The 72,089-nt window shown below is 41.2% G+C and overlaps 1 protein-coding gene and 4 long non-coding RNA genes across 5 annotated transcripts; 2 read left to right on the top strand and 3 right to left on the bottom strand.

The window, feature by feature from the left end:
* Positions 1-969: 969 nt before the first annotated feature.
* Positions 970-1,920, bottom strand: LOC121713794. The gene is made up of 3 exons (XR_006032947.1): positions 1,691-1,920; positions 1,542-1,604; positions 970-1,333 (listed from the first exon to the last, which is right to left on the bottom strand). It is a non-coding gene; the product is annotated as an uncharacterized LOC121713794 (long non-coding RNA).
* A 4,624-nt stretch (positions 1,921-6,544) lies between these two features.
* On the bottom strand, positions 6,545-26,554 carry LOC121713457. The gene is made up of 3 exons (XR_006032827.1): positions 26,544-26,554; positions 12,314-12,319; positions 6,545-6,621 (listed from the first exon to the last, which is right to left on the bottom strand). It is a non-coding gene; the product is annotated as an uncharacterized LOC121713457 (long non-coding RNA).
* On the top strand, positions 8,821-10,523 carry bhlhe23 (basic helix-loop-helix family, member e23). The gene has a single exon (XM_042098051.1). The coding sequence runs from the start codon at positions 9,114-9,116 to the stop codon at positions 9,795-9,797; it is 684 nt and encodes a 227-aa protein (XP_041953985.1). The 5' UTR covers positions 8,821-9,113; the 3' UTR covers positions 9,798-10,523.
* Positions 26,555-38,695: 12,141 nt separating the features above from the next.
* LOC121713782 lies at positions 38,696-59,269 on the bottom strand. Its single transcript, XR_006032942.1, has 3 exons — positions 59,189-59,269; positions 40,232-40,236; positions 38,696-38,706 (listed from the first exon to the last, which is right to left on the bottom strand). It is a non-coding gene; the product is annotated as an uncharacterized LOC121713782 (long non-coding RNA).
* On the top strand, positions 55,576-56,475 carry LOC121713781. The gene is made up of 3 exons (XR_006032941.1): positions 55,576-55,792; positions 55,871-55,936; positions 56,066-56,475. It is a non-coding gene; the product is annotated as an uncharacterized LOC121713781 (long non-coding RNA).
* Positions 59,270-72,089: the final 12,820 nt, after the last annotated feature.

Raw genomic sequence — 72,089 nt, 5'->3', positions numbered from 1 at the left:
GAATCAAACCCCGGTCTCCCGCATACTAGGCCTTGCCTGTGACCACTGCACTATCTGCTTTGACAAGAAGTTGAGGTTTGCAGGTAAACTTATAGTTTATAGGCCTGAACGTCATATTCACAAAATGTCTTAGCTAACAAACTGACGGTTGTATGTGTTCACTGAACAAAGATTATGAAAATAAAACACAACTTTTCCATCTCAACTTTAATTTGAACAGATATTAGTGCTGAAACCGTTCAGAATTCACTTTCTGCTGACGAAAAAACGAATGTCGGCCATGTTTTTTGGGCACGCGAGCAACATCTTTTTGTTGTTATGTAACAGGGTGTGAATAGCCCAGTTGTGTGGCCAAGGCTATTCGTACCAGGGGTACGAATAGACACTCCGATTTTTTAAAACCACTAGGAAGTGCCGTGTTCATTTAGCCTGGCTAGCGCCACCACTTCTCAATGAGACGTGGTCTGGGAACCAAACGTTCATTTTCTCGTCATTGAAAAAAATGCCCAGATCCGTTTATTGGGTGCCACGGATGTCTATCAAATGCATCTGTGCATAGCTCATCATCGTCTTGCTTTCCCCCCTGTTCTGTGATTGGTTCCCTATCTCAGGCGAAAATTTGCTCCATGGTCTCCAGGCTGCCTTAGCAGCGTGAATCAAATCGCGCGCAAGGCAGCATGGGAACACCCAGGCTAGTGTTCATTAACATTTGAAGGCAGATTATCTATCTGTAAGAAATTCCTGGTAGGCTTACAGCGCAACTTGGTTTGGACTAGATTATGCTACCTAATGTTTCACAACTGTAATGAATTAAATAATAAATAAAAGGGGACGATAGCTATAATGTCCATATGTAACACCCTCCCTATGGGGAGATGGTGACTACGCCACCCCTTAAGTTATACCTAGAGCTAGGGGAACTCTGAAGCAGAAAACAGCACTAGCACTGATTACAAACAAAACATCTTTTTATTTATAAATATTTGTAAAGTTCATTTTCTTTCTTTTGTTAAGGTAAAATGACACACACTTACACAATAAGACAGACTATAAATAGACGTACACCATCTAGTGGCTGCAATTATCACAGTCTCTAGCGCAGCCTATAGTTATCCCAGAGCGCTCAAGTAAGACACCGTTGAGAACGTGATTCAATTGTACCCCCCTCCTCTACCTGCGCAGCCGACTAGCTGCGCAAAACAAAAAAAAAGAATAACCATACGTACTGACACATACAACCCTTGAGCAGAGCGCAAATAAACAAAACAAACTAAACAACAGTAACAAAAGTAAAACAAACAGCGGCTAGTAGCAATGCGTGAACCCACTGGATCTAGGAGAAACAAAACAATATTCTCGCATTACAATACATACGCTCATTGGAGCAGATATAAAATGCATTTATTTGATAAAGTAGCTTAGTCCACACTAACCTACGTATTGGACTGATTATTACAGACTAATTTTAATATATCCCACGTAATACAGAAGAGTAATACACTTGCCTACGCGGCAGCTGCCAAGAGAACAAAGAAACATACCATTTTCCAAACAGTGCGTCTTTTTTCTTCCCCAGCTGATCGCGGCCCGTCTTCTGTCTAGCTCTAATGGACAACATATACGGTAAGTAGGATATAGTGTAACAGCTTGGCCAATAGGTTTTAAATAAAACATAAACCACCCGTCCTACCTCAAACAAACGAACCGGTGAGCATGGTAAGCGGACAAACAATCTTCCCAAGCGAGCTCCCCCTGATCGGTGCGCACCTTGCTTCCGGGAAGCAGCAGATTAGGAAACCGCGGCCATGTCCTACCCCATTTAAATACTCGTGTCAATCACAGCTCATTCATTGAGAAAAAATCCCAAAACCCTGCCCCCCTCCAAGGAGTGTCAGACACCCAAAGCGGCCAGCTAGTGTACTCTCCCACACATAGAAACATTTCAATGCAGTAGCCTAATGCAAAAGTAGCCTAATGTAAGTTGTTAATCCTCATAGAGAGTAAAGAAGTAATGCAATTGATTACATTGTTTACAGTAGCGAGTAATGTGTAGGCCTAATACAGTAACGACCCCAACACTGAGTAGCCACCTGCAGGCGCCAATGGTTACAGACGCTAATAATTTCAGATAGGACCACACACGCATTTGCCAGGGGTTCAGCCCCCCATGTAATTTCAAAAGTGGACAGACAAAGCCTATGCTATGTGAAGTTAAACAAAACATACCGTATTTGAGTGCGGTTCATGACGCTGCTTATCAAAGTAAACTCAGCAGGTCTCTTTCAAAATGTCCTGTTACAATTGCAGCTCCGATTATGTTGAATATTTAGAAAGTAGCTTACATGACGGCATTTTTGAGCTTCTGGTAGTAACTTGCTAATTAACTAAAGCAAGACTTGAGTGATATCACACAAGGCGCACAGAAGTGAATTAAATGAAATAGGTTAACATGCTTTATTTGAACATTGCAATACCCACCCAACAAACCCAGAGAAGGCTTAGTAGACGTTTCGGATAGATGACAGCACCTTGTAACCGATTAATAGCCCAATTCTCAGTTGTGCAATAAAAGCAGTATCATCATAGCAGTATCATCATATCATTGATAATCGTTCACATTTTACTATATGCTAATGACAACCACTGCCCCTCAGCTGGAGTTTCAGAGGAGTCTCCAAAGTACAGGGAAACAGAACGCGAATGACTTGAGTATGAATATCACACTTTTTGAAAAGGGGGAAAAAGATGAAGACAATGAGTAAAGGGCGAGGCTAGAGTTGGAGGAATTGTGTCTTGTTGCTGTAAAGGAAATGCGAGAATGACTGCCACTGACCCATGTAGGCTCACAAGTAAGAAGCATAAATCAGCTTTAAACTGCATTAAGATGTAAACACGAAATGCAGCCTCCTTTTTGTCAGCAGAAGTTGGCATCAGCAAATGTGGCTTGGGAAACGGGGACACAGAAAATAAAAATAAATAGGTTAACCTGGTCTATTTGAACATTGCTGGTAATCTTAAGTGATATCATACAAACCTTGAGAAGGCTTGGTAACTTAGGCTACATGTTTCGGGTAGATCACGTTGCGCATGATATTAATCATGTTGCGCAGTAGGCTAAATGTGGTTATCCAACAGATTCATAACTTCAATAATTGCTCACAATTAATATGGACCCTTTCAAGAGAGTTCCATTATCAGCATCATAGTTGGCCCTACAAGACTTCCTTTTTAACATTCCATATGTTATCTTAATGCAGAGGAAGTAGATTGGGGCCCAAATAGAACGTTCAAGCATTGTTTTTGTTTTTATTGATGAAAGGGTCTATATGACAACCACTGCCTCTGGGAAATAAACGAACAGTAGAACAGTAGAGCAGTAGAACAGTAGAACAGTAGAACAGTAGAGCAGTAGAACAGTAGAGCAGTAGAACAGTAGAACAGTAGGCCGCAGATACATTGAAAGCACAATTTGAAGCCGGTGACAGCTGGAGCTGTAGTGTTGGAGTCTCCGATGCACAGGATTTCAAATCCATCCCTCCACACATGTTGCAATGATTGAGAATGAACGTCTCAGAGTGGAGCGCTGTCTGCTCCCTGGGGGTGTTGCCTGGGCGCTCTGCTGATGTTTTGCTCATCGGTTTTGACCCATGGGCAAAAAGTTTAAGGTTTTTCAACAGTGACGGTGCACAAATAGCTTTAGGCTATATTAGATGCGGGCTACTACCGCTATAATGGTTCACACCTCTCTCCGTTTTTTGCGCGGAGGTTTTTTTTTTTTTTCGTGGATGATTTTGTTTATTAAAATATATTTTGAGCCAAAAGTGAGGGGGCCATTGCTGCCTCAGATGGTCACGCCAGCATATCCAGCTGGTGGCCCAACCAGCTACACCAGCAAAGACCAGCAAGAGCTGGAAGAAAACCAGCTAAAACCAGCTTAAACCAGCTACCAGCATAAGCTGGTTTCTAGCTGTTTTTTTCAGCAGGGATGTGATACTTGTGATGTCTGTGTGATGAATAGGCTACTTCGCGAGTAGTTCAACTGAGATGAATGGGTGAATTTGGACGCACTTTATTTCTTGCGCTGTCACTTTCTCCACTGCGTAAAAGACTAAATTAATTTGCGCTGTGAATGCTAAGATTATTTTGACAGGCCACAGGCTAACTAAAATATTAGTATATTTAGTACTATTAGTAGGACGGAAAGCAGAATATTGAAAGAAGGGGGCACCATGGCCGTCATGGCCGCCGTGAAATTCCTACCCTGAATACAATACAAAATAGAGTCATCAGCATAACTTATTAGGTAGACAAACTTTGGCCAAAATCTGAGATGGTGGATTTTGTCTGATTTGACACGGAATGACCCATGTATTATGTAATCTGTAGTGGAATACATTTTAGTAACACTGATTATCACAGATCACAGCTGCCTGTATCCACAGCATTTCATTCCTATCATAGTAAGAGTATACCCAAACCTATTCAAAAGACATGGCCAGCTGTACATTCCTGTTAGAGTAAGTGTTGTGTATTTAAAACGTCATGGCTTCCCACACATGAAAAGGGAAGGACTTGACCAGACTTCACTCGTTGTTCAATTTATTTGATCAGTAAACAAGGAAGGTGAAAAACCTTTAAAAAAATGTATCAACCCAGGTAAATACAGTGTAAATAGATTAATCATTATTACATTATTTATCAACCCAGGTAAATACAGTGTAAATTAGGCACTGAATAAGCAGAACGCCAGCTCTACTTTTAGACCCATTTACTTTTAAATGATCCCGTTTTACCTTAAGTTTTAACCTAGATCATTCTATACAGATTATCCCGTTTTACCTTAAGTTTTAACCTAGATCATTCTATACAGATTATCCCGTTTTACCTTAAGTTTTAACCTAGATCATTCTATACAGATTTTATATGACATGTATTTCAATCACAATTTTAACCTAAATGAATTCAAACATTTACCCCTTGTATTTCAATGAAGCAAAATACGCTAAACTCCTACTAATAATATTTAAGGAAGGAAACATCTTCAAACAAGGTTTATTAAATAGTTTAAATAGCTTATAACTAAACAAAGACTTTAGCCAATTGCAATGACAGCTACTACTTGGGAGGCAGTCGTGGCCTACTAGTTAGGGCTTAGGGTTTGTAACCGAAGGGTTGCTGGTTTGATTCCCGAAAAAGAGTATATATATATATATATATATATATATATATATATATATATATATGTAATTATACTATACTAAGTTTACCCAATGTACAGCAATGTTTTAACTTCAATCTATTAACAGGCAATGCATCTCTATCAACAGACAATACATGTCGCTTCCCCATACAGACTACTACTGTACGTAGACAGCGATCACATGTAAACAGCCTCCAGAGTCCAGTAAAGAGATGTGAGCTTACCAGTAGCCCTTACCCCTCTGGAGATTTGACCTGTGGGAAAATAACATGGGGATTTGGACTGATCACACCTGTTAATCTCTCGTGGGGACGAAGAAATCGGAAATGCAAACGTTTTGCTCTACACACTTTTGTCCTCTGCCTTCGAGTGGATACTGTGATATCCGGTATGTGAAGGTGGCACACTTTGATTTTTACTATCCCAGAGCTAACGTGCGATGCAACTTGCCATTAAGTTAGTTAGCAGGTTAGCTATGGGGTAGAAGGACCAAGGCAGAGGGCAAAGGACAGTGTTGCCATAGTTACCTTGAAAAAGTAATCTGATTACTGATTACTCCTTTAAAAAATAACTTAGTTACTTTACTGATTACTTGATTTTAAAAGTAACTAAATTAGATTACAAGTTACTTTATTAGTTACTTTCAGCAGCTGCCGACAACACCCCCAACGCCTCAACATAAAAATGATAACCGGTTTTGCCAATACTCATACTGGAAGTGCATTTTAACAGTAATGTCAACAATGTATAGCAGACATCCCAACCTAACCTACTTAGATACTGAAATTCAGATGTTTGTTCAATGATGTCTAGTCAGTACACCAAATAAGGAAGGCCTATTGATAGATATTGTGATAGTAAAATATGTAGATTTTGGTAGTTTGGCCTTTTCATGTAGCCTTGGCAACTAGCCAACTAGGCCTGAGTAATATGCAAATGAAATTACACTTGTTAAACTCACCTCAACAAGTCTTTTGCAATCATTTAACCCGTCGTGAGCAATGCTAAAGTCACTGTTACAAACAGTGCAGTGTGCAAGACTACCATTATGTTTTACTCTTATGAGACAATTGGGTACACTTTTGTGTAGTCGGATGTGAAATGGGTCTTAAATGTTCCTTTTTGAGGGGCTCTGATTCTGCCATGACGCTCCTGTTCCTAAATACACTGACTGAACTGATTAATTAAGTTCGGGAGAAAAGAGATATAAGCCCACCTACACTGAAAACTGATTGGTTGATTTAGCAAAACAGACCAGGATGCTCTCTGTCTTGGATGCACTTCAGGCACACACGCACCACTCCTCTCTCTCTCTCCCTCCGTTGTGTGTGCGTTATGTTGTTATTATCCATAAGAAAAATCACCAGATACCGGATCTCAAAGATGGCAGCTTTTTTGTAGGTGATCTTCAGAGGTTGATGCTGCTACTTAAAAAATAAAATTTAAATGGTAACTGACTATGAATAAATCTACATTATTGAAACTAGTTTTGCACAAAAGACTGTGAGGATCACACCAAAAATAACTCTACTGACATGACTGAGGGGGTAGACAAGACAAGAATTGACAAGAATTGTAGTTCATTTAAAAACATACCGAGATAAGGTAGTTGACTGTTACTTGTCTTTCATGCTCTTTCTGTTTCTGTAACATTATTGGGAAATACAGTTTCAGGGCTTATATTTCAGATACAACAATGCATGTGAAGCCCCTATGTCATCAGGAAACAGCATTTCTTTGGTGGTGCCTCCACCTGGTGGTCAAAATGAATACTAGTGTTTTGTATTTTCCATGGAGGCCCTAAGGTGCCAAACGTTTACATATACTTTAGATGACCATTTTGTCGAGATCTTGATTTGTTTATTTAACTCCCTCAAGACAACGGAAGTTTGTTTTTTTGACAATTAATTTAGTTAATTTGATGGTTCTGGAAAGCAATACATAATGAAGATGAAAGCTCGCACACTGCTCGGGGGTACAGTTAGTTGGGGCTACAGTCAGGGTGTTGGGGCTACAGTCAGTGTGTTGGTGCTACAGTCAGTGTGTTGGTGCTGGTTTCTGGTGCACACCAGAAGTGTTTTTGACCATGTCTTCTTAAGGACTCTGTACGTGGCAATAACAGAGGCTGGTGTATCCAAAGCAACATCTCCCCAAATTCATAAAGCCAATATAGAAGATAAGATGTTCTCACGAAGCTAAACAGTATTTCACAAAATGGCCACACGATGGGAGTAAGCCACTACTGGCTGTGTAGGCCTCTCCAGGAATAGGTTGTTGTTGTTGTTATGAAATTCAGATTTTGAGAGTTACACCAAACGTATACAAACACTAATCAAAGACCTCTGAGTTGTTCCGATGTGAGTAAGTAATGTTAGCGAGTCTTCATTTATTCTGAATACAATTTATTTTAGGTTGTGCCATATGCACACTATTGATAAACTGAGAGTTAACTAGCTAATAACATTGCTAATAACAAGACTAGCTAATTTCCACGACCACACTTCCACCAACCACTGACAGTTACTTGTGTGAAGTGAAGGGCTATGTTAAAGTATATAGCAACTACATTACATTATTTTTAGAGAATACATAAAAGCTTTCTCATATCATGCTAAAGTAGCAGCCTATTGTATTAGGGTCTCTATAGCATCATTATCTGTCGGAGAGGTTCTGCCATCCTTAGATTCTTGTGCCTTCTGTGCTGTCCAGCCTTTTCTGGGCATTAGCAGTAAGGCATATAGGCGGACCACGCCTCAGGCACTCTATGGCTAATCCCCTTTTTTGGCTAGCGTCCAGGTCATGTGATTAATACCCTGCACCACACTGGCCTCACAGCTCTGGTTCTGCAAAAGCAAAAAACTCTAACTTTAAAAATGGGACCTTCTTGATGCCTATATTTGATTCTGCATGACTTCAATATCATTAACATTACATTTTGTTGTAAACCATATGCCTTGACTTGACATAAGTGGATATTTTTCCATCATTGTCTCTTGCAAATTTCATGGAAGTGTAGAGGTGACAAACTGCATGTGGTGTATTACCCTCAGCCACACACATGGTGGCAGTGTATGGAAATGGTAGCGCTTATAATAGACTATGGAGGGTACTACTCCCAACTTTTTGCTTGAAGGTGTTTAGGACCTACAAAAAACCCATGGGTGACAAACTACTTCTAATGTTTTGGTGAAGATGCTTTGTGAGTCAGCAAAGAAGGCGAAGGCAAGAAAAAAAACATGTCCACTTATAAAATCCATTGATGGTATACTACAATTGTTTTGTCTGTTGGCTATTTAACCAAATGGTTATATTAACTTTCTATAGACCGGTACAGACTGGTAGCCTACAATGGTTTAGTTACCAAGCCTCTCAGAATCTGAAAATGACAAGAAACATGAGTAAGCCATTTAAAAAAGTAATTATCTCAAGTTGTGTATATGATGCTTGTTCTGATGTGTGGCAATTATCATTATTATGGTTGAAATTAGGACCATACCGGTTTCTAATCCTCTTAATTAAAACGCCCCCCTGATTGGTCGGGCGTGTGATCCCAGCGGGCCTCGCTCTCCTACTAACGTGCAAGAGGGACTGAGCATGAGTCACAATCTGCCCAGGGCGAGGGCAAGACGCACAGCGAGAACCGTCAAGGAGACACACATAGAAGTTTTACTCGGGCGTCTTAAGTGCGTTTAGCATCACTGTCGACGCTTATCGCAATTACTCAAGTCTTTAAAGTGAACAGTCGTCGCTTTTGTACATGCATACGGAAGCAAATAGGCACGGCAGTGATTTCTCTCTGCAACTGTTTTGAGAAGCAGCGCAAGATACGGAAAGTAGACTATAGAGCTAGATTGTTCACGAAAGAGGATACGTTTGCCTCAAATATATTTTACATTTTTATTTTTTCGTAAAAATGAATGTTGGTGAAGAGAACCTGCTTAAATCTATCAGCAATGATACGTTGCTGGACCTCACGCAACGCTACGGCCAGTCCAGTTTTGGCTTCGGCGCTGGCCATGGTGCTGGAAGTCCAGGGCGATACCCACTCACTCCGGCTGCCGATTTTCTCTCCGGCCAGACAACAAAGTCGAACGAGAGCGGCGGGGAGCAAACTAGTGAGGACGATGACGGCTTCGATCATATGGACTCAAGGAAGAGAGGCTCGGGGTTTGACGACGACAAACACGGAACCACGCTGGCAAAGAAGCCCAAAGAACAGAGATCCTTGCGGCTAAGCATAAATGCAAGGGAGAGAAGACGAATGCACGATCTCAACGACGCTTTGGACGGCTTGAGAGCTGTGATTCCATACGCACACAGTCCTTCGGTGAGAAAACTATCCAAAATCGCCACTTTGCTCCTGGCGAAGAATTACATCCTCATGCAAGCGCAAGCGCTGGAGGAGATGCGACGGCTGGTGGCTTATCTGAATCAGGGACAGACCATAACCTCGCCGATACCCACGGCGCTCGCACCTTTTGGACAAACGGCTGTGTATCCTTTCTCCAGCACGGCATTGGCTTCCTGCGCCGAAAAATGTTCCTCTTATTCTGGGACCCCCTCGAGTCTTTTCAAACACTGCAATGACAAGCCTTGATTACTAAACAAACTTGTCCCTGAACTTCACCTGCAACATCCTATTATTGGTCTATGTCGCTCTCTTACACTCTCTACTTGTTTTGAACCATTTTGTTCGGAAGGAACTGTGGTGTATTGCTTAATAACCATGTTTTAAAAACTTTCCGTTTTTTCAGAATAATTGATTAATGAGACTAGTGTAAAGGAAATATTAACTTTGGAATGAGCCTTCAAATCAATGTTAAAACCTTTAAACGTTGCGTTTCTCTGTCGTCTTTTTGGGATCAAACTTTGTATTGACTAGTCCTCAGTGACATTTGCTTGATTCTTGCAGAACAAATGACATCGCTAGTTTTGAAGTTCAACTCCGATGTTTCAGAAGAAGCTGCATATGACAGAGTATTTTTCTTTAACAAAAGCAAAACGTAATTGGGAAAGAAAGTCTTACAAATCCTTTGAAAATCGAAAATGTATTAGAGAACTATGCAACATTTTCTCTTGGAGCAGTAAAGAAACGTGTTCAACATTCCTCGAGCATTTCAGTTTGCCGCATCACTGGCCAGCAATGGACTTGTATTTCCACTGTCCATTGTTTCAAGGGAAATCCGTGTAATATCGTTTTGGGAAGATGTAGGCTTATTTAAGACTTTTGTTTTGTTATTGCACAATTCACTTGATTGTAGGCTAATGTACAATTGTGACGAACTACTTGACCAAGCCTGAGCTGACAAAAATATTCGGTTGTGTTGCAACATGAATTTCATATATTGTTTATATGTCTTTATAATTAAAACATATGTATATGCTCGAATATATGGCTTGTAAGGTTTTTTATTATCAAAAAAACGCACTAAACCTTTCTCATTGATACGTCAAAGTGAAGTTCCATGCTTAAGTTCATTAGCAGGCTAAACATTTATTGTTCACAAATCCATGAATCAGTCACATTTGTATTTTTTTAGGTTTAAAAAAATAGTTTCGTAAAACTTATTACTGACTTTGTGGGCTATATTCTTCTGAAACCGAATGTGCTGCGTGTTTTGAACTTTCATTACCATATAGCCTAGTCATCAAGTCTTTTTTAAGAGAAATAATTCAGGGATGTGCACTCCTAACTTAAACCTTGTGCCACATTCTTCATTTTTGAAAAATGGAATATGACAGTAAAGGTTAGAGCATGAAGTTTATGATTTATAATTGTTTAGCCTAATGTAAATACTAAGTGAATCATTTCGTTATTTACTGACACGATTGATAATTTTACTTGAAATCACGAGTATGTAGCCTATGGTCATGTAAGTAGGCCTAATAAGAAAACGACCACTGTGTCCAGTTACTATGAGTTATTTTATACTGAAGAATATTTCACTATTTATGCAGATAACATGTCCATTCTAATTTCCATTGCGCTAATATGACAATAGTCCCTCAAATGACACGGGTCTGGCTGGTATGGCCCGTCGCTGTCCCGAAGGGTTGGTGTAGCTAAGGGTAAGGGTGCGTGGATTGCCCCGGGGGTAGGTGGCCTGTCTCTTGGTATTTGCGTGATAGCAAAGCTTCGATGTAATGTAGCCTACCCGTTCTAGTTATTAAGACAATTCCACGGCCTGTCCTCCGCGCTCTCTTAACGCAATGAGCATTTGGAGGCTAGCTCTGAGTAAGAAAAAAGAGTTCCGTGCCATTTGAAAGAATAATAATTATTTTATTGAGAAAAAAATGCTTGTAATTGAGTTGTAAGATTTTCATTTCATCGGCGTGAGATATTTGGGGTAATCAAATTATCGTAAATGACAAAAGCATTCCTTAATGTCTTGAATAAAGGCTAACATCTCTAAGCCACAGGCCTAAGCGGCAGACGGAGAAATGCCTCCACACAGTTTATGTAGGCTATTAGTTCTTGCAGTTAATTTATAGATCGGCTTACTTTAAAAGCTTTAGTCAAAATCTGGCAGTACAGTACACCAGTGCGTATTTGTGATGTTGTGACTTTTCTAGTAAATACCATTTACTTCACTAGGTCCAATGTAGACTGTGCTAAGATAAATATGTTACTGTTGAGCATACCCATCGCTGAGACCTGTGTGTAAATAAGGAAGAGTCGATTCTTTCCAAATGCAAACTGGGTCTTCGGATTGGACGGATGTGCGTTATCCCACAGCATTTAGCAAGATGTCATAACAGCACGTCACCCTTGGCGTGTGAGATCGGCGCGCTGTTGACATATGACTCGTCGGAAAGCCTCAATTGACAGTCAAAAGACCTGCGATTAATTGTGACAACCACCGCGGCTGCTGTTTTAGGCTCCTCACCGGTCCCGTTTCAGCTTAATTGGGCGAGATGAGACCGCTGCAGCCGTTAAGATGGGACACACTAGTGACTCCTCTGCTCAGTGGCTTTACCAAGGTTGACTTGATTGGTTGATTTGACTTAATTCTTATGCACTTTTCTCTCTTTGTTTGATTAGTTGTGTTACAATAACATTTGTATTCTGTTCTATTATTTTATACTAGTATTATTGAACTGCATCCAAAAAACGACACACTTTGCCCCCCCCCAAAAAAAAAAAAAAAAACCTGTTTGCAGGGAGTGCATATAATTTAACTCAAAACAAAAAATCCCCACTCTCTCTCACTGACCCAAGCAGAAACATACAGTATGACCTCTCTGTCTGTCTGTCTGCCTGTCTGTCTGTCTCTCTCTCTCTCTCACACACACATTTCAAATCGTATTAAACTAAAAGCCAACAATGCATTCTCTCTCTCTCACACACACACAATGCATTCTCTCTCTCTTCTGCTTTTCTCTCTGCCATCTATCTGTCTCTCACTCTCTCTCTCTTGCACACACACACACACACACACACACACAAAGTTATAGAAATGACCACAAACACTGAGACACATTCCCACTATGTTCAGTTAAAGAGGTGACACTGCATGGCCTCCAGACTGGTGCCCAAGTGTCCAGCCTGCTGGCCTGCCCCCTGTGATGCCCTGTGCTGGGTCAGAGCGCCTGAGCCTGTTTTTTCCCAGGATTACAGCGGAGTGATTTCATTAGCGTAGCTGCGAGCTCTCCATGCTTGTTTTTGTTGCTCAGTGCTAGCGGACGGTACACAAGGAAAAACATATGCCCTTAAGTGCCCAACTCTGCGGAGTGCTTTTGACAGTGCTGCTGAGATTCATTAAGCTCTCGTGGAGGCAAAGGCGTCCAGGGCATGTTGCAGCTCTTCCCTCTCACAGTCACATACCCACACACACACACATACCCACACACACACACACACACACATGCTAGTCGAGAAATGCTCCACCTCAGCATGTAGGCCCCGTGTGAAATGCAGGGCCCGATGAGTAAAGCAAGCAGGCCGGGGGGGAGAGGGGGAAGTGTGGGTGAGGACTGCTTAAGTTGCTCAGTGTGTGTGTGTGTGTGCATATGTGTGTGTGTGTGTGTGTGTGTGTGCGTGTGTGTGTGCCCGGTGCTCAGGTTGCATTTGTTCTTTGGCTCGAGGAGGCAGACCAGAGCGCGAGCTGTCAAAAGGCACCAGGAGTCCAGACTAGGAAGAGCTGGGGGGGGGGGGGGGGGGGGGGCAGGTGTGGGGGGAGGGGCCGGTGTGGGTGGAGGGGGGGCGGGGGGGGGGGAGCACATGTGGAGGAGGAGGAAGAGGATGGAGAAAGTGGCAGCTCAGAGAGAGTGCTTTTGTGTGTGCTATGTGCTTGTTGGAGTGGCAGCTCAGAGAGAGTGCTTTTGTGTGTGCTATGTGCTTGTTGGAGTGGCGCAGTGGCGTCATGCCCAGTGAAATAAAGGGGGCACGTGCCCCCTCGGATTTTTCCTCCCTGATCATTTTTTTGATCATAACTTTGTTCCATAATGCTCCATAATGCAGGGGCAGGACCCTTGAATTACCTCTTGAGGATCAATAAAGTATCTATCTATCTATCTCTATCTATCTAATGAGCCAGAGCCTATAACGACTCAAATGCATTCTTCTGGATGTGTAATAAACCGTACCAAAATATCTGAAGACCGGTCAACACCAGCCCTTTTCCTAAAATTGGTGTCTGTGTATGTTCCCGTAACAACTCACACACGCATTTGAGCTCACAATGTTTTGCTTGTGTTGAACTGTTACAGTTAACGCTACAGTTTGAACAGTTGAACTGTTACAGTTACAGTTTAAACAGATACTACAGTCAAAGGTGTTGAAGTGGTAAGTAGTCTAGCTAAGCAATACAAAGTAGTGGAATTATTTGTGGTTGACCAGGAAATTTTGACTTGGCGATCAAATAGTTAGAACTATGGATTTGATGTTGGCCACGAATTCAGAGCATTACGTTAACGTTAGCCTACATGGTGTCAGTGTAACGTAGCCTAGGCTACTCTTACACATATTAGAAATATTAGGCACAGTCTCTTGTTTCAATTGTTTCCAGTATCATAGAAACGAGGGTGTTAAATTTGCAGTGACTACAAAATCCAACCTAATAACATTAGGCCTACCAAGGCATTGCGTTGGATGTTTCTCCACTTGTTCTCTTCACGTATGTGGCAGCTAATCCAGTGAAAAGGGATACCCTTTTAAAAGGAGGCCTAAAGTTGTTTTATATAAATAGGATCACTATGACCGTGATGTAGAGGGCAAGAAAGTATAATAGTCTCTCTCATGTGTTCATAACTTAGGTTATCAGGTCACTTGCTCATGATTTGCAGGTAGCAACTTACAGATGAGGTAGGATAGCCTATTGCTTGCCATAATGGTAATGAAAAATATATTACTAGTAAAATATTCAAATTTTTACTCAGCACTGAAACCTGTCAAACTTCGTTCAAAGTCCTTCATCACATGAATTAAGATTAAACTAATTTAATTTCTGAGCGCCACAAAGTCAGACCTCAGCAACTTTTTTAATGTAAGATTGTTCTTAGGTCACATATCAATCAAATCATAACAACTGCAATGGTACTGTTTTTAAAATCATGTGTAGTACGCCTAAGTGTAAATGTCTGTATCTAAACATGCTTTAATGAGCTTACACTTTAATGAGCTGAATTTGAGCTTACAGTTCTTTCACCAACCTATGTGTTTTACATTAACTTACAAAATAGATACTTTAGCTTAGTCCTCAGATAGATGAGGGTTGCTGTTTGCTCTGTTGAGGTATTTCTGTCCCTTCCAAACTGCATTGAAATGGTATGTTTAGCAGCCAGAATTTCAAAAATCTCTGGCCCCCCTCTAATATAGTAATAATAATATAGTAATAATAATATAGTATAATATAGTGTGTGGTATAGTGTGTAGTATGCGCTTGTTCGAGTGTGTGTGTGAGTGTGTGTGGTATGTATGTGTGTGGTATGCGCTTGTTTGAGGGTGTGTGTGTGTGGTAGTGTGTGGTATAGTGTGTAGTATGCGCTTGTTCGAGGGTGTGTGTGGTATGTATGTGTGTGGTATGCGCTTGTTTGAGGGTGTGAGTGTGTGTGTCTGTGTGTGTGAGTATGTGTGGTAGAGTGTGTGGTATAGTGTGTAGTATGTGTGGTATGCGCTTGTTTGATGGTGTGTGTGTGTGTGTGTGGTAGTGTGTGGTATAGTGTGTAGTATGCGCTTGTTCGAGGGTGTGTGTGGTATGCGCTTGTTTGAGGGTGTGAGTGTGTGTGTCTGTGTGTGTGAGTATGTGTGGTAGAGTGTGTGGTATAGTGTGTAGTATGTGTGGTATGCGCTTGTTTGATGGTGTGTGTGTGTGTGTGTGGTAGTGTGTGGTATAGTGTGTAGTATGCGCTTGTTCGAGTGTGTGTGTGTGAGTGTGTGTGGTATGTATGTGTGTGGTATGCACTTGTTTGAGGGTGTGTGTGTGTGGTAGAGTGTGTGGTATAGTGTGTAGTATGTGTGGTATGCACTTGTTTGATGGTGTGTGTGTGTGGTATGCGCTTGTTTGATGGTGTGTGTGTGTGTGTGTGGTAGTGTGTGGTATAGTGTGTAGTATGCGTTTGTTCAAGGGTGTGTGTGAGTGTGAGTGGTATGTATGTGTGTGGTATGCACTTGTTTGAGGGTGTGTGTGTGTGGTATGCGCTTGTTTGATGGTGTGTGTGTGTGGTAGTGTGTGGTATAGTGTGTAGTATGCGCTTGTTCGAGGGTGTGTGTGAGTGTGTGTGGTATGTATGTGTGTGGTATGCGCTTGTTTGAGGGTGTGTTTGCCCGTATCGGTGTGTGTACAGTATGTCTGTCTATTAAGGTTTTGCACCTCCGTTCTAATGTTACGTCACCGTTTGTTTACAACTAGAGTGGAAGGCAAGAATGGTAGGCAAGGCACTGCAGAGTGGTAGGCAAGCCTACAACAGTCGGGTTGCATAGGCTACACATAGTTACATATAGCTTCAAAATAGACCGGGATGCCGACCACTTGTGTAGGCCCTAACAGTTGGTTTTACAATAAGAAGCAAAAAGGCGACCAACGACTCTTTAGCCTACCTATCTTCATGGTTGTGGAGCATGATCGTTAGCAGCTGTGAAGTCTTTTATACTCAAGATGGCCTAATGGTGTAGCCTAGGCTACTGTCTACGAAGACGTAGGCTAAAATACAACTATCTACAGTCATCCAAAAATGAATTGCAAGAGGCTATGAAGGGAAAAAGTGCAGCATTTTAAACATGGCAAGATTATTTTTACCGGAACAGTTTGTTCTAATTTGTCCCGTGAAATTCGTGCTTGTGGACATCAATCACCTATCTTCTGTCCTTCTATTTCACGTTATCATGAGAGTCATTTGATTATATAATCACAACAAATGCTAATACATGAAAACAGAATAGGCTTATGTGCTATAGCCTACAGCTCAGTTAGGCTAACTACCGTATGTAAAAATAAACTGATTTTTGAGCTGAACTTAACACAGCAACCTCAAACACCACTGTTGAACCCTAGGTCCTAGGCTACTGCTTCAGTCATGTAAGAAATAAGCAGTTTATGAATGATCTTTACCCGTTTAATCAAGTCCACATGACCAAAATAACAGCATATTTAAAGGCTGAGCTAGCATAACAGCCTAATATAGCCGATGCTGCAATGGATAACTAATAAAAAAGTTTCATACAATTAATGAACTTTATCACTCACATTCTGAGTTTTTCTGGGTGGTTATATATCCATGCAGATCGTCTTCGAATAAGCCATCACTGTTATATGTTATAATATGTTACAGGATTCATGATTTTATGTCTACTGATCCTCAGATCCTCTGACCAAAACCTCTTGGCTATCCCCCGCTCCAGACTCTCCACCCTGGGTGGCAGGTCCTTCAGTGCCTTGGCCCCCAAACTCTGGAACTCCCTCCCCCAACCCCTTCGTGCCTGTCCTTCTCTTCCTTTCTTCAAAGCACATCTCAAGACCTTTCTGTTTAATGATCACTTCTCCTCCACACCCAACACATAGCTCCATACAGATAACTTTTTTTTTGTTCTTGTTTTGTTTTGTTTGCTTGTTATTGTGTTTCCCTGCCTTTGTCTCTGTTGTATTGTTTTGTTTGTTTGTTATTGTGTTTCCCTGCCTTCCTACTATGTAAAGCGACCTTGGGTTTGAGAAAGGCGCTATATAAAATAAACTTATTATTACTATTATTATTATTATTACTGCCTACCAAAACCTGTCGCTGTTCAGTTGAAGTTAAATGATCAAATATTGTTTCATTTTGTGTCAACTTTCAGAGGAAAGACATGTTCCTTTCTGGCCAAATTTCACAGCTTCTAAGAAAGTCTATCGTCTTTGTGTAAACCAAGTTTTGAACTGAGAAAAAAAGTTAGGCTACCATAGGCTACATGCAGGTTCTCCCATAACATTATCGATACAGATCAATGCACCAAATCAGGGCGATTTTAGCGAAATAACGTTCCTGTGACAGGCTATCAAATATTGATGGGATAACGTTTCATCAATGTGGTAACGTTTCAATGGGATAACGTTTCATCATCACCTTTTTTGATGCCTGAAATGTTGACATTGCTGAAATACAGAGATGTAGCCTACTGAGAGGCAGCTGCAGACAATGATGTTCAATGGGTTCAACTTGTCCCTTGCCTACCAGGTGGATGTAAACAAAGCTATAGAACCTAGAATATGTCACATGAAAAATGTTAACATGCACTGTTAGACATTTCAGTGCCATTTTACAGTAACTAACTGGCAGCACTTTTGCCAGTTAGTTACTGTAATTCAGGTTTACAGTACCACTACTGTATCTCAATTTACAGTAAAAGTGCTGTAAACCTCCAGATAAACAGTACTGTACTGGACACTGTTACTATTATTAATATTACTATTAATAATTAATATTATGTGTATATATGTGGATATTATACTATTTTATTTATTTACCCTTTTAAATGTATAGAAGTAACCTATTGCTGATCAAATGAACACAGCCAAACTTTGCAAAATATTGAAAAGTTTATTTCATCCAAAGTACACATTTCACTTAATTTCATTTCACCTTGGCCTTAAAAAATAATAATTTCTCCATTGCTTATTAAGTGCTGCCAACAGTGTCAGTCTTGACACAAACGAAGAAAGTCACAATTGCTCTTCACCACCTGTCCTGGTTTCATACATTTCCGTCCCTCCTCTCGAAGAATCTAGACAAGAGCAGATGAAAAAAGTATTAGATACATATTCAGTATGATGAAGGTGAAGCTTTTTATAAGGGTGTGCATTGGCACTGCCCTCACAATTTGATTCGATTACGATTCACCAGGTAACGATTCGATTCAATTCAATTCTACGATGCATTGCAATGCATTGCGATGCATCAAAATTCTACTGCACACAACAAGGCAAATTTTGAGGTCATGAGGCAATACAAGCAGTCAGATATTGAACAGATTGGCTGCTATGTGTGTATTATCACTCTCTTGTTATCTTTGACATAAATGTCATTAAATAATGGAATTCCACCATTTTAGATGCAAGGCTACTTGGCCTTCAGTTGGGCATATTTGGTGGGGGGCACAAAGGCCACATGTCAGGGCACCAAGGCCAAAGTTAACTATACAGTAGTAGGCTGTAAAAATGATCAAAGTTGTATTTAGCCTATTCACAGCAGTAGACCTGCATCACTGTAGCCTATGAAACATTACAAAAACATGAAACATGGCATATTACATAGAACTGTAAATCATCTGATCATCTAATATTTAGATATATAGGATATATTTAACATTTATTTTATATTTGGCCTGTTATGAAATCATGTATTGAACAATTTAAGCACAGCTCAGTTTTAAGAAACTCAAATAGCATAGATGCATGCTTAGCATTTTGTGATCATTAAGGCCACTTTCACAAACTCTTAGTCAGCTGTCCTCTGATTTACCGATATCTAGGCGATATTTGTAACATCTATTTGGTATTTGGCCCATTATGAAATCATGTAGAATAATTTAAACACATTGTAAAACTTAAAGCCCAAATTTGGAGACATCCATGCATGTTGAAATTTTCTGCAAATTTAGAACTGGATTACTCTGGAACTCTTAACTCTTACTCTTACTCTTAACTGTACAGGGGACTGATTTACACCTTTGTGTTTGGTAAGGTCAGCTGTTTATTCTGATATATGGTTTGTTATGTGTTGAACGAAGGGTTCGAAGTATTCCACCGAGATGAATGTAGGGAGATGGGCGTAGAACCTTCAGTAGAATTATGATTAAATTGAATTATATTATTCACTTAAGTGTAATTTTCTCGCGAACCGTTCACCACAGCAATTCACGGCTAACATAGTTTAAAAGCTGAGAAAAAGCTCTTTCATGTGATGTGATAGGCTACTTGTGATGTCTGTATGATGAGTAGGCTCGTTCGCGAGTAGTTCAACTGAGAAGAATGGGTGAATTTGGATGCACTTTCTTTCTTGCCGTGCGCTGTCACTTTCTCCATTGCTTAAAAGACTAAATTAATTTGCGCTGTGAATGCTTAGATTATTTTGACAGGCCATAGGCTAAATAAAAATTATTAGTCGGACGCAAAACAGAATATTGAAAGAAGGGGGCACCAAGGTCACCACATACTGCACACACAGTAACAAAGCCAACTCAGGATGCTCAACATGGTTCGTGAAGTTAGTTGTATTGCCACCGTGCTTGATGTTAGTGTGTCAGGTTTTACACACCGCGTACGTCTTGTCTAGTTTCCCATTAACTTCGTAGAATCCGAAATGTGCCCAGATGTCCGCTTTCCAAGCTTTGGGTGCGTTTTTAATTACCCGTCTATCGCGTTCATATCCCTCCGTCATCTTGATTCTTTAGTGTTGTTGTTATGCTAGCTAGTGCTGCCGCTTAGCATGTAGCTACAGGCTGTGCATATCATTACAACGTTGCTCCGGAAATGCCCCCAGAAGTAATTGAAACTTCACAACTTTATTGTCCACTCAAGGCCAGAAAATAAACAGTGACATAATCGATTATGGCGCGTTGCCGCATCGATGCTGAATCGTGCATGCCCCGCATTGCAATGCATCGCCGAATCGATTATTGTTGATACCACTAGCTTTTTACATCCCCTTTAGGACATGCTACAACCATAGGTCATGACAGATCGAAGCAAAGACGTGTAGGATTTTAATGAGAACACAGATTCCTGCCCTACTGCAAGCTGGCTCACTTAACATGCAACTATCTCTGTATTGTCGGTTCCCGATGTTTTGTTAAGGAACTAATTACACAACCATTAACACTGCAGATCCAACTTCAGCTGAAGTTGACAGGCCTATCCTACATGATGAAAAGTAGCCTATCACAATACAACACTCGAGTGATAAACGTGTCTGTTTAACTCGGGTGGTGGACTGATTTTAACTTGGGTACGGGTGTCAGTTTTATTTAATGCGGGTCGGGTACGGAATTTAACTAGCTCTGGTGTCGGAAAACGGGTCGAATGCGGTTTTAAACATGACGGGTACGGATTTAAAAAATTGGACACGTGCAGGACTCTGGGTCGGGTACCCACATAAAAGTTGCTCAAACGGGTGGATTGTGACAGTCCTCAAATTCCCGGGCGAGGATGCGGGTGGATTCTGACAGTCCTCAAATTCCCGGGCGAGGATGCGGGTGGATTGTGACGGGCGAGGATGCGGGTGGATTCGAGGATGCGGGTGGATTGTGATGGGCGAGGATGCGGGTGGATTGTGACGGGCGAGGATGCGGGTGGAGAAGGAGCTCCTTGCGGGCGGGTAGCAGAGGAGAACCAAAACAGTATTTTAGTATTTTAGTATTTTAGTTTGCTGAAATAAAACATAAATGAAAAATATGTGTAATATTTGTATATCTAAATTACCATTACCACATCACAAATATGTGTTTTAGTCAACGATAGCCTACGACCTTTGACCATCACGTCACTACTACGACTTCTTCGATGCATCTTGTAGTTGGAGCATTGGCACTAGTGCACATAGTATGGTGCTGTATGAGGACAACCACCCCCCTTTTATGCGCTCACACACACACACACACACACTCATGCTCACACACATAAACACACATTGGGTGCTCCTCCTGTGACATCACAGATGGCTGTTCCTCCCAGCCCTGCGTTGTCGGATGAGATGAGTGGGTCAGTCAGTAGGTTCCGAGGAGCCATGTGATTTGGGGCGACGTCATGTGATTTGGGGCGACGTTGTGTGATTTGGGGCGACGCAGGGAGTGTGGCAGGATGAGCTAGTATTACCCCATTCCTTTCTTTAATCACATGTACAGGGTGGGAGGTGTGTGTGTGTGTGTGTGTGAGAGAGAGTGTGTGTGAAAGAGTGTGTGTGTGTGTCTGCTCACATAGCCGACAGAACCCCCTTGCAGCGCTATAGCAACCAGGCCAAATCTCGCGTCCGCCATCGCCACAAGGCACCTGACACCACGCATCTCCGAGAACGGCACAGTAGTGGGGTGCCGTGCCGGCAAAATGATGCCTTGCCGGAGAGAGAGAGAGAGAGAGAGAGAGAGAGAGAGAGAGGGAGAAATAAGCCAGACAGACAGACCGGCAGAGAAGAGGAGATAGGAAAAATGCAGCAGGACAGAGAGAATGCAAAAAGAGCAGCGAGACACAGAGGGAGAGAGAGAGTTAGAGAAAGATAGAGAAAGAAAGGAAAGGAGTCTTTAAAACAGGTGGGAGGGTTTGGAGATGTTTGCTCATAAAGGATGGCATGATTTGACCATAGACTGTATAAAATAGGATGATGGTCAAATTTGGCATGATGGCTCAGGTGGGAGGGTTTGGAAGGGTTTGTTCTAGCAGATTAAAAATGCCAGGCTTTGCAGGGCAATACAATGAAAAGATACTGTCAGCAAACTTGCACATACAGTACAAACACATTGAATGAATATAATTTAGAGAATAGGTGCTTGGAGCATTCTGAATTACAGAGATAGAGAGAGAGAGAGATGGAGAGAGATCCTTTTGATTACCTTATATCAAAACACAATTTGAATTTGAATACACTTGACATGTCTCAAGCAAAGTTAAAACATATAGAAAAATTAACAAAAGATAAATATTACAACATCCAAAAAAAAAATCCAACAAATTTAACTATTATCAAAAAATAAAAACAAATTATGAATTGGAACCATATTTAACAAATATCAAAGATTATACAAAAAGGAAACTTCTAACTTCCTTCAGAACTGGTGAGCACACTCTGGAAGTTGAGAGGGGTAGGCACAGATAGACATGGAAACCAAGAGATGACAGGCTGTGTCTACAATGCCACGAAGGAGCAGTAGAAGATTAGTTACCCTTCTTACAGAGTGTAAAAATGACACCCTGGTTAGGAGAGAATTCTTTGACCACATTGGCAAGACTGCTCCCCAATATCCCGTGCTACCCAATGAAGACAAGCTCCCGTATTTGTTGGGAGGGCACAATAGAATTCCTGACGGATTCCGAGTGTCAAAGATTGAGAAAATTAGTTCTTTTCCTTCCTACGTTCCACTGTATTATTTTGCCGAATTAGTATACATTTGAATTATTATCATCATATTAGTATTGCATTAGTATACATTTGAATTATTATCATTTTTTTTAATTTTTATTATTTAAATCTGTACAATTATACACATGTGTAAGCTTTGGCAACACATTTTTTTTTGTCATGCCAATAAAGCTAATTTGAATTGAATTGAGAGAGATAGTTAGATAGAGAGAAGGGGAGAGAGAAAGATGGGGGGAGAGAGAGAGATGGATAGAGAGATGGGGAGAGAGATAGATATGGATAGAGAGATGGGAGAGAGATACTGTAGAGAGAGATGGGGGAGAGAGAGATGGATAGAGAGAGATGGAGAGAGAGAGGTCAGCTTCCTCCATGTCTTGGTCTGTGCATCCCGCTCTGTCTATCACACACACACACACACACACACACACACACACACACACACACACACACACACACATCGTTTGACTGTGGATGTGAGTTGACAAACAGGGCACCCATTTCATTGGCCGAGCCTAATCTCAGTAATGGGCTCTCCCATGTGAAACTGGTGGGGAAGTTTGGGGGAATGACAGCCAAACAGGAACACACACACACACACAGCCAAACAGGAACACACACCACACACATTGCCCACCAGCTCTGCCTTGTACTCCCCACCCCAGGGCATTTAGCCCACCACACACACACACACATACACATACACATACACAGACACACACACACATACACGCACACGGGCTCAGACATATACACACACATACACACACCTTACACACACACACACACACACAGTCTCAGACAAATACACACAGACACACACACATACACACACACACACACAAACATACACACACACATACACACACACACACACACGGTCTCAGACACACAGTCTCAGACACATACACACACACACACACGGTCTCAGACATAAACACACAGACACAAACACACGTACGCACACACTTGCTGGGACAAGTACACAAATACAGAGTATCACAATAATATATATTTAGGGTATAATGTATTGGGTATATAATATATTTAGGGTATAATGTATTGGGTATATAATATACAGTATTTAGTTGGGTATATAATATATATTTAGGGTATAATGTATTGGGTATATAATATATTTAGGGTATAATGTATTGGGTATATAATATAATTTAGAGTATAAGATAGATAGATAGATAGATAGATAGATAGATAGATACTTTATCCCTGGGGATACCCCCTGGGGATCAATAAAGTATCTATCTATCTCTTATTGATCCCTAGGGGAAATTCAAGGTCACAGTAGCATACAGACAACATACACACACACATTCACTAACAGCAGAAAAGTAATTAAAAGTATATAATATAAAAAACACAACTAAGCAATAAGGACTGTAGAAGATAAAGAATATACTAAATATACTAAAATACAAATTATACTAAATAAAAACTTAATCTAAATCAATTTTAAAAAACAGTATCCACATAGTGGGTGATTAATCAATCAGATGCGCTTGCAATGACTGACGCAGGGACTGAGCCTGTGGTCCTCTGTGCGTAAGGTAAGGTGCTCTTTGTGAATGAGTGTCATGGTGATGGTGCAAATGAGTAAGTCAAACAGTGCAACAGTGTAAGTATAAAGTCTATATATCTATATATAAATAACTATATTAAGAAGGTATAAGTGTGTTCACAGTTCGGGTGTGGTATGGAGGGAGGGGTTGTGCATATGTGCTAATAAAGCACGCAAACAGTGAGGCAGAAGACAATGGTAAAGTGGCTAGTGGACAGACAGTTCAAGACATGGAGGTGGTGAGGAGTATGTATTGGGTATATAACATAATTAGGGTATAATGTTTTGGGTATATAATATAATTTAGAGTATAATGTATTGGGTATATAATATATATTTAGGGTATAATGTATTGGGTATGTAACATACAACAACATGTTTCCCATACATTGACTAATCTGTGGCAGGGCGCCACGAAATAAAAATCGGCCGCCACAGATGAATATTCTATGTTTAATTTAATTTAATTTAAATTAAATATAAGGTCAAATCCTTGCATTGGCATTGAGCTGCGCTTTTTACGCACGCAGCCTTTCCTTGCCCCGCCCCACTCTCTCTCGTAGCCCGCTGCCCCTCCTCTGCATGTGCATTTAACAAAATATTCACGATTGTTGAAGGATTGTTGTTGCCACATATAAGCATTGCATAGAAGACGTCTGGCTAAATTGCTATTAAATCCGCTTAACATTGTGACCATGCTGCGCAAATTTGTTCAAAACTGCTGCATTGAAGTGAACTCTGCTAAGGTCTTATCACAACATAGTAGACTACATTGAAGAGACTAAACTAAGTTAAGTTATGAAATCAAGCAGTATCTCAAAGCTAACGTTAGAATACTGTTTGGATGTCGAATTTAGCATGCTTAGCCTACTTACAGCTGCTTGTCAATTTCGTTGAAGGGCTCATTTTATTGACTCTGACACTGAATGTTTGCAAAATCCCGATGTAAATGGAAAAGTGTTTTCCAAAATTCAAAAGTGCTTGTCCCAAGGAGAAGTATGTGAACCTTTATTTTAACTATGTAGAAAACGTTATAAATTGCATCCACACATCAGCAGCCTTTTAACTGTTACAATTGCAAGGGTTCCCTCAAACGTCTTAAAATGACAGGCACTCAATTAGACCTATACACTACCAAGACGATCTTAATACCCCCCCCCCCCCCCAGCTACCGCCACAAATTGAATCCAATTCTGTGGGAAACACTGTATAATATATTTAGAGTATAATGTATTGGGTATATAATATATATTTAGGGTATAATGTATTGGGTATATAATATATTTAGGGTATAATGCATTGGGTATATAATATCATTTAGAGTATAATGTATTGGGTATATAATATAATTAGGGTATAATGTATTGGCATTGCATTGTCAGTAGATATTGATATGTGCCCAACACATCTCATCTTTCTTAGCTACTCACAGGCCGACCCTGTCTCTTGTTTCAGCGCGAACACACACACGCACACACACACACACATACACACACTACCCTGTCTCTTGTTTCAGTGCGAACACACACACACACACGCACACACACACACACACACACACACATATACGCACACACACACACTACCCTGTCTCTTGTTTCAGCGTGAACACACACACACACACACACACATATACACACACACTACCCTGTCTCTTGTTTCAGCGTGAACACACACACACACACACACACACACATACACAGGGGCGCAGCTACCCATTTTTTGAGGGGTATGCAACAACAAATTGGCGCCCCCCCCCCAAAAAAAAAAAAAAAAAAACACACAAACAACTAAAGTAAAACAAAAGCCCAATAATGTATTACATATTATTATTTTTTAAGAAATTCTGCCGATTTGAACTTGAAGTATTGTTAAATGTCGCATTGTCACTTTAAGAGAGTCTAAACGGTTCTCATAACGTCCTTTTGCCAGCTGTTGCTCACAAAGCCGGATAAGGCTGATCCAACTCTAGCCTTTGTTTGCGCCACATTGACAGCACAATATTAAGTTATTACAAGGAGTCTTGTTAGGAAATGGAATCATGTAATGAGTTGTTGCTAGTGTGACATTTCTGTTTGCAGTTTGCCATTAAAAGTGCAGTATGAGCATGGTAGCCACCTAGCTATGAATGGAATATAGGCTGTTTCAATCTGCATATGCTTAGCAAACGCTAGTTAGTCTGGTAACATGAATAGCATGAACATGAAACGTGTGCTTCCAAGCACAGACGTCACACTTTAAATCCTACCTGTTGCTTTTCACCATTCACTTATTTAACTGCTGTCGCATCCCTTGACATGCCATCTCCTTTTCCCTCTTTCTTTTTTTATGTTTATCCCCCGACAGCTTTTTTGCTTTATCCATCTTTTTCCATAGACGAAAACTCACTACTCGTACCTGCTCACTCAGCGCTCACGGCGCCCCCACTCCCTCTTCTATGTCAAAATTCTATGATAGAATCTTATGAGAGAGGGCGCCTACTCTAGCCTGTTAGTCCTCTAAAATGTTATTTAACATCGAGGAAATGCAGAAATGATTTAGAAACGTACAACAGTAGCTACATATAGAATACACCAAATATATTATTATTATTATTATTTTTACCATCGCTTTGGCGCCCCCATGGTTCTGCGCCCCTATGCGCCGCATATAGCGCATACCCACTTTTTGCGCCACTGCACACACAAACTACCCTGTCTCTTGTTTCAGCGCGAACACACACACACACACACACATACACACACTATCCTGTCTCTTGTTTCAGCGCGAACACACACACACACACGCACGCACACACACACACACACACACACACACACACACACACACACACACACTACCCTGTCTCTTGTTTCAGCGCACGCACACACACACACACACACACACACACACACGCACGCACGCACACACACACACACACACACACTACCCTGTCTCTTGTTTCAGCGCGAACACACACACACGCACGCACACACACACACACACACACTACCCTGTCTCTTGTTTCAGCGCGAACACACACACACACGCACACACACACACACACACATACACTACCCTGTCTCTTGTTTCAGCACACACACGCACGCACACATTACCCTGTCTCTTGTTTCAGCGCACACACACACATACACAGACACACGCACTCATGCATGCACACACACACACACACACACGCATGCACACACTACCCTGTCTCTTGTTTCAGCTGATGAGAGACCTAGTTTTGCAGGGGGCAGGGAGGATCGTTAGCGTCATTAATTAACGTCATAAGCAATGTAAGTGGCCATCCATAATCCCCCATGCCAATGCACTGGTGACAGGCAGGCCAGTTAAGGTTCCACTGCAATTCTCATAAACACCAAATGAAGATGCGTTCCACTCAGTGCATGCACACACACACACACACACACGCTCAAACACGCACAAGCACACACACACGCACACATACTCACACACACATGCTTTAGCACACACACACACACATAAGACACAATTACACACTAATTATAACTTATTTAGTACAAAGTGTGTACACTGAGTCCATTATACTATATAGTAAGTTGTTTATAAATGCAAAGCACGTTTTTACATGGTACAAGTGTATTAGCCTGCATTGACTCTGATCATTCCCACTCTCTCAGTAAATAGTGCTTTACTGCACACACACGCACACACACACACACTCTCAGTACATAGTGCTTTACTGCACATACACACACACGCACACACACACACACTCTCAGTACATAGTGCTTTACTGCATGTGTTTGAAACAAACCTGCACTCATGAGGAAGCAGCAATAAACATGAAGTCCACTTCCAGGATTTCTAAATATTGTAAAGAGCATTATTGACTTAGCATCTTTACCATGTTATCTAGGACTCTATGTGCTCCTAAACTGTGGCTCATGGCTTATCATAAACCAAGAATAATTCCATGCTGTGTAGCAATAAACAGACTCTGTAGGCCCACATAGCCTCATGATCTCAGACTCCTCATGCAGGATCCAGACCTGACACATGATCTCAGACTCCTCATACAGGATCCAGACCTGACACATGATCTCAGACACCTCATTTAGGATCCAGACTATTTGGAAATAGCAGCAATATATTACATATGGAGCACAGAGAGGAATTGTTTACCTTGTGACATCACAATAAACAAAAGTGATCATGTTTTTTTTTTTTACTAATAGAAAATGGTAGCCAGATATCTTTACTGATAACAAGAGAAATCAGCTGAGTTATTGATGAGATTTGATTTGCCCTCCTCCAGTGGGGGGGGTTTGGAAGGGGGTTGGGGGTTTCTTAGGTAAGGAGCTCAGAAGTGTTGAGCAAGCCCTGCTCTAGCGTGAGTGTGTGGGGAAATTGCACACACACACACACACACACACACTACCCTCTAGCGTGAGTGTGTGGGGAAATTGCACACACACACACACTACCCTCTAGCATGAGCGTGTGGGGAGATTAATGGCGTTTATGGCAGTGGGTAGACCTGTGCGCCCCTAATTAAAAGCGCCAGAACATGCACACAGCCAAGGATCAGTGGCTTTTAATGAGGAGCGTGTAGGCTGATTTGGGTCTAATTTTCTGCTTAATAAGGCCAGTTGAAAAAGTAATTTTGGAGGGATGTGACTCCCTCTAAACTGCTCATTATCAATAATGGCGCTTCACTTAAGCACTTCAGGAAACGTTGTGTTTAATTAATATAGTGGCAGCACAAGGATTAGCTGCCAGTCTTGAAGAGAAGGGAGAGAGAGAGAGAGAGAAAATGAGAGAGAGAGAGGGAGAGAGAGAGAGGATGGGTTGTAGAAATTGATGAAGAACTTTCAAGGGCATTGATTTCATTAAGCAGCTTCATTAGGACTTAAATAACTCTTTGTGTCATTTCAATGGCCCAGTCCCCCTCCGACAGGACGCCACGTTATTGTGTCATGATGTACAATCACAGCAAGTTTGGCTGACAGGCCAGGACAGGGAGGCTGGCATAGAGCTCAGCTGATACAGGGATCATAATGATATTTCCCCATGACGTTTGCATCTGGAACTAACTAATTATTATGGCAACGGCAACGCGGCTTTTGTCATCTGTCAGTGCTCGTGTGCTGTAGTCGCTGTAGACGACATAAATGGTAAATGAAAAAATATATTATCGGGAAAACGTAAAGCCTGATAAAGTGTTTCTCCTGTCAGTTTAGCCCCAAGATGGACAATAGAGGAGACTGTACACATGATTAGGGTCACGGGGTTTGGTTTTCCTTCAAAACAATTCAAAACCCTGAAGCATGTTTCTGACTGTTTACAGAGCATGTCAGTAATCTACAACAGGCTCTTACTGCACTCCAACAAGCCGTGTAGCTTTACCTCCATTCCATCCTCACCATTTCCTGCATATCTCAGGGACTGATTATATTATTCTGTTTGAAGATGTCACAATATACGTTTCACCTCTTAATGAACTCAGTCCCCCAAAGGGAAGGCCGGTAGTGGACATTAGGGCTGTGGTGGGGCATTAGGGCTCCTCTGGGGGGCATTAGGGCTGTGGTGGGGCATTAGGGGCTTGAGTGGGGGCTTTGGGGGGTTTGGTGATGAGGGGCTGATTTATCCCTCTCACTCCTGGAGCTGCTGTGCCGATCCCCTCTGCAGTGAATTGTGTTAAAGTCCTGTAAAGCTCCTTGATCCCATTGGTGTAATCTGCTTACGACTCAAACGCACTGTTCAATATCTGCATCAGTGGGAAGCACTTGACTTGAGGGGCTTTTACCACACTGAGTGTCCATCTTGCAGATTCTCTCTCTTTTGTTGTTTTGCTGTTATCTCATTATTATTATTGTTATTATTTGTTTGTTGTAGAACTTGTTTTTGCTGCTGGTAGGAGTAATGGGGATGTACTCTTCAGTAAGATCATCTCAGTAACTCCTCCCCATCGTAAGGCACAGAAGCGTGGCATGGCAGCAGGGTTAATTCTGTCACCCTGAGTCTCAAAGGAAAAGCCTGTTTGTTTCTCAAAATGACTCACTCTCATTTCAATCACATTATGACTTCCATAGCATGGCCCCTTTGGCGTGTCTGACAGCTATTAATCAGTTGTTTTGTTGCATACAGACCAAAGTTGACCATTACTATATGGTAATGTATAGGATACATACAATATCCAAAGTGGCACCATAAGCAAGGTCTTGATTGATTGTTTTTTAATCCATGCAAGAAGATGAACTCTTACAACCAGACCAAGATAATGGGCCACGTTTGAAGGTGAAATGGGAGGCACATCTGTATATGACCGAAATGCTGTGACAGAGACAGACAGAAAGAGAAAGAGAGGAAGAGAGGGAGTTAAGGGAGTTCAAATGGAGAAAGAGAGAAAGAGAGGGAGTTAAGGGAGTTCAAATATAGAAAGAGAGAAAGAGAGGGAGTTAAGGGAGTTCAAATATAGAAAGAGAGGGAGTTAAGGGAGTTCAAATATAGAAAGAGAGAAAGAGAGAAAGAGAGGGAGTTAAGGGAGTTCAAATAGAGAAAGAAACTCATTATTTTAATCGTTACCGTGGGATTTCAGCCTGACTTGTTGATGTCATTTACACTGAAGCCTTGCCCCACACACACACACACACACTCACACAAAGAACACTATCAGGTAATATCAGTGCCTCTATGAGGGATTAGAAGGAATAATGGGGTTTTTACTGTGGTTAGGATAATGCCTTTGAAATATTCTAATATGGAAAATGGATTTTGTACATCTATTTTTTAAGTCGTTAGTGTAGAGGGTTCCAAAGGATCCAATAGAGCACTCTCTCTCTCTCAGTGTGTGTGTGTGTGTGTGTGTTTTAAAAGTGATGTCATCTCCTGTGTTTTAACACTTTTTATGCCTTTTTAACCCTCTAGGCGCCACGGTCGACTTTTGTCGACAAGATGCGGTACTGAATAAAACGGCTGATTTTGTCAAATAGGGTGTCATATTTTGTTCGACCTCCACTCCACTAGATGGCAGACATGTCATATGTCATCCCCGAGTCCAAAAAAGGGCACTCTTTAAACAAAACCTTTACGCTACAGCGCATTGAATCAGTGCGTGCAATACCGGAGCTAGTGTGCGTGTGAGCCACTTTATCAGAGCGATATTGTCAACGTCAGCGAGTATTTGCAATAGATTATCGTCTAATGGCATCAAAAAAGTTTACCCGAAATAAAGTGTTGGGTCTTCTATTCGCGGACCCTGATTCTGAAGGGGAATATCTGCCTTCAGAAAATGACGGTGATTCGTTTAGTGAGGCTTCAGATGCGTCCGTGCCTTGCAATGATGCAGCTGGACAAAGTGAGAGTTTACTCCATAGTTTAGCTTACACCAAGCACAAACGTTGAATCGTTTGCCCAATGTCACTGGTGGGAATAATGTTTCACGGGTTCGGAGTGTTCATCGGGAAATTAGCAGGGTGTTAGTGGTGTGGCGAACCAGGCTGGAGGTAGCCTAATGTCTATGTAGCGCTAGCTTCTGTCTTCTGAATGTGTGCCTCTCCGCAATCGCGGCGACAGTAACGTGGTGGAGCCTTTGTCTAATGCCACTGGGTATGTTAGACGAGGTCGAAGTGCTCATAGGACAGTTAGGGGGGAACGTAGAGGCAGTGTGGGGAGTCGCAATGAGAATGACAGTAGGCCTAGTCCGAGCTGCGCAAATTCTTGAAGCGAGCGCGAGGCAGATCTGGCCATGCTGCTCGCAACAGGAGCAGAGGTGGTGACACGGGGCAGGAGAGCCATTAGGCCATGCATAGTCTATCACAAGATGATGGGAATGCCGGCCCTGTATGGATAGGATATGGATATGGATAGTCATTATCTCTACAGCAAAAGGCCTGCTATATAAAAAAAAATTGTCAGCCATTTATTAGTAATGATTTACACTGTTGATTATCTATTTCCCTGACCATTTAGGACATATATGTGTTCTTTTTTGTGTGTTCATGTCCTTGTGATGTGTGTGTCTTTGTCAGCTAAGAAAAAAACAACAAAAAAAACATCAACAGAAACAACAAAAAGAAAACAAATACTAACATTGTCTCGTCTTGTCTCGTCATCTCACTCCTGATCAGCTTTTGAACTAAACAGGTCTTGTCTACTTGTGTTTGTGTGTCATCTGAATAATATATATGTGCCCCATACATGGAATCAGAGTGCCTACTGTATGTAGTAAATGGAAAATCTCTACAGCAAAAGGCCAGCCTACCGCTACATGCATTTGGTTTGATTCTGCCATTTATTAGTAATGATTTACACAGTTTGTTCACTACTTAATATTTACCTGAGCATTCAGTATTGAATGTAATGGAAATAAGCGGTGCATTTTATCATTCAAACATGCGACTTTTCATGAAAATTCTATAATCCAAGATGGCCACCACCATATGACATCATAATATGCAAATTAGATATAAACATTTAATCCCTACATAAACTTTAGGTCATCCTTAATATTTCTCTAATTTACAGAAAGTCTCTATTTCTTATCACTTTTAAGATATAGCCTTTTGAAATGAAGATGTCAAAATCAAACGTTTCGAAAAAAAAACCTCTGGCGCCTAAAGGGTTAATGACAGTGGAGAATGAGAGGAAGCAAGCGGGAGAGAGAGAGTCGGGGTGGGATCCAGAAAGGACCACGGGGCGGGAATTGAACCCGGGTCGCCGCGTACGGTGCAGGTGCCCCAGCCAGTCGCACGGCTGGGGCCTTAACACCGTGTTTTAACTCATTGAATGCCAAGCTGTTTTCGGAAGCTTTGTCCTAGAGTGCCAGCAATCTAGACCATTGTTGATGATTTTGTACAGCCACAGCATATTCTGTGTTATAGCTATGAACAAATACAATGGCTCGTTTAAAAGGTGAGAGAGACTTTAAGCTCTCAGTGGGTGCAAACCGTGTATTTCTACACGCCTCTGTTCCTGAGAAATCCGAAGCTAAACAGTGGCTAGTTTTCATCAAAATCGCTGTTTTTTTCTAGAAATGGAGATATAACGTCTTTCATGAAATATGAAGTGTTGCCTGTAAACTTTCCGGGAAGTGATCAGCGAGACCTGGCGAGACTGCCACCTAGTGATAGACCCACGAAAATGGCCTGGTTTTGACCTGACGTGCATGTGTCACTGATTCGACCCAAAGCGGCAACCGAGTTATGATAAAATGTCCAGATTGTGCGTTTTCATGAGTTTTCGATCGTCATATATTTCATTTCTATTCATCACAGAGTTCCCAAAATCACATATAAGGTGTGTTAGAGTGTCTAGTTTCGTAATTAAAAAAAAAAGCTCAAAACGTAATATTACGTTTTTGGCACTCAACGCATAGGAAGGAAAAACGTAATATTATGTTTTTGGCACTCAATGAGTTAATGTTACCGATCACCTGTGTTTTAACAGTGACATTGTTTTCCATGTTTGTCTTGGGCTGTGAAGTGGAAGTACTCAGGCAGCAGTTGGACTGAGAGGGAAAGAGTGGACAGGCAGTTTTAATGCCACTACTGCTAATGCGGCTATTTGCTAATGCGGCTATTTGCTAATGCTCCTATTCATGAGATAAACCTCCTCTCTCTAGTTCCTTTGTTTTTCTCCACCATCCGTATACTAATCCGTAAGAAGATAAGTTAAGTTAATATAAGATAAGTTTTTTATTCTTATTATCATTAATATTATTGTCTCTTCTTTTGTGTTTTGCTGTTTATTCACACTTGTTTGTGAGATAACAGCAGGAATGTTTTGGAACTAGTTTTTCAAGCTCTCTGTGCAGGCAGGGATTGTCAATTGAACGTGTGAAAGAAAATAACTTCTTCTTTGTAGTACTTTGCCTTGAATCCTTTCCCCAATTCTGAGTTGTGGTTATTTCTTTTTATTTTTTGTTGTCAAGACTTTCATTTCTTTCATTTTAATTAACTTTACATTTAAATTTTTATTTTTAGCTTTTGTCATTTAGACATGTTTTTATGAGACTGTACATTGTAAAATGATGTCCTTGAGATTAATCGCTGTACATAGTAAAATGATGACCTTGAGAATGTTGACAGGTGCCTGCTCACTGTTTTTGTGCAATTAAGGGTCTAATCTGATGATCTGAGGGTTTTTAGGTAATTAGGGGAATGATTCGCAGGTTCGCACTGCAGGTGATTCCAGGTGTGGGAAGTCCTGCTCCCTCCCCCACTCACAAGTTTGCCACTCAAGGTTGATCAGAGATGTGACAGCTGTCATTAGTCTTCCCTTGAAGAGATGGCCCATTAGCAATTGTGTTTGTGTGTGTGTGTAGGGTTGTTTGTGAAAGTGTTGTTTCCAGAGCTAATTACCCTGGCCTCAGATAATGGCTTTGATGACTTTGGAAGATAGTGAGGGAGAGAGAGAAGACTTTAATGTATAGAGTGTCTCACATAGCTGAATGTTGAATAAGTAAGTGGGTGCAATGCGCAAGGTGTAAATACTGACCGGCACAAACCAATATGTAAGGGATTAGGGTTAGGGTGGACAGGAGGATAATAAACAACACAGTGGTCTGTTAACAGAAATTAATGCACAGCCCGTCTTGCAGCCTCAGTACTTTCTCTATTTAGAAATACAGTCAATTCTGTCTTTGGCCAAATCAGCTTTTTCAAAACCCCATGTACATCTGGTGATCATTGTATTTTGCTTCCTTTTTCTTGTTGGCAGTAAAATACCAACAATACCTACAAAACCTGCTTTTTTGGTTTCAATATTGCTGCATGTTTACTGTGTATTTCTTCTTCTCTCTGTAGATGACTTGCGCTCTTGTATGGAAATACATAAAGCCCATGAAAGACAGAAGAGCTTTAGGTTTTGAGCAACAGTGTGTACATGATGAAGTGTTTATAATGTGAGGTGAATGTTTGCTTTAGAGATGTATTTATGACATTTATAATGTTGTGTGTCATTTTGCGTTAATACCAATACTGACCCACACAAACTAATGCAATGCGTTAATACCAGTCCACACAAACTAACACTGATCCACATTATAGTAACTAATGCTAATTAACTGAAGACAAAATGGGTAACACTTTACAATAAGGGCACACAATTAAGCATTAGTTAAATATTAGTTAAAGGAATTATCCGGAGTAAAATGCACTTTAGATCGATTTACGGATGATTGGGAGTACATAGGTTGAGTGACATGCAAATCTATGTTTTTTAAAAAAAAAATTTAACGGCGATGAAATTATGAATTTCCAGAGCAAACTTGGCAATCGACTCCTACGGACTTTCCCCTAAAGATGGCAGCAAAGATGCCAGCAAAGATGCCAACATTTCCAGAAAGGTACTGGCTTGATGAAATTCATTCTGGACTCTCTATCCGACCACATAAAGACCTCGGGATACTTCGGTTTGGCTTTAGGGACCCTCTACTCACTACCACATAAGTGTAATGTTGTTTGGAACTGTAGAAGAGGTATAAAAATAGTGTTTTGTAGCGGCGAAATAATATGCCCTTCTCACTTCCACGCTAACGAGTTTTGACTAAAAACTGTAACATCGAACTTTCTCAAAACACATCCGAATGACATGATTGGGAGTACATACGTTGAGTTGACATCCAAATCATCCGTAAATTGATCTAAAGTGCATTTTACTCCGGATAATTCCTTTAAGCATTAACAAACACTTCATCAAACAAACAACTCATCATTATTAAGTATGTTTTCAACATTACTTAAGGATTAACAAATATCCCTTTCCTCATGAACAGAGTCTTATTTAGTACGTGTTATCAGTGTGTTTTCCTTTGTTATAATGATGAATTCCTAATGTGTACATACTGAACTCATGATGAATTCATAAGGTACAAACTGTAAACTAATTCATAATTCCTCATGTTTACATACTGAACACATGATGGATTCATAATGAGCTAGAGATTATGTCAATGTTACTTTAGGTAAATACCTCACTAGCAATGCAATGTTATTCAGACTTCATCATATAGTCCTACTGTTTGCCAGCTGGTAAACAATACTGTGTTGTTATAATATTACATCTTAAAACATGTCTGATAGCCCAACTTCAGGCACAGAAAATGTCCTTGCTTTAAAGCCTGTGGTGCAGGTTTTTCTTTTTGGTCTTTTCTGGCAATTTTCTAGTTGGTAATAAACATTTAAACAAGTATCCATTGTATTTGATGTTGTAAAGTATCACAAAAAAGAAATATAATAAGGAAAAGTAGGTGATATTTTAGTGGTTAGCAACAGGTTTGCGATGATTCTTATTTCTCCCACAATGCATTCCATGACGTCACATGAGGTACTCGTTTTGGGACGACATAGGAAAGGCCGCCTTGATACCATAGAGAGAGACGATGATTAGTGAGAGTAGCAGCTAGTGAGAGTAACAGTGTCAGATATATAAGTAAATATAAAGATAGAGATAGCCTAGATAGATAGATAGATAGATAGATAGTGAGAGAGAGATAGCATAGATAGATAGTAGTGAGAGATAGCATAGCATAACATAGATAGCTGATGGAGAGAGGGAGAGAGTAGATATATAAATAAATAGATAAAATGGTTTACTACTGTGTTTGTGCCGGGTGCAAGAACTCCAGCAAAACTGGACTTAGGGTCCATTGCTTCCCCAAGGACAAAGGGATCTTCCGAAGCTAGGTGCAATTTGTCAAGGTTAGGTGGGCAGATTTTTCAGCTAGCTCCGTCACCGCCTTCTCGAGAATATGCAGCGCGCATTTCAAGGAGGAGGATTACCACTCAGGGGATGCCAAGATGGTCTCACTTGGTTTAAAGAGTGAGAGGATGGCGAAGTTAATTCCTACCGCTTTGCCGTCTGTGCATGCAAACCTCTCTGCCTGCCCTGTCCCGAGGTCCAGAGACACCGTCTGCCGCAAGCGAGATATTGCCACGGTAAGCATCATGCTAATGTTTACAAGCTGCGCGTTAGCTAGCTCTGTGTGTATTTTGCATACCGTGTTCCCTTTGACACAGCCTCCACTACAATCATTATCAGTCTGACATTAGAGGATATTTCGTGATTCACGAATATGAGCCAAAACAAAATTGCCCTGGAGTAAATGTCCATATCGTCATGAAAGCATCATGGCTAGCGTTGGGATCAGTGGTGGTGATCATCAAGCAGCTTTCACAACTAAACAGTGTGTTTGCGTTTTGTGTTAGACTGCTACGGTTCTCTTTCACATATATTTGGCCATGACCGTGTCACCAGGGCTGTAGTGGAGGCTAACGCAAGTAAACACAGTTTACCCACCTCTGACATTTCAGAAACAGAGTTTATCCACTTCTCACTTCAGAGTTTAGCTACCTCCCAATACAGTAAATGCACTACCTCATAGAGTTTATGCACCACATGCACTCTATACATTTATTACCACTAGTATTGATGTAAACATGTAACAGTAACCTTCAACATCATGAAATATGTTCTGAATGTCTTTCATGTATTTTTTAATACATCGAGTAGCGCATATCAGGGTCCACTGTACTGTAATCTTTTTTCTCTTGTGTACCCTCTTCACTGACCTTTTTTTATATTTGTTTTCACAAGATGTTGACAGACGCCTCACAGCAGGAGACCATGGACAGTGTGATACTGGGGATCAGCCCTTGCCCACCTCCACTTCTGATGCTGGGACACAGGTGTACCAGGCTGGCTTTAGTCTGTTGGTTTGTGATGTCATCATATTTGAGTGTTATACTGTATTGGTCATGTAAGTGGTAATAATTGTCGCTGTACCCCATTCAAGGGGTGCTGCATGTCTGCTCCTCTGTCTGTGTGCTTGGATTTTCTTTTTTGTTGTTATTTGCATGAAATTTCTTGTATGTAATTCAAAATAATTTACCAATCATTTTACCTGTGCCTTGTCAACCTCTGTGTGCGGTGTTGTCTGGGCTCACTGTGTGTCTGCTTGATGTGCTTTTGCATGTATCACTGCATGTATGCATGCATGAAATATCATGGGTTTGTGTGTGAGAAAGAGAACCATCAGCTTACCCTCAGGTAAGACCACACTATTGCAGGCCAAAAAAACAAGGTGCAAACGTTTCGCGTCTAGCCCTTCATCAGTGTTCCTTGTATGTGTACCCCCCCATCCCATCCCCAACACACACACAAAAAACACACACACTTACATCATCACTGTCATCACCTCACATACATACAGCACACTGCTTGCTACAGTAAGCCTCCTCTACATACTTGCTGCACACTGCCCCCCCCTCCCTACATACACAGCACATTGTCTTCAGGATCTTCTCCAACACACATCCTCTACATACTTACAGCACACTGTCCCCACCTACCCACACACACACTACACACACACAGTCACTGCTCCACTCCCCTCCCGCCCACACACACATCTTCACTGTCATCACTCACATACATCATACATACAGTACTCTGCTTGCAATAGTAAGTCCCTTCATCATACTTGCAGTACACTGCTCCCCCTCTCCCCTACATACACAGCACATTATTTCATCAGGAAGCTTCTCCAACACACATATTGCACACTGCCCTCTCCCCACATACACAGTACACTATCCCATCTCCCCTGTCATCCCCCCAACACACACACCAAGACCCCTGGCAGTTGGGTTAGCCCCTTGAGCCGTGGTCTGCCCAAGGTTTCTTCCTTGGTAAGGGAGTTTTTCCTTGCCCCTGTTGCTTATGGGTGCTCCTTGGTGCCCCCCCCCCCAATCCCAATCTTCCCCCACCTTTCTTATGCAGCCCTTGCCACTTAATCTACTAAACCCCTCTTCTACTGCACTTTTTACCCCCCCCCATTAATGCACAAATAGGCTGACACCAGACATAATTTCACTGCATTTCTTACTTCTACAACTATATGCATGTGACAATAAACTTCCTTGTATCCTTGTATCCTTGTATCAGACAAGTGCTCTCTTTGAGCAAGCACTTTCACTAAAGTCAAGTCAACTGTCAGACTCTGAAGACTTATTTGATCACTTTAATGCAAAAATGGCAAACATTATGGATGACATTGCTCCATTACAATTCAAGAAAGTTAAGGACAAACAGAAAGCACCATGGAGGCAAAATCCAGCAGTTAAACTTCTAAAAAGAGAGTGTAGGAAGACTGAAAGAAAATGGCGTAAATACAAACTTCAGATCCACTATGAAATCCATAAAGAGATGCTCCGCACATATAACTCTGAAATATGCAAAGCAAGACAGTCTTTCTTTTCTAACATTATCAATAGAAGTTTAAATAACACTCATATTCTATTTTCAACTGTTGATAAGTTAACAAATCCCCCCTCACAATTAGCGCCTGAACTTCTCTCAACTAATAAATGCAATGAATTTTCATCTTTTTTTAAAGGTAAAATTGACAAAATCAGACTCAACATATCTGCTCAATTACAAATTCAACAACCTGAACTTCCAGCAACAAACAGAGGGAAACTAAACTTGATGTCAGAGTTCAGCTTGATATACTACGAAACACTTGAAAAAACGGTACAGAATCTCAGCCCTTCCACATGTGTCTTAGACACTCTGCCTACCAATTTCTTCAAAACTGTTTTTCACCTCATAGCGGCGGATGTCCTTCAAATGGTACATGTATCACTGCTGTCTGGCACTTTTCCTAAGTCACTGAAAACAGCTGTTGTAAAGCCACTTCTCAAGAAGAATAACCTGGATGCCTCCATGCTAAACAATTACAGGCCCATATCCAATCTACCTTTTATTGGCAAAATTATTGAAATAGTAGTCTTTTAATCAATTAACCACCTTCCTAACATCAAATGGGTATTTTGATTACTTTCAGTCTGGTTTTCGGGCAAATCACAGCACTGAAACAGCTCTCATTAAAGTTTCCAATGACATACGCCTCAACACAGATTCAGGTAAAACATCAGTCCTAGTGCTACTGGACCTTAGTGCAGCATTTGACACTGTTGATCACAATATTTTACTACACAGACTAGAACACTGGGTTGGATTTACAGGCATAGTTATCAGCTGGCTAAAATCATATCTACAAGAAAGGAGCTTCTTTGTTGCCATCGGAAGAACTGTACCTCAACACCAACGTCCTTGACCTGTGGTGTTCCCCAGGGGTCGATCTTGGGGCCACTATTATTCAACCTCTATATGCTCCCACTTGGACAAATCATTTAAAATCATTTGATTTCATATCATAGCTATGCAGATGACACACAAATTTACTTAGCTCTATCACCAAACGACTATGGTCCTCTTGAATCTATGTGTCAGTGTATAGAACAAATCAACACCTGGATGTCTCAAAATTTTCTTCAGCTGAACAAAGAAAAAACTGAAGTAATTATATTTGGTAAAAATGAGGAAAGACTTAGGGTTGCCACTCTCCTTGACACAAAAGGGTTGAAGGCAAAGGATACTGTTAAAAATCTTGGTGTATTAATTGACAGTGATCTAAATTTCAACAGCCACATGAAAGCGATAACTAAATCAGCTTTTTACCACCTCAAAAATATTGCCAAACTCAGAGGGCTGATGTCAAAACATGACTTAGAAAAACTCATTCATGCATTTATCTCCAGCAGGGTTGATTACTGCAATGGACTGTTCACAGGCCTTCCTAAAAAGACTATTAAACAGCTTCAGGTGATACAAAATGCAGCAGCTAGGACTCTTACAAAACTAAAAGAACTGACCACATTACTCCAATTCTTAAATCCTTGCACTGGCTTCCAGTAAGTCACAGAATTGACTTTAAAGCACTATTGCTTGTTTATAAATCAGTAAATGGAGCAGGACCTAAATACTTGTCAGACATGCTTCAGCAGTACACACCTTCTCGTCCACTCAGGTCCCAGGTGAAAAACCTGCTAGTAAAACCTACAGTTAGAACTAAACATGGTGAAGCAGCTTTTAGCTGCTATGCGGCTCAGCTGTGGAACCAACTTCGGATGACATTAAAAAGGCCCCAACTGTAGCCAGTTTTAAATCTAGACTTAAGACCAAACTGTTCTCAGATGCTTTCTGCTAACTGTGCCGAGTTACAAATTCTGAATCTGCCTTGATAATTATTCTACTTTGTCTTTTATTACTTTTTTTACTACTTTTGCCTTTGTTTTTGCTTACTAATTATTCTTTATTTTTAAACGATTTTACCTTGTGTTTTATGTTTTCTTTTTATTATGATCTTTACCTTTTAACTATTCTTTGACTATATTGCCCTTCTATGCTTTTATTTGTTATTATTGTTTGGTTTTGTTTATGTAAAGCACATTGAATGACCTCTGTGTATGAAATGTGCTATATAAATAAACTTGACTTGACTTAAACAGTTCACCAATCCCTCTGTGTACAACGGCGTGGGAGAAAAGAAACAGGGCTTCAGAATGCATTGCTACGTTTCCCCGCGATTACAAAAGTAGGCCTAATGACTGGCCTACCGGTATGTAGAACCAATCAGATCACGTTGTAGCCTACTACACGGAAGTAGATGTTCTACATCTATCAGCTCAGTTAACGCAGTGACGTCCTGCCAGCTGCTGCATCTTCTGGTGAGACAGAGTAGCAACAAGATGAGAGGTATGACATGACATGGAAACTTTCACCTATATTAATTTCTGGCCAGCATCGCGTTCAACAATCACATTGGACAAGGAAAGTAGGCCTATAAATTAATTTACTAGCAAAGTAAATGCACTGGAAATCAAGCAAAATTAGAAAAAAACTAGAATTCGTTTAGGCTGCAGCGAGATGTACTTGGTCGGCTGAAAAAACAGAAAGCTTACTCTGTCGCTCTGTCCGAGTGGATATGCCTAGGCTATATGTAGCCTAAACATAGGTCTACTCATTATATAGCCATTGTTATTAGGTTACATATGTGTGTTCTGTATGGTGAAGTTATAACCAGACTTCTATCAATACAAAGCAGAAGAATCAGCTGGCAATGGATTTAAAGTGACTGCTTTTCAACCCGTAGCCACTTAAAGTGTATATGTCAGGTTAAAAAACATTTTTGACAAATGAAGGGACATGAAGCAAGATAGTAGTGAGTAGTTTTTTTCTTGAAAAATCAACTTTAAATACAATAGAACAATATACAGTTATTTTTTATAACTGAATTTATGAACATTCCAGACACAATAATGACCTCATAAGAGGGAGTCCAGCAAAGTTGGTCAATTAAAAAACACATGGGATAAGGGATCATACAGTAGGTTTTTTTACACTGATACACTGAGGCCAAAAACATGACTTCATTTAGGACATAAAACCATGACTTATGTTTTAACTGAGTTCAAAAGCAGGAAGTTGTTTGTCATCCATGTTTTTATATATTTTTTACATGTGTCAATTTCGGTGTTAATTCATCAGGTTTTATGGAGAGGTATAATTGTGTCATCTGCATAAGAATGGAAATCAATGCCATGTTTCCTAATTTCAGAGCCTAGGAGAAGCACCTTAGGGAATTGACCACTCTGCTGTGTCCTCGTGTGACTGGCACCCCAGTCATGTGTGCGATGGTGGTCACTGACCATACCTGCGCTGGTACAATGTCATCAATGCATTTGCATATATAGCCTGTTACATACTCATGTTACATACTCAGTGTAATCTGTTACATGCTCACGTTACATACTCTGTGTAATCGTTGCATATATAGCCCGTTACATACTCAGTGTAATCGTTACATACTCATGTTACATACTCAGTGTAATCGTTGCATATATAGCCCGTTACATACTCAGTGTAATCGTTGCATATATATAGCCCGTTACATACTCACGTTGCATACTCAGTGTAATCGTTGCATATATAGCCCGATACATACTCACGTTACATACTCAGTGTAATCGTTGCATATACAGTGGGCATCGCTTTCAAATGACCACTTCAGTCGCGCATTACGAGGCGTGAAGCCTCGTGAAGCTTTAGTACCACTTTCAGCCACTGTGCGTCGCTCTGCCACTGTACATCGCTCTGCCTGCCACCCCTTCTGAAAAATAAGGAGGCTACCATTAAACATAATTGTTTCCGAAAGTAATCCCAGCCTACAAACTCAATAACAAAATAAATCATGCATAATTAAACATTACCTTGATTTAGGCTACTTGGGTATAGCTTAAGGCTTGACTACACAGTGGTAACGAAAATCGAAATCGAAATTGCTGTCTACATTATTGTCAGTGTTGGGGGTAACACAACTACGCAAATCAAAACCGTGTCTTGTGTGATAATTGAGCCAGTAGAGAAATAACTGTTCAGAATGAATCTGTAGCCTTGGGTAGGCTTCTGCAGAAAACAATGTTGTTGCCGATTTAATACTATCTGGCGACGTTTTTAACAGGCTACGCAGTAGAGGCTTAGACAACTATGACCCACGTTTTGGTTTCGTAAATTAATTTGCCCTACTTCTTGACTGCAATGTAGTCAATTGACTGCTTGACATGTCATTTTTATTTTTCTGTACAATAAACAAATACATCTGCTTTATGCCGCAGAATTACATTCATATTTGGCTGACTTCTGCAGACGCGCAAAAAAACACTGCCAGGCCATCCTTAAAAATATTTTCGTTTGCCGTAACCTGACCGACCCTGTCAATTTAGAACCGACCCAAATATTTATTTTTTTCCCCTTTTAGTCCGACCGACTTGCCGGTTGTAAACTTGCGTTAAGACCGACCAATTTTTTTTTACTCTGAACAACCAATACAAATAAAATACTATTTATTTTAGTAGGCCTAAGTATTGTGAATATAAATTGCCTACATACAAACGTAGGCTCTCTTAAATAAAACCCTGTGGTGTCATCTCTACACCAGTCCTAGGCTACAGTCCTACCCAATAGGCCTACTCGAAGCAGATAGCGTTGTCTGACGGTCGAGTGGGTTAATGCGCGTATTTCCAGAACAGGTCTGCAACTTTTCAGGCAGCTCTGAGTTCGAATCTAGGCAGGAGCAGAGCCATATAAAGGCCTAGGCCTATTGTTATCATTTTTTGCAAGGTGTTGATAGCTGTTTTTGAGACACGTTAAACGTTCTTTATAATGAGCGCATACGGGGAGTAAAACGACTGTTACGCGCTGTTACAACTGTAGGCTACAATGATTACAATACAAAAATATGCGCGTGTTAGTTTAGTTAGTTTTGCACTTTTGCCTCATGTGTTTTCAGGTTTGAGGGCTTTTTTGGCAAGATTGACCTTGGTTAGACTCTGCATATGTTATTTCTCCGTATGGAAAATAAAGTCAATTTTCGACACACGTCTGTTATTAGTTCAATAACAAGTGTTCCTTGTTAAAAACGTGACTAGTGAAACTCAAATGATTTTAGAAATATTTAGCCAAAGCCAAAAAGTGTTAGAGAGAAGGAGAGACGGTGCAGCTCAGATGTCTTCTTAATTTTCTTTATTCTTTAGTAAAAGGTGCAGAACATTATTAAACTTTGACTAACGTTTCGATGTTCGTTAGTCAAAAACATAAACACATCGAAACGTTAGTCAAAGTTTAATAATGTTCTGCACCTTTTACTAAAGAATAAAGAAAACTAGAAAACGCAATTCCAGGGAATTACCAGTGCATGAAAATGCAAAACATATGGTGTGAAATGTATTGTTAAAACAGATGATGTGCTAATTGGCAACCAACATGATGAGGTTTAATATAGTTGGAATGACTGAACTAGGTAGATGAGGTTTAATATAGTTGGAATGACTGAACAGTTAAATAGGTGGATAGTTTAAAAGGTTAAATTATTTGCTAGGTAGATGAGGTTTAATGTAGTTGGAATGACTGAACTAGGTAGATGATGTTTAATATAGTTGGAATGACTGAACTAAGTAGATGAGGTTTAATATAGTTGGAATGACTGAACAGTTAAATAGGTGGATGGTTGAAAAGGTTAAATTATTTGCTAGGTAGATGAGGTTTAATATAGTTGGAATGACTGAACTAGGTAGATGAGGTTTAATATTGTTGGAATGATTGAACAGTTAAATAGGTGGATAGTTTAAAAGGTTTAATTATTTGCTAGGTAGATGAGGTTTAATATATTTGGAATGACTGGACAGTTAAATAGGTGGATAGTTTACATGGCTAAATTATGTTGTGGACAGAGGAAACAGTTGAACAAGACGTGTAGTCTTATAAAGAGAACTAGAAATGCAATTCCAAGGAATTACCAGTGCATGAAAATGCTAAAGTTGTGATGTAAAATATCATGTATAGTTAAAACAGATAATACAGAGATGGTCACTACGGTGATGCTAGGATAGACATGGTGGTTGCATAGCTTAATAAAAGTTGATAGTTTAAAAGTAGACTGTTTAAAAGCTGAATGTAGATAGTTTAAAAGTTGTTGATAGACAGCTAGTTTAATAGATAGTTTAATGATAGTTTAAAAGTAGACCGTTTAAAATTTGAAGGTAAAAAGTTGTTGACAGACTGGAAGTTGAATGAATGTTGATATTCAAATAGTTTAATGGCTGTGTATAGGTAGATATAGATATGATGATAACTGAAAATTGGAATGGCTCTAATGTTTGCTAGAAGTTATGCTAAGATTTTTAACTATGCTAACCATACTACTTAGCTAATGTTTTATAGCAGTGCTAGCAATGCTAACCTGCTAACCATGCTACTTAGCTAACGTTTTCTAGCAGTTTAAGGAATGTTGATATTCAAATAGTTTAATGGCTGTGTATAGGTAGATATTTGACGATAACTTAAAGTTGGAATGGCTCTAATGTTTGCTAGCAGTTATGCAAAGATTTGTAATTCTGCTAACCATGCTACTTAGCTAATGTTTTATAGTAGTGCTAGCAATGCTAACCATGCTACTTAGCTAACATTTTCTAGCAGTTTTGCTAAACATGCTAACTATGTTAACCATGTGACTTAGTTAACCAAGCTTATCATTTTTAGTAGTTATGCTAACTATGCTAACTAACATGCTAACTATGTGTTACTTAGCTAATCATTTTTAGTAGTTATGCTAACTAACATGCTAACTATGCTAACCATGTTACTTAGCTAACTTAGCTAATCATTTTTAGCAGTTATGCTAACTATGCTAACTAACATGCTAGCATGTTAACTATGCTAACCATGTTACTTAGCTAACCTAGCTAATCATTTTTAGCAGTTTTGCTAAAAATGCTAACTATGCTAACCATGTGACTTAGCTAACCTAGCTAATCATTTTTAGCAGTTTTGCTAAAAATGCTAACAATGCATGCTAACTAGCTACAGTGGGTAGGAGTCATAGTTGATGAAAAGTGTTGACAGTTGATGACAAGTTAAAAGTTGTTGATAGACAGCTAGTGAATGTATATAGTTTAAAAGTTGAATGTAGATAGTTTAAAAGTTGTTGATAGACAGCTAGTTTAATAGATAGATAGTTTAATGATAGTTTAAAAGTAGACCGTTCAAAAGTTGAATGTAAAAAGTTCAGTAGTTTAAGGCGAGACACTACAGGTGAATAGGGTAAAAAATTTAAATAATAGACATCACCATGAAACTTTCTCAGTTGATTACTTACACAAGTATGAACAAAAAATGTATTACAAGTTTTTGAAATTCGAATGTTTAATTATGCAAATTAGGCATTCTCTCATTAAATATGCGCAAATTTGCATATATTTTCGGTAGATAGATCTGAACATATGATAAAGCCTGGTACAAAATTATTCTTTCATTTTGTTTGCATACAAGATAAAAATAAAATTACAGAGGGATTTCAGAATATCTGCTTTCATTACCTAGGAAATCAGAATATACTGTCCATAGCCTTAAAAAATCGATTTTTGCCATATATTTTTGATTAAAATGTCACATAAATCAGGCCAGGAATGATTTATTAACAAATCCCTCTGTAAATATCTTCAGAATACTGCTAAGTGTATATCTGGAAAGTTTGGTGTACATAGGTGCTACATAGGCTGAGATGTTTCTACTGGAAAATGATAAAAACTCAATTTGAGAAAACAGCCTTGGAACACAGCCAAGAGATTCCGTTCTCAGCCAAGACTCGCCTTTGAACTTTCGCGATTAGTTGCGGTTACAAAGGAAGTGTCCATATTTGGATAGCACAACGTCATGCAGGAAAAACAGAGCTTTCCAACGGTACTACACATGTTATGTTTTGTATCACGGTCGCGGTAGAGCATGAAACGTTAGAAGACTAACTTTTGGTGAATTTAGGAGAAATATACAGGCGCGAGTAGACAAAATGTAATGAAATAAACACCTAAATGTGTAAATCGGGCTTTGTTATTGTAGTAGTGTGAAAGAATACATGCTAAGGTAGCAAATTAGCCGAAAATCTCAAAATTGACCAGTGCATGAAAAAAACGATGTTTTCACCTGCCGTGTCTCGCCTTAATGGGTTACATTGTTTAACAGTGGATTATTGCAGTGAGGACTTTTATTTTGAAACAGTTTTGGGCAGAGGAAACAGTTGAATAGGATGTGTAGTCTTAATTGACCCAGATTGTATGCTTAAAGCCTGAGGCTGCAGGTGGCCTGAACACCTGCCATAGGATTCTAATTGCTTAACAGCCGTATTATGATGTCACAATCGGCAATGTTAAGTCTATGGGGATTTTTAAAAAGTTTTTCTTTAATAGTTTAAAAAGTATAAAAGTTGAAAAGACATAGCAGCTTGGTCCGTTTGAAGACCTACGTTACAAAGTTTGAACGAAGTTTCTAAGTTAAACTGTCCAAGAGAAATTGCGTACGGAAAAACGTGCGTTGCGTACGGGGATAGCGGAAGAAGAAGTTGTTGAAGTTGCCTAGGAAGAACAGTACAGTGCATTTTCATGCACTGTAATGAGACTGTATGTTTAAAGCCTGAGAAACTGACAGTTGATGCAGGTGGCCGGAACACCTGGCCTAGGATTCTAATTGCTTAAGTGCTCTATTATGATGTCATCAGCCCATGTTAAGTCTATGGGGAAATTTTGAATAGTTTTTAATTAATAGTTTAAAAAGTATAACAGTTACAAAGATGAAAAATACAAAGCCCCCATGTCCTAAGTAAGACCTACGTAACATTGTTTGAATGAAGTTTCTACATTAAACGGTTGAAGCTGCATCAAATGCGTTAGCGGAAGAATAAGAATAAGAAGCCTAGGAAGAACAGTACAGTGCATTTTATATATTTTTTTCATGCACTGTAATTAAGAAGACATCTGAGCTGCACCGGCGTCTCTCCTTCTCTCTAAAATATCTGTCCTGGCCTGGTTGCACCGGATTGTCGCCAAACAACAGAAGCGCGGAGAACCCTCCTTTGTCTACCAAAAAGTGTTACTTTGTGCCCACACGCTCCCCCACTGCTTGTGAAAGAAGGGGGTGGGGGAGGGGGGCTTAACGTGAAAAAGCTTAATATCCCAAAACGGCAACAAGTCATAATTGTAGGCTACAGGAAGTGGGGGGAGGGTATGGGATGACCAGAGCCTTCTTCGCTGTGCTATTCAGAAAGCATCTATTGTCTTTCCAGGCGCACACAGCTCGTGCATATAGCCTATCGAGTGCCTTAACAGATAGACTCTGCTCTTGGGTTTGGCCTCACAGCGAACTCAACCCTCTTGTTGCTTGCAGTTTGTTAAATAAAGCGATGCAGATTACATTATTTATTTCTGATTAATTGCGTCTTTTGATGTCTTTTGCAACATCTGCTTGTTAGGCTGGGCTACTGTCAATGTCCTGTACAGGTAAATGTTCAACTGGCTGGTGTAGGCCTACAGGCTATAATCAATTAGGGACTGTTCGTTATTTATTTAAGGGGTTACCAGAGGAGTTTTGGGTGCATTAGTCAAAAAAGACGTGACCCTCCCTCGCCAACAAGAATTTTTTCTATGACCCTCCAAAGTGATTGAGAAAAAACGCATGACCCTCCCCTCCCAACAATTTATTGATGCCTTCTGTAGGCTACTGGGTCAATTTGGGAGCTTGCATGCTACGACACCTTCCTTGAAATGCCTTGAAAAGGCTGTCGTTTGCACAATTTCACAAATAATCACCGGGACCGAAACAAACCTGTCAACTTTTCCCGGGTTTATCGAGTATTTTAACTTTTTCCTCGCTGTCTTAGGAGGAGCTGCAGGGACGTCGCAAGGGGGTGCGAGGCCCTGTGCGAACTTGACAGATGGTGCGAGGCCCTGTGCGAACTTGACAGATGCATGAACTTACGTGCATGAAATCATGCGATAGCTTACGTTACACATAGCCAAGGCTACCGTCGGTGCATTTTAGTAGCCTAGTCTAATAAGCTACACCAGCTTGTCTTTAAGAGGGGAAATTGTATAGCCTAAAACATTAGCTGAGTCACATATTTGGCCATATGGTGTTTATCATAGGCTACATCACGAAACCAAATAGTGTAACAAAGGCGAAAACTTTAATAGGGGAAATTAATTGGGCATAAACCATTGTGCTGAACGGTTGTTGTCAATGAGCAGAAACACACACGACATTCAAACTGTTGATAAGATGTGCACTATGGAAACTGGTCTGTAGGCTAACATTGGACAAATAAATGACACTGATTCGCCATATCCTGACTCTGAAAAAACATTGTCCTGGCAGAGCCCAGTCTCTCCTGTGACATTGAGGTGCGCAAAGTTTTTAATAGCCTGTTCAACTTCGAAAAGCTTCACCCGATGCCAGTCACTGATCGCAATTTCAAATTTCGGGAAGCCCTTTGGAATTATATCTCGAGCCTATTAAGGTCCAGTGCGTTATGTCTTGGGATTCGGACGTGCTCAAAAAGAAAATAAAAAACACTTTTTTATAGATGGTTATAAGGAGCAATATGAGTCTGAACTCCGTGTCATTCAGACTCAACCTCAGACTGTTGCTTTGATATCTTTTTCGTTGTCGTTTGAACATCGGCAAGCAGGCATGTTGCGGTTGCAATTTAAGTGAAATGTCTACAGTAGGAACATGCAACATGCTTGTTAGGCTGGGCTACTGTCTTGTACAGGTAAATGTTCAACAATTACTGGTGTGCAGGCTATAATCAATTAGCTAAATCATTTGTCCAGCTGTTTAAAAAAAAATCGTGCTACAGTGGGCAGTGCTTCGACTTGGCCAGCTTCACTCGCGGTCCGCGCGTGGGATCACACAACTTTAATTTGTATTTTCCCAGTGAGACGCTGCAACAACCCAAACGACCGGTAGATGGCTCAAGTGAGCAGGGTGCCTCGTAAAAAGAAATGGAGCCTGGAAAACCCTACACAGACTTCACTACAGACTTTAGCAGACTGATTTAGAAATAATTTAATAGCCAGAAATATGCCGGCCTGCCCTAATAAAGAAATATTTGGTTTACTGCGAGTGAATCCCGCAGCTGTAGAAGAAACGCAGGACAAATTAAACATTCTGGTTTTCTCCGAGTGCAACGATGATAGACAGACATCATTTGGACAAAATATAGAGCATATTAACCTCCGTTGCTCAGCCAAATGCCTTCCTGTTACGTCCTGTTATCACAGAGTTACAGGCGATAAACGATTTTTGATGGTCACAAGTTTAGCCTACTTCATTAGCGGTTTATTTTTTTGATTATTAAAGAGTGTTTTTCATTTAAAGGTTTGACTTCATGCTTATTCAGTAGAGCATTTAGTGCTCTTCCCAATCCCAGACGTTCACATTGCATGTTTGTTTGTAATGAATGCAACCGCGAGATAGGCTACGCGTTTGATGGCAATGAGTTGTTAACAGACATGAACCAAGACATATAGCCCAGCAGCAATCTAGGGACTGTTCGTTATTTATTGAAGGGGCCACCGGAGGAATTTTGAGTGCTTCAGTCAAAAGTTGCATGACCCTCCCTTGCCTGCTAGAAATTGTTCAATGACCCTCCGACAGAATTGTTAAAAAAGACATGACCCTCCCCTGCCAATTGTCGCTGTCTTCCGCCCGCGCTGCTTTTCGGCACAGCCACACACTGTGATAACGTTCTTAAATCAATCGTTCCCGTGAGCTTGCATGCTACCAGTCCTTCCTTTTCAAATGTGTTGCGCCTGTTTGTACAATTTCACAAATAATCATATGAGATTAATAATATGACAAATAATACCTGTGCACGGGGACCGAAACAATGCATGCCAACTTTTTCCGTGTTTCTCACGTATTTTAACTTCCCCCCGCTGTCTTGCCATTTTAATGTTTTCCTGTAGAATATCCCATATTTTAATACTCTCATAACAGCCCTGCCGTCGGGCCTGTCTCTGTGTTGCCCTGTTGCTACCCCTTGCCCTTCCAACGAAACAGATGTCTTCAAATCATCGTTTTCCTTGCTTGAAGGCGAACTTAGAGTGATGTTAACCTATTTAAGTTTAACGGCGTGATTGTCGTGAGAGCACGATTCATTGGCGCTTGCATGATCGGCCTTTTGTCTACGTGCGCACCTGAGGCTACTCAGCAACTAGAGAAAGAATTTCCCCTGTTTGTATGTTCACTCCAAGTTGGCCTACCATAACTTACCAACTCTGCACTGTAGACCCTAACTGGCTATTTATATTTTTCTGTGAAATAAGCAAATGTATTTGTTCAACTTTATGAAGCAGAATTACGCACTAGGCTACTTGGAACATAACAAATTTGACAAAGGACAGATGTATGTTATAGTGACAAAATATTAACTTTCAGTGTTTTACGATGTCTTTGTCATGGGGAAGTTTTCCCCCCCATGCATTTATTCTAGGCTACTGTCAGTGACTGACGCGAGAGAAGCGGGGTCTGTGTTTCGTTCATGTTAGTGACTGACGCGAGAGAAGCGGGGTCTGTGTTTCGTTCATGTCAGTGACTGACGCGAGAGAAGCGGGGTCTGTGTTGCGTTGAGTTAATTTATTTTCAATTGGGCATGCCGTGCTGTGTCGTCCACAGCTCATTTCTGACAAAGCCGAATTTACTCCTTTTGAAACAATGAGTGCGCGCGTTTGTATGGTTATATTGCTTGACAGGGAGGATCCCAAGCAGCTTTCAGCCATAAGGTTACTTTGAGAACATTTCCTAATTCACCCGACACTAATATTCAAAATGTTGAAAACTATTTCTATTAACTGACCACCTGATTCACGTTGACAAATCACACCTTCCCACCAGCTGTGACAGCTTAAAAGAAGTCAAGATGACTCCTAACTCACAGACCTATTCACAAACCTGTTTTGTGGCATTTCGCCTGTTTTGAAATCCTATGCGGTTCAAGAGCTTCCAATCGTGAGGAAGCAATTTTGCATTGTAGGCATAACTAACATGCAATAACGCCACCAACAACAACGAAAACTAGGCTACTCATTGTCAACATGTAAATTAAATGTAACATTATTGTGAATCAAATTAAAATGTTCTCTTTTGCAAACGTAGGCATAGGCATAGTAACAGATTAATTTAATAATGTTACAAAGATACTACATCAATCTGTATGCTTCATTAGGCTACTACGCTATTTGCTTTGCCTTACTCTTGATTCATTTAGGCCTTTTTATTCAATTATTCATCATCTTCTGTCCTTGTGTAGCGCACGCATTCTCAGACCTGTCACCTGCCACTCATTGTAAGGGAGGTGTTTGGAATCATTCCCGCGTTACAATCATCAGCCAATCAAGGTGGTCACTTCAGTCAAGCTCGTGCATGACGTCATCCATAGCAACGAAGACTCACTCACTCTTAGACTGTTAGTCAAAGATTCTAGAGCGCTCAGCTCCAGAATCTGTTCAGGAGTTGTCATTTTCCCTTACTTAGAGTAGCCTAGGTCTGAAAGGCTTTGTGAATAACTTAATAAGAGAAACTCCTATAGCTAAAATCTTTTATTGCTATTTAGGAGTAGCCTACTCCTAGTGGTAAGATAAAAGGCTTTGTGAATATGGCCCCTGGTGTCTAACCCAATGCATAGCCCATTTACACAAAATAATGGTCGAATATTAGGCTACTGATGATCATTGTTATTTAAGAACATGCAGAGCACAAAACATCTTGCTCGTAAAAAAGCATCATACCGCACATTGTGGCGGGTCTGTTATTTAACCTACTTACTGTAGGGCAGGCCTTCTGTTAAAGAATTTTATATAAAGCCTGCGCTAACAGTAATCCTCCTGCCCCCGATATCACAGCTGTGGATAGTGTGGAATGCAAGTAATAACACAATCCAATGTGTGTCTCAATTGTCCCCCGCTGACCACCTCACACATTTCTCTAGATTTTGCAACGACCTTACATGACACAATGCCATAAAATGCCAGTGTTTAGGACACCGAATAATGTTTGTAATGATACCAGTTAGGCCTACGTTCAACAGTAACATAGGCCTAAGTGTAATGAGCTATTCATTGTCGAAGGTGTGAAGTTAAATTCTTACGTTGGAAAACAAACATTTGCCGATATCATTGGATAGGGACTATGCCTACTTGTTTATTTTTTACGTAGCCTACAATGGCCAGTTCAGACAAAGCCGAAATTACTCATTTTGAAACATTTGTATGGTTATATTGCTTGACTTAAATCCCAGAGAGTAGGCTAGGCTACCGCACCCCACAGTGATGGGCCTAGCGGTCTTATGCGTTCAGTGTGGGGCATAAACAAGCTGAGAATTTAGCGGTGTCACATCTGCCTGTCACAGATGTGGGGAGCTAAAGCTTGGGATACAGTTACTACAGTTACAGTATTTTATTTTACTTCTTATGGAATATATATTTTTTTCACTTTTATAAAGGCTTTGTTTGAATGCTGTTGGAACAAATAGTAGTTGATTATGTAGGCAACTTTCTGTTGCAATATTCTGTGTGTTCTGGACTTGTTAAGATACATACAAACGTAGGCCTATAAATAGTATTTTATTTGTATTGGTTGTTTAGAGTAAAAAAAAATCGGTCGGTCTTAATGCAAGTTTACAACCGGCAAGTCGGTTGGACTAAAAGGGGAAAAAAATAAATATTTGGGTCGGTCGGGTTACGGCAAACAAAAATATTTTTAAGGATGGCCTGGTAGTGTTTTTTTGTGCGTCTGCAGAAGTCAGCCAAATATGAATGTAATTCTGCGGCATAAAGCAGATGTATTTGTTTATTGTACAGAAAAATAAAAATGACATGTCAAGCAGTCAATTGACTACATTGCAGTCAAGAAGTAGGGCAAATAACACTGACAATAATGTAGACAGCAAATTTCGATTTTTTACCACCGTGTAGTCAAGCCTTAAGACATACCCAAGTAGCCTAAATCGAGGTAATGTTTAATTATGCATGATTTATTTTGGTATTGAATTCGTAGGCTGGGATTACTCTCGGCAAGTCTCCTGCTTTTTCAGAAGGGGCGGCAGGCAGAGCGATGTACAGTGGCAGAGCGACGCACAGTGGCTGAAAGTGGTACTAAAGCTTCACGCAGCTTCACGCCTCGTAATGCGCGACTGAATTGGTCATTTGAAAGCGATGCCCACTGTACATTCAAACGCAAAAGGTGCTTTGATATCTTTTTCGTTTGAACGTCGGCAAGCAGGCATGCTGCGGTTGCAATGAATGAGGATAATTGGTTTTATCTGCAGATTTATTTTTTGCATTATTTTGAATATGACTCGCTCCAGTCTCAACAGCACGTCTACTTTTTCCACACGCATCTAAGTTCTAACACACATCCCCTCTCGCTTTCTCTCTTTCCATCCCTGCGCACGGGGCTCTCTTAAAGGAGCTGCACCATTTTACAACAATTGCATCTACATTTTCATATTAGAATGTTTTGTCTGTTTAAGTGTAAGCTTAAACTACCGTGATCAATTGAAGTTCCCGTGCCCCCGCTGAAAATCTCATGCGCTTATCGTTACACTATCAAATCTATAAGTAACCGTGACAAATAGGGTATAAGATATATAAACTCACGCTATTGTATTATCATATATGTTTGTTAATGGCTCACTGCGTCATGGAAGCAGTTAAGTCAAGTCGCATCAAAAATAGTAGTGGTAGATTCCCAAGTGACACCTTGTGGTTGTTTGTGTCAACTGCAGTTTGTGCCATTTCTGCTGAGAAAATGGGGTGCGTGATTCATGAAGGAACCCGTCCAAACTTAACTGGGACCCACTGTACGCACCACTATCACCTCTGGTGTAGCTACTTCCATTGATTATAGTGGAAGCTAATTGTTGCTAATTGTATGCGAATGGAATGCTTCAGTTACATACCTGGTGTAGCTCATACCTTAGAGTGAATATGAATGTACTAATGTAGGGAGTACATATGTTAGGTGTTTTGTTAAGGAAAAAAGAGAATATATATAACTCCAATCTATGTGTTCTTAATTATTTTTCATACAGACTTGCTCGGCTAACTGAGGAGGTTTTTTAAGGTTTGACTTGTTAAAACATTTAAAGAACATGTGTTTTGCAGAATAATGAAATCAGGAACTTTCTCCAAGTGGCCACTGCATTGGATCCACGCTTTAAACATAAATTGGATGATGACACCATCTGGGACCAGATCCAGAGAAAGCTGATTGAACATGTGAAATGTCATTCATGCACAACTTTCCTTTTCAGCTATTAACATCTAAGATCTAAATGCTAATTATGTTCTTTGTAGTCAACAGAGGAAGACTGTGGAGCTGATGGGGACACCATGGAGTCTGAGAATGAGGACGAGGAGGGTGTAAGTGTACGATAGCTGATATTATATAGGTTTTCAATTTAAATAATGATCATGCCTTTAATGGAGGTTTTCCCTTTTTTTTAATGATAATACTGATGATACTGATGAACCTTTTGTTTTGTTTTTTAGCAACACCCTCCCTGCAAACTGCCCAGGAAGACTCCACCCTGGAGGAGCTGTTCGCTGAGGAAGATGCACAGAACATAGTGTCACAGCAGAGCTCCATGTCCATCAAGAAACGAGTGGAGAGAGAGCTGCAGATATACCAGGAAGTTCCACCGGTCCTCATGTCTGAGGACCCTGCTGCATGGTGGTGGAACCAACAAAAGACATATCCTTTGCTGTCAAATCTCGCTTTCTCCTATTTATGCGTTCAAGCTTCTTCTACACCTAGCGAACGTGTGTTCTCCACAGCAGGAGACACTATCTGTCCAGAACGTGCACGCATCCTGCCTGAGAAGGCAGATACGATCATTTTCCTAAACAAAAACTGTTTCTGATTTTATACTGTACCTGCTGCTAATCTGGACTGGGTTTTACAAGTTATTTCTTATTGTTTATGTGCTATTCTGCACCAGGTTAGCCCATCAATGGGAGCACAGTAACATGTTTAAGGATCATTTTCCTAAACAAGAACTGTTTATGATTTTATACTGTACCTGCTGCTAATCTGGACTGGTTTTTACAAGTTATTTCTTATTGTTTAAGTGCTATTCTGCACCAGGTTAGCTCATCAGTGGGAGCACTGGGTAACATGTTGAAGTACCTGCAGCATCATCCACTCATGTGTACATGTATTTTCATGAGGTTTTCAAAAATAAAGCTCTCTTGAGGAAAGTGTATCCCTGAGAAAATATATTCATTATTTATAATATTTATATTCTAGTTCATACATTTGATATTTATATTGTAGTTTAAGACAGCCCTGTGAGAAATTTGTAGTAAAGTTCATAAAAAGTAAAAGTTCATAGAATTAAAATTCATGGAGAAGGTCAGACTTTTTCATTCAGAAAGACCGCTGGTTAGCTAAAATATCCTAAACTTTTTTTTGACCCTGCCTCTTAAAAAAATCGGAATCGAAACAAGGAATCGTAATTGTTCAAATTTAAACGATACCCAACCCTACGAGTCACGCATAATGTTTGAAAACCACTGGCTCGTAATCACGATAATTTAACACACGACAGTTGGATACTTCATCATGTTCCCATGCCTACATTTTGGTGAGTAGCATAGAGATCGTTAAAACAATAAAGAATGGCTCTCCGTTTGGGACATCGAAAACTTTTTAAATATTTTTTAATATTTTTAATAGGGTAGACTACCGTCAGAGATGCTGACTTGCAAAGGCCTCGGGATAACACGTCATCTCCACTATCATCAGTCAATGCCCCCTTGATCAAAGTGGGGAATGAAAGAAAAAGTTTGAGAACCACTGGCTTAACAAGTTACCTGCAGTCCAGAACACACAGAATATTGCAACAGAAAGTTGCCCTTTATAATCAACTACTATTTGTTCCAACAGCATTCAAACAAAGCCTTTATAAAAGTAAAAAAAAAATATATTCCATAAGAAGTCAAATAAAATACTGTTACTGTAGTAAATGTATTCCAAGCTTCAGCTCCCCACGTCTGTGACAGGCAGACCTGACACCGCTAAATTCTCAGCTTGTTTATACCCCACACTGAACACGTAAGATCGCTAGGCCCATCACTGTGGGGTGCGGTAGCCTACTCTCTGGGATTTAAGTCAAGCAATATAACCATACAAATGTTTCAAAATGAGTAATTTCGGTTTTGTCTGAACTGGCCATTGTAGGCTACGTAAAAAATAAACAAGTAGGCTAGGCCTATCCCCTATCCAATGATATCGGCAAATGTTTGTTTTCCAAAGTAAGAATTTCACTTCACCATGCACCTTCGACAATGAATAGCTCATTACACTTATGTTACTGTTAAACGTAGGCCTATCTGGTATCATTACAAACATTATTCTGTGTCCTAAAAACTGGCATTTTATGGCATTGTGTCATGTAAGGTCGTTGCAAAATCTAGAGAAATGTGTGAGGTGGTCAGCGGGGGACAATTGAGACACACATTGGATTGTGTTATTACTTGAACATTCCACAGCTATCCACAGCTGTGGTATCAGGGGCAGGAGGATTACTGTTAGCGCAGCCTTTATATAAAATTCTTCAACAGAAGGCCTGCCTCGAATGCAGGCTTGCCCAAAATAAAGGCATGTGGTTTGCACAGCCTACAGTAAGTAGGTTAAATAACAGACCCGCCACAATGTGCGGTATGATGATTTTTTACGAGCAAGATGTTTTTGGTGCCCTACGCACACTGCATGTTCTTAAATAACAATGATCAGTAGCCTAATATTCGACCATTAATTTGTGTAAATTGGCAAGCGTGACCACCTTAATTGGCTGATGATTGTAACGCGGGCATGATTCCAAACACCTCCCTTACGATGATGAGTGACAGGTCTCAGAATGCGTGCGCTACACAAGGACAGAAGATGATGAATAACTGGGGCCGTAGGCTATTCACAAAGGCTTTTATCTTACTACTAGGAGTAGGCTACTCCTAAATCGCACTAAAAGATTTTAGCTTGGAGGTTTCTCTTAAAAGTTATTCACAAAGCCTTTCAGACAACTCCTAAACTAGGAGTGAGTCTTCGTTGCTATGGATGACGTCATTACTCATGCACGAGCTTGACTGAAGTGACCACCTTGATTGGCTGACGATTGTAACGCGGGAATGATTCCAAACACCTCCCTTCCGATGATGAGTGACAGGTGACAGGTCGGAGAATGCGTGCGCTACACAAGTAGTGCGAAGGATGGAAGATGATTAATAGGCTAACTGAATAAAAAGGCCTAGCCTAAATGAATAAAGAGTAAGGCAAAACAAATAGCCTAGTAGCCTAATGAAACATAGGCCTATGGATTGATGCAGTAGCCTACCTTTGCAACATTATTAAATTAATCTGTCACCATATGCCTAGGCTACGTTTGCAAAGAGGAGAACATTTTAATTTGATTCACAATGAAACGTTACATTTAATTTACAATGTTTAATGTTAACAATGAGTAGTTTTGGTTGTTGTTGGTGGCGTTATTGCATCCCTTTTATGAATGCAAAATTGTTCCCTCGTGATTGGAAGCTCCTGTTGCGCATAGGCATTTCAAAACATCGCAACGTAAAATGCCACGAAAAGCTGTTTATGAATACAGGGCTGCCAACGGATTATGAACTTTCGGGCCCCTGGGTACCACATGTATTAAGGGCTCCCTACTAATTGTCACATATAGGAAGGGGGGTTTGCTTCCAGGGCTAGTCTAGCAACTCTCCGTTGGCTTGTGAGCTCGGAAAATTAAACTTCTCATCAGGCCAATCAAATCATCTATAGGAGTCGTTAGGGGGGCATAACATAATGATTGATGGCAGAGTTGCAACGGTTTGGCTTGAATTCCCTGCTACTTGAAAACAAAGAAAATGGATATTGCTGTTGGCCAACAGTGTGACACGAGTTAAGCTTGTTTTGAGATGGCAAAAGTTTGAACTAGCCAACTAGCTCCGCTGGTGGGAAAACCCATGGGACTCAGTGCTGTCCTATTGCGTGCAGAGGTAATTTGAAAGACAACCGATTATCCCGCCCCTCGGACTGAGCACTGCGAATGGTGAGTGCCCATTTTAATGTGGGTCTGGCTTGTCAGGGTAGCATTTTGGGGATGGCCAATACTAAATTCAATCAGATTCATAGCCTACATCCTGATGTGTTGATATTGAGGCAATGATTCTATGCAAAGGCTTGGGCTTCAGGGCCCCCTGACACCTTGGGCCCGGAAGGCCCGTGCAGTAATCCATCCCTGGGACCAGGGTCCCAGAGTTAAATGAACATTGGTATCAAAGGGATCTAGCCTACTACTAGGACCATGGGCGTCGGAGGCATTGTGAAGGTGGGTAGGACATTTCAGAGGGGGGGTATGGGGGTCCTCCCCCAGAAAAATGTTTTTGGACTAGATGCAATTTCCTGAATTCTGGTACATTTTAACAGGTTATTTAGATACTTCTATATAACAAAATAAAGCCAGCCTACGAAATAAAAAAAAAAGTAAATCATGCGTAATTTAAAAATAACTCAATAGGCTACTTGGCTACGCAATAAGGTTTCCATTACAGCACCGCAGACGTTCAATGAACGCATGAAAGCTTAAAGGGGAGTTTTACAGTTAAAGGGGAGTTTTACATAGCCTAGCGTAAACCTATAGGTTATTATTTATTTGGCGTACCTATAAGGCTTTTTACCTTATCAAAAGTGAGGGGGATGACTGATCTCTTCAACACTGCGGGGGATTTGGCGCTTGTCACTGTGTGTGTGACAGTGCTACATTTCACAGTTATAACATATGCTACATTTCACAGTTCAGAAATGTTCAAAAATGTGTTTACATTTCAGCACTCCATGAAATTATGCAGAAGTGGTCACCTGTGTTATTCAGCTAGTTTATTTAAGATAATATATTGGTCATTGTAATGGCCATAGCCTATAGCCTACATGCTATTACTTTTTCAGGATGTACCCATATCTGCATGATGTGAATGTTTGCATATGGCTTATGTCAGGCTTTATATCAATATTTGTGTCTCGTTATTTGATTTTCTTCATATTTTTGCATTAATGTCACTAGGACTTTCACACTATTCTTTCTCTAGTAGCTGAGTAGCCTCAGGTGCGCATGTAGACATAAGGCCGAACATGCAAGCGCCAATGAATCGTGCTCTCACGACAATCACGCCGTTAAACTTAAATAGGTTAACATCACTCTAAGTTCGCCTTCAAGCAAGGAAAACGATGATTTGAAGACATCTGTTTCGTTGGAAGGGCAAGGGGTAGCAACAGGGCAACACAGAGACAGGCCCGATGGCAGGGCTGTTATGAGAGTATTAAAATATGGGATATTCTACGGGAAAACATTAAAACGGCAAGACAGCGGGGGAAAGTTAAAATACGTGATAAACACGGAAAAAGTTGGCATGCAGTGTTTCGGTCCCCGTGCACAGGGATTATTTGTCATATTATTAATCACATATGATTATTTGTGAAATTTTGCAAACAGGCGCAACACATTTGAAAAGGAAGGACTGGTAGCATGCAAGAACGTTATCACAGTGTGTGGCTGGGGCGCGGGCGGAAGACAGCGACAATTGGCAGGGGAGGGTCATGTCTTTTTTAACAATTCTGTCGGAGGGTCATTGAACAATTTCTAGCAGGCAAGAGAGGGTCATGCAACTTGCAACTGAAGCACTCAAAATTCCTCCGGTGGCCCCTTCAATAAATAACGAACAGTCCCTAGATTGCTGCTGGGCTTATATGTCTTGGTTCATGTCTGTCATTGCCGTCAAACGTAGCCTATCTCGCGGTTGCATCCATTACAAACAAACATGCAATGTGAACGTCTGGGATTGGGGGAGAGCACTAAATGCTCTACTGAATAAGCACGAAGTCAAACCTTTAAATGAAAAACACTCTTTAATAATCAAAAAAAATAAACCGCTAATGAAGTAAACTTGTGACCATCAAAAATCTGGTGAAGTCTGTGTAGGGTTTTCCAGGCTCCATTTCTTTTTACGAGACACCACCGGCTCACTTGAGCCATCTACCGGTTGTTTGGGTTGTTGCAGCGTCTCACTGGAAAAATACAAATTAAAGTCGCGTGATACCGCGTGATCCCACGCGCGGACCGCGAGTGAAGTTGGCCAAGTCGAAGCACTGCCCACTGTATCTATTATCTAATTCATACTGACTAACATTTAAAAACATGTTAAATTATATATATTTTGATAAATAAGTCGCACCTGACTATTAGTCCTGCCAAGGACCAGTTAAACTATGAAAAAACTTATAGCTGCGACTTATAGTCCGGAAAATAGGGTACATACTATATATGAGCTGACTGGTGAACAGCTCTGGCCCTGATATGGCCCTGATAAGACCCTGATATGACCCTGACAAGACCCTGATATGACCCTGACTCCTTCAGTGGCCCTGACATGGCCCTGATATGACCCTGATATATGGCCCTGATATGACCCTGATATGGCCCTGATGACCCTGATATATGACCCTGATATAACCCTGATATGGCCCTGATATGACCCTGACTACTTCAGTGGCTCCTGTCTGTATGAGACTGAATGGAGGTTTGAGTCAGAGCTGTGCTTGTGTGTGATGCCTGAATGAAGCCATCCCCTGTGTGTGTGTGTGTGTGGGGGGGGGGGGGGGGGGGGGGTGTTTGCCAGGTCGCCAGCCAGCCCCACTGCTGTGTGTGTGTGTGTGTGTGTGTGTGGGGGGGGGGGCAGCCCCACTGCTGTGTGTGTGTGTGTGTGTGTGGGGGGGGGGGGGGGGGGTGGGGGGGGGTGTTTGCCAGGTCACTGCTGGGAGAGGGATAATCTCAGGACTCTCCCAGCGAGTGACCTGGCAAACACCCCCCCCCACCCCACCACCCCCCCCCACACACACACACACACACACACCTACACGCACACACACACACACCTATATGCACATCACGCACACACACACACACACACACACCTACACGCACATGCACACACACACACACAAATATACACACACACCACACACCTACACGCACATGCACGCACACACAAATATGCATACACACAAAACACACATGCATACACACACACTCAAATGCGACTTATAGTCCGGAAAATAGGGTACATACTATATATGAGCTGACTGGTGAACAGCTCTGGCCCTGATATGGCCCTGATAAGACCCTGATATGACCCTGACAAGACCCTGATATGACCCTGACTCCTTCAGTGTGGGCCCTGACATGGCCCTGATATGACCCTGATATATGGCCCTGATATGACCCTGATATGGCCCTGATGACCCTGATATATGACCCTGATATAACCCTGATATGGCCCTGATATGACCCTGACTACTTCAGTGGCTCCTGTCTGTATGAGACTGAATGGAGGTTTGAGTCAGAGCTGTGCTTGTGTGTGATGCCTGAATGAAGCCATCCCCTGTGTGTGTGTGTGTGTGTGGGGGGGGGGGGGGGGGGGGGGGGGGTGTTTGCCAGGTCGCCAGCCAGCCCCACTGCTGTGTGTGTGTGTGTGTGTGTGTGGGTGGGGGGGGGGGCAGCCCCACTGCTGTGTGTGTGTGTGTGTGTGTGGGGGGGGGGGGGGGGGGGGGGTGGGGGGGGGTGTTTGCCAGGTCACTGCTGGGAGAGGGATAATCTCAGGAAGTGTGGTGGAGTGGCAGTAATAAGGAGACCTCTCTTGTATGCACACACACACACACACACACACCTACACGCACACACACACACACCTATATGCACATCACGCACACACACACACACACACACACCTACACGCACATGCACACACACACACACAAATATACACACACACCACACACCTACACGCACATGCACGCACACACAAATATGCATACACACAAACACACATGCATACACACACACTCAAATGCATACACACATACACACACACATGCATACGTATACACACTCACATGCATACACACACACACTCTGCACACATTGGACAGCTTCCTGTTCATGTAACATAATTGAGTGCATTTGTTTTCAGTTGATTCAGATATGCTGATTTTTTTTTTTACCCATTACATTTAGAACAAAATCTTCAAATGTGTTTTTTATGCATGTTTACTTGTAAAAACATACACCCCCTCCTGAAATAAATATTTCATTTATGCTAGTAATGACTGTTTATACAAGTAATGACTGTTGTCCTGCACAGCCACAAGCCGGTCTGTACAAACCTATTCTGTGTGATTGAAGTGCATAACAAAAGTTATAATAAAAAAAATAAAAAAAATAATAATTTTGACATTTGGTCTGTTCTCTTGAACTACATTTAGTTGCATTACAACTGCTTTCTCCTAATCACCTCCTGCAACATCATTGGTTAGTATTTTACACATTGCAACATCATTGGTTAGTATTTTACACACTGCAACATCATTGGTAAGCATTTTACACACTGCCTCCTTGTTCTCCAATCATTACAGCCCCCTGTTCTATTATTGCAAACAATGAAAAACACAATGCATGATCCCTATCAGGGTATTACAGCAGATCCATCAGGGCTATCTCCTGACCCCTCCCTCCCCCACTGCACTATGAACATGGGATTTTTTATGATGTTCCCTGGCTCCGTTTTCATTTTAATCACGACAATGGGATCACATAATCCGTCGGAGAGAGCCGGTTGATTGTTCTGATTGAGTTTCTTTTGTTTGGCAGATATGTAATATGGCTAAGAGGATTTGAGGGCGTAGATTGTGTGTTTTAATCATGTTTGCTGAGGTAAACCACCGGTAGGCCACTGTGTTGGACATGGAGTGAGCTTTACGTGTCGCCCAGTGGGGGCGGAAGGGCAGGCTCTGTCGAGGGGGAGATGGGAACTCGGAGTTAGTGCAACAGCAGAGGGCACCGTGCACAGTGTGTGTGTGTGTGTGTGTGTGTTTATGTCTCGACACATTGTATTCATTCACACTCAAACTTGGTTCATTTGGTGTACTGAATTGGAATCAGTGTTTAGCTGGAGAGCCGTTCAGAATAGTTAATCATGTTTAAGATCTCGGTTTTTATACTTTCTCTTATGTGGGGCTTTGGGTTTCTAGACACAGAGAGTTTGTGCTCTCACACAAGATTTTGGGTTTCTACACACAGAGAGTTTGTGCTCTCACACAAAGAGTTTGGGTTTCTACACACAGAGAGTTTGTGCTCTCACACAAAGATTTTGGGTTTCTAGGCACAGAGAGTTTGTGCTCATTAGCACAGCTGGTTATGTCGTCCATCAGCCCCCCCCCCCCCCCCCCCCCCCCCCCCCCGCCCCATGCGTCTGTGTGGGGGCCGAGAGCCAGAAGGAGGCGGCCAGTGAAAGCCGCGGCCTCAGCTCCCTGACAGTGAAAGCCATGCGCAGGCAGCAGAGGGAGAGGGGATCAGGGGGCCTGCCCCCCCCCCCCCACACACCCCCACCCCGCCCGCCCGTTAATCTCCACAGTGGAAGGCTCAGCCATGAGACGCCAGGTCCCTGAGCCACTTCAGCCAGTGATCCGCCACAGACACGCACGCACACACACACACACACACACACACACACACACACACATATGCAATAGTCGCGCGCACACACACACACACACGTACATGTATGAGCAGTACATTACTAATTACTAATATACAACAAAGATGCTTCACATACATCATCAAACAAACACCGTCTACTAGACACATCTGGATTTATGTGTAACTTGCATTGTGTTTGACAGTTTCCTTGCGATGATAAACTCGGAGACGATGGATATTGATTAAGCTGCTTTATTCACCTGCATGGGTCAGGAAATACAAGTTTAGGAAGGGCATGAAGATCTGGTCAGCAGTTAATTTCCTTTCTGCCGGAAAGGAACACATTACTATTGCTATACTAAGTTTCTAAACATGCGACTAATTCCAATTACTGTATTATAAAATTATGAGGTGTGTCAATAAAATAATAAAAATAAATTCCAAAAGGGAATAATGTGGCATAAGAACATGAGTGTGAATGTGTAAAGCAAACTAGTTACATGCATCATCTGTATCTAATATGAATACATTCTTACATGGCTGATCATACAGTGTGATAAAATACATAAACAATAGGATATGAAAACATTGAATTAGAGAGTGAATTCGATATATACCACACAAATACAAATACTACTTCATCAATTTTCATTGATAAACACCCAAAACAGCACTCATAAAAATAGTCATTCTAGATTGTGAATGCTAGCCATGCCAAGAGTGGAACATAAAACATTCATGGGTCAGGAAATACAAGTTTAGGGAAGACATAAAAGATCTGGTCCACCTGAACAAGTTTGAAGTTTGCACTAAGACCGAGCTTCAACAACCGAGCTTCAAAGTGAAACGAAAATACAAAACCAAATAAAAAATGATACAATATAATTATAACACAACTTTTAATGACTTTTAATGTTAACCCTCTTATCCCTTGCCCAGCTTATCTGCAGCAGTTAACTTCCTTTCTGCTGCAGCACACCCACGATGCAACTACTGTACAGAAGAATTACAAAACTAGATGTACCGCATAACGGTACAAAATATTACCGCCGCTCAGTCCTGTACATCCTCTCCGCAAAAATAAATCACACTTGTCAATTTGTCTCCATCTCCTACTCCATCCCTCACTCTTGAAACGTTTGTGTATGCTTGTATATGCGTGCCTGTGTGTGAGCGCACGCGTGTGTGCCTCTGTGCATGCGTGCGTGTGAGTGTGTGCGTGCCTGTGTGAACGTGTTTGTGTGTGTGTGTGCATGCGTGTGTATGGAAGCCCGTTTCCGCCACTTGAAAAAAAAAAAACTGCCAGATACTAAGTCAAAATTATGAGATTTAAAGTCATAATTATGAGATTTAAAGTTGTAATTGTGAGATATAAAATCGTAATTATGAGATTTTAAGTTATAATTATGAGATCTAAAGTTGTAATTATGAGATTTTAAGTCAAAATTATGAGATTTAAAGTCATAATTATGAGATATAAACAGAGACTTTCTAATGAGGAGACACAGCACTCAAAAAATCCTCCATAGAAATGCACGGGGCTAGTTTGTAACGCCAAAATGTGTCAGATTGGCAGAGTGTCGTAATAGCAGCATATCGGCAGTGCCGGTTCAGACCTCCATGGGGCCCTAGGCAAAATCCTGCTAAGGGGCCCTCTCACCTGAACTCTGAGGGACAAAATGTAACCATTTTTTAATATATATTATCTGACACCTCAGTGCTCCCAATACAATCATCCCACCCCCATTTTGATATCTACGGAAGTTACCAAATATAGTGTTTTCCCTATAAAGGACCTTTACAGCTATAAATGCCCAGTTTTAGGGTATGGGCTGTTTGCTTTTGATGCTTGCTGTACATACAAAATAATACAAAACAAAAAATAACTGCAGTTTTTTCGAAGTACAGTTCAGTTATAGTAAGCTACAGTGCAGTAGCCTAGTATTTTGTGTCCAAAATACTGCATTCCCTGCAGTATTTTGTGTCCAAAATACTGCATTCCCTGCATAACAAATGCAGGCTAAATATTTCCTCCAAAACTGCGGTTTTAATACTCAGAAATCTGCAGTTTGACACTTTTTGAAGTAATGCAGTTATTTTTTTGTAAGGGTCTGGTTGTGCTAGTAGCCTACTGGCTGAGGCTGACTGTTCTTCACCTGTGTGTCTGTAGTAGACTACTTGCCAAAGACATAGGTACTGAACTGGCTGTCCTGATTCCCTTCAATATTACCGCTCACACCACGAGTCAGAAGCATGCCCAAATCTGCCCAGAATTCATGTCTTTGTTGATGGGGATGGAGTTCGCTAAATATTTTAGAAAGGAAACTGATACCTCATACAAGTGTACTATTCCTACAAAACAACTAGATACTAACAATGTACATTACATTACATTACATTTGGCTGACACTTTTTTAACCAAAGCGACTAACAACATGGTAAACAGTAAGTTTTAGAACAATTCTCACAATTTTAGGACAGTTTAAAAAAAACACATTAGAGTACAGTAAGAATAAGTGCGTCGGTGAGTGCTGTATTTTAACAGTTACTTGTCAGTTTAACGGCTGGTGAGTGCTAGGATCAGTAAGACTTGTTGTAAGTGTTGCTATGAGAGTAGATGTTCTCTAAAGAGCTGGGTCTTCAGGAGTTTTTTGAAAGTGGAAAAGGATGTCCCTGCCCTTGTAGGAACTGGCAGTGTGTTCCACCAACGAGGAACAACAGATGAGAAAAGTTTGGATTGGCTTGAGCGTACCGGTGGTAGAGCTAGACGTCGTTCGTCAGAGGAGCGCAGCGGTCTGGAGGTAGTGTAAGTCTGTATGAGGGCATTCAAGTAGGTGGGAGCAGAACCGGAGACTACTTTGTAGGCAAGCGTTAGAGACTTGAATTTGATGCGGGCCGCCATAGGTAGCCAGTGTAGCTGGATGAGCAGCGGGGTAACATGTGCCCTTTTGGGTTGGTTGTAGACCAGGCGCGCCGCCGCGTTCTGGATCATCTGAAGTGGTTTCACTGCGCAGGCTGGGAGACCTGTCAGGAGGGCATTGCAGTAGTCGAGTCGTGAGATGACTATTGCCTGAACCAGAAGTTGGGTAGCATCTTGAGTCAAGTAAGTCCTGATTTTCCGTATGTTGTAGAGTGCGAAACGGCATGACCGGGCGACTGAGGCAACATGATCTGAGAAGTTTAGTTGGTTGTCAAGAACAACTCCTAGATTTCTTGCAGTCCTGGTCGGTGAAACAGACAGGGAGTCAAATTTGATGTTGATGTCGTGGTGTATGGTAGGTTTAGCTGGGATGACCAGCAGTTCAGTCTTTGAGAGGTTCAGCTGGAGGTGGTGTGCCTTCATCCATGTAGCTATGTCTGAAAGGCAATCTGAGATCCGTGCTGAAACCAGGGGGTCGTCAGGTGGAAAGGACAGATAGAGCTGTGTGTCGTCTGCATAGCAGTATGAGAAGCCGTGCGAACGGATAATCTGTCCCAAGGAGGTGGTGTAGATAGCAAAGAGGAGGGGGCCCAGCACTGAGCCCTGGGGGACCCCTGTGGTGAGATGGTGAGGTGCAGATAGCTGACCAAGCCATGATACGTTAAACGAGCGCCCTGTGAGGTAGGATTCAAACCAGGAGAGAGCAGCTCCGGAGATTCCCATGTCAGCGAGTATAGAGAGAAGGATACGGTGATTAACCGTGTCAAAGGCAGCCGATAAGTCAAGCAGAATGAGTACTGATGATCGAGCGGTCACCCTGGCTTCTTTTAAGGCTTCTGTTACAGACAGCAGAGCCGTTTCGGTAGAGTGGCCGCTTTTGAACCCAGACTGATTTGAATCCAGAAGGTTGTTCTGTGAAAGGAAGTCAGAGACCTGTTTGGAGACTGCTCGTTCAATGCCTTTGGATAGGAAAGGCAGTAGTGAGACAGGGCGGTAGTTCTCGACTTGAGCAGGGTTGAGAGAAGCTTTCTTAAGTAACGGTGTTACCCGGGCCATTTTGAACGCTGTTGGAAATGTGCCGGAGGTTAGCGAGGCATTGATCACATGTGTGATAGCTGGAGTGATGGTCGGGCTGATGGACTGAAGTAGGCTCGTAGGTATAGGGTCCAGCGAGCATGTGGTAGGACGGCTGCATGTCAGGAGTCTGGACACTTCACTCTCGGAGAGAGGCGTGAATGCTGAAAAAGATGTTCCAGCAGTCCCTAGAGGTTGTAGGAGTGCGGTATCTGAGTCAGATGCGTTGAGTGGGCATGTAGAGAATTGACTGCTGATTGCCGCCACTTTGTTTGTAAAAAATGAGGCGAGGGTATCTGCATTAAGGCTGGATGGAGGAGGAGGCAGCTGAGGGTTGAGTAGCGATTTGAAGGTTGAGAAAAGTTTTCGAGTGTCTGTAGCGCTGTTGATTTTGTCATTGTAGAAAGCAGTCTTAGCAGCAGTGATGCTGGCTGAGAAGGAGGTCAGGAGTGTCTGGTAGTTTTTGAGGTCGTCAGCTAGTTTGGATTTGTGCCATTTCCTCTCCGCGGCTCTGAGTTTGGTGCGCTGTGATCGGAGGGTATCATTTAGCCATGGATGAGAATTTTTTGATCGAGCTGGCCTTGTGGTAAGAGGGCACAGCTCGTCTAGACATGAGGTCAGTGTGGAGCAGAGCGAGTCAGTGGCTTCATTAACCTCCAGAGAGGAGAAGGTGTTGAGTGGAGGTAGACCGGAGGCAACCACAGAGGAGAAGTGGAGACAGGTTCCGGATGTTGCCGCGGAACGTGACCATCGGCTGAGGAGCCGGAGGCTGTTCTGTCAGGCTGACGTTGAACTGGATGAAGAAGTGGTCAGAAAGATGGAGAGGCGTCACCATGAGGGTGTCTGTGCTGCAGTTCCGAGTGAAAATCAAGTCAAGCTCTTTGCCAGCTTTGTGAGTCGGTGGGCTTTGAACCAGTTCGAGGTCAAAGGAGTGGACCAGGGCCAAAAAGTCCGCTGAGCCTGGGGCATCTAAGTGGATGTTCATATCACCGAGAACAAGAAGCGGACAGTCATGCTCAGGGATGGAGGATAGCAGAGTGTCAAGTTCGTCAATAAAGTCGCCTAGTTGGCCTGGAGGGCGGTAGATGACCAGCACGTAGAGTTTTGCTGGGGCGATCACTGTGATGGCATGGAATTCGAATGAGACATATTTGTTTGAAGGGAGTAGCGGGGTGAATTTCCATTTGTTGGAGATCAGCAGGCCCGTCCCGCCTCCTCGTCCAGATAGGCGAGGGGTGTGGGATAGTGTAAGGTTAGTGGAGAGTGCAGCCGGGGTGGCAGTGTTCTCTGGTTTGATCCAAGTCTCAGTGAGAGCAAGGAGTTCCAATGAAAGGTGGTTGGCATAGGCAGCTATGAAGTCCGTTTTGTTGACTGCGGATTGACAGTTCCACAAGCCCATGGAGAAGGAGGTTTCTGTCGGTGAGGACCGTTTAAGTTCCTGGAGCTTAGATTGTTCAAAAGGGTGTTAATTACTGTCAACTGAAAGTCCGCTCGCTCACACCGACCGAAACTCACAGTTTCAAGTAGCCTCCTCCCTCAGCTGTTCCCAAACGCCCAGAGTCCAATTCTAACAATTGGAGAAGATTGGCCAGTAGTAGCCTATGTGTTCTTGCTTAATGTAGAGCAAGAACAATCATATGGTGACACTGTTTCAGTGAGTTAAGATTCATTTTGGAATCTAAGAAGACACATTTTGTGTGCTACGGAGAGCAAAGAAAAACCTGAGCAATTTGAATATGCTTCATATCAAGTAGAAGGCTAAAGTAAAACTTGGATGCTGTTTATTGACATTGCCAAGCTTGTTTGTTGTTGCACTATCTTTTAAAATAAATGTTCTATGAGTGAAATATATTTGCTCTTAGTTCTTTGGGCAGGGCTGTAGTCAAGACCACCTTTGTCGAGTCTAAGACAAGTCCAAGACCAGGACTAGTCGAGACCAAGTCAAGACCGAGTCCAAAGAGGTTCGAGTCCGAGTCAAGACCGAGGACAGGAAAAAAAGTCTTATGTATGACAGTATCAAGACAATCATTTTGGGTTATTATTATTATTATCTTAAAGCAAAAACAGTGTGACACCCAGGATTTGTGAGTGTAGCCATCCCCCCTTCTCCAATATTATTATAAACTAGGGCTGTCAAACGATTAAAAAAATATATTTTGAAATTAATTAATCTTGATTAACCGCAATTGAAAAGTTCCTAAAGACTAAAGCTTCTTAAATAGCATATTAAATACAACATAAATCACAAAATTAATGAGTAACCACAAAGGTAAAAGTAAAACACTTTAATATTATTTACATGATAATACTGACAGTGTAATTGTGTTTTAAAGTATTAATTTCTTAAGAAATAAACTCCTCATTTGATGCTGTTTAACTCATTTGTAAATGGTGCACTGTCACTTTAAGCCCATTGTGGCCACGTTCTCATAATGATCTTTTTTTACCAGCTCCATTGAAATATAGCCTATACAGTAGCTAGTCCACAAACTCTAACGTTGTTTGTACCACATGTATTGTGCAATATTAACAATGATAGGCATGATATTAAGTTGGTATAAACAGCGTCCATTCCTTTGGAAATAGAAGCATGTAATGACATGATGCTAGTAGCTAGACATTTTCTGTTGGAGCGAGGAGCGAGATACACACACACACACACACACAAACATACACACAAACACACACAAACACACAGACACACACACACACAGACAGACACACAAACACACAGACAGACACACATACATACACACAAACCCAGACACACACACACATATACACACACACACATACATACACACACACATATACACACACACACACACACATACATACACACACACACACATACATACACACACACACATATATACACACACACATACATACACACACACATACACACACACACATATACACACACACATACATACACACACACACACACACATACACACACACACACTGCTTGTTATGCAATTCTTAGGGG

The sequence above is a fragment of the Alosa sapidissima genome, chromosome 7 (assembly GCF_018492685.1).
Source record: "Alosa sapidissima isolate fAloSap1 chromosome 7, fAloSap1.pri, whole genome shotgun sequence".
Lineage (NCBI taxonomy): Eukaryota > Metazoa > Chordata > Actinopteri > Clupeiformes > Clupeidae > Alosa > Alosa sapidissima.
The sequence above is the reverse complement of the archived record's forward strand: the minus strand, read 5'-3'. Positions and strand labels throughout refer to the sequence as shown.

Bases quoted from the DNA above. Each gene is read 5' to 3' on its own strand.
- bhlhe23 (XM_042098051.1), top strand. From the start codon at position 9,114: ATGAATGTTGGTGAAGAGAACCTGCTTAAATCTATCAGCAATGATACG.